General features: G+C 36.5%; 2 protein-coding genes across 3 annotated transcripts; both read left to right on the top strand.

The window, feature by feature from the left end:
• The first annotated feature begins 32,321 nt into the window (after positions 1-32,321).
• LOC306885152 (zinc transporter ZIP4-like) lies at positions 32,322-53,073 on the top strand. The gene is made up of 12 exons (XM_079441508.1): positions 32,322-32,706; positions 35,345-35,656; positions 37,251-37,455; positions 38,434-38,588; positions 41,002-41,173; positions 44,780-44,952; positions 48,049-48,213; positions 48,295-48,390; positions 49,551-49,605; positions 49,766-49,918; positions 52,048-52,235; positions 52,424-53,073. Exons 1-12 carry the CDS (start codon positions 32,506-32,508, stop codon positions 52,550-52,552), a joined length of 2,004 nt encoding a protein of 667 aa, XP_079297634.1. The 5' UTR covers positions 32,322-32,505; the 3' UTR covers positions 52,553-53,073.
• An 8,950-nt stretch (positions 53,074-62,023) lies between these two features.
• On the top strand, positions 62,024-71,736 carry LOC306885224 (major histocompatibility complex class I-related gene protein-like). 2 transcript variants are annotated; one of them, XM_079441623.1, is made up of 12 exons: positions 62,024-62,644; positions 62,924-63,199; positions 63,704-63,949; positions 65,460-65,787; positions 68,684-68,805; positions 68,887-68,931; positions 70,039-70,128; positions 70,268-70,342; positions 70,423-70,461; positions 70,541-70,606; positions 70,732-70,770; positions 70,923-71,736. In XM_079441623.1, the coding sequence occupies exons 1-12, from the start codon at positions 62,590-62,592 to the stop codon at positions 70,955-70,957; spliced, it is 1,416 nt and encodes a 471-aa protein (XP_079297749.1). In that variant the 5' UTR covers positions 62,024-62,589; the 3' UTR covers positions 70,958-71,736. The 2 variants fall into 2 exon arrangements, with proteins under 2 accessions (XP_079297749.1, XP_079297750.1); XM_079441624.1 differs by lacking the exon at positions 70,039-70,128 and having other exon boundaries at positions 62,261-62,644; positions 70,923-71,590.
• Positions 71,737-72,089: the final 353 nt, after the last annotated feature.

Here is a 72,089-nt window from a genome sequence, read left to right as displayed (position 1 = left end):
CTCAATGACTTTTTGTGTGCTAATAAACTAAGTTCAACCCATAACTTTCCTTTAATTAGGAACCATGTGCAAATGTGATTTTATTATGCAGTTTATTGTCTATCCCTGTTGCTGTCTGACTGTCTCTATCTTTCTCTCTGTTTGTTGATGTTTTTAGGGGGAAAAATAGTGATGCACAGTAAAACCAAAGCCGTGATTCCCTCCAGACTTTCTGCTCATGGTGTCCCAGGTGAGAATGACACACAAACACACAAATCTGACATGTTTTCTACCATTTTATTCTTTCTCACTGTTTTAATGACATACTGTGCAGCATATTTTGTATTCTATTTATTTCAGTAATTGAGTTTTTTATTTTTTAAGATTATTTTCTCTTTATTTATGTTATTTTATAATTGTATTTTGCATAAAAATCCCTTAACTTTTAAAAGCCTGAACAAATAATTAGAAGGAAATTAGACCTTTTTATTTGATTTGAAACACATTGCATTGTACATGTCATAATTTTCATTAATTAAAATATAGCTGAAATAAAATGTAAATAGTAGATGAAAGCTTACAAACTGAAATTAAGTGAAAGTAAATAAATAAAATTAAAATAAATCGAAGCTAAATCAAAATATTAAAAGCACATAACTAAATTACTAAAAATGAAAATATAAGCTAAGTATATAAATATTAAGAAATACTGTAATAGTATATAAATTATTCTAAAATAACACTGGTTGAAACTAACTCTGCATGAAAGTGACTCCTCAGGAAAACACTTCAGAAAATAATTTTTTGCCGTTGTAATTAAGATTATTAGAGATTATTGGAGTATGTTTTACAAGAAAATACCATTTCGGTCTTTCTACAAAATTTCACGTTTAATTCAGTGTATTAACTGCCATTTCTTTGAAACCATTTCACTCATAAATTGCTAGTAAATTTCACAAATAATTGCAAATAAATCGCACACAATTTTTTGTTCATTGCATGAATTGGATTAATCCTGGTCTGACCTCTCCTTCACTCCTACATTGATGCATTTGACAGATTTTTATCAAAAGCCATTTTTTATTGCATTCAAGGGTTTTATCAGTACATGCTTCCTCTGGGGAACGAGCCCATGATCTTAGGTTTGCTCTCGGCGTACTCTACAAGTTGAGCAACAGAAACACGTTACATAAACTCCACTGTTTGATTTGATAGGCTCATAGGCCTCGACAGCAATGAGCATTTTTGTGGTGAGGGCCAATTAGGAAAGTAGTACAGTACTGAAGTGTCGCCAGGGCCGGCGCTAGCCATTTGGGTGCCCTAAGCACAAACGCTTGGCGGTGCCCCCCCCCCCCCCCCCACCACCACCAAAGAAATAACTACCATTCAGAATTTCTTAGTTAGGTTCTCTTTACTTCCAAAATAACTGCTGCAAATAAATAATTGGAACAGAACAATGTAAACACAGAAAGTTAAAAGTGCAAAAAAAGTTTAAAGTGCAAATAACAGTATAAGTGTATGAATTTTATGAAGTATGAATTTTAAAGTGCACATTTTAAACGGCAAATAACCATACATAACTGCACAGTAGAATTTACTCAACAGAGGGACTACATCTCTATAAAGAGACCATTCTGCTATTCTATAGAACTATATTAAACATTTTCACTACCATCAGTTGTCAGAGGCCCTACAGAGGCACACGCCTACATTTCCTAGCTGCAAAATCAGTTATCAGGTCATCATATGACAGTTTCTGAGCCACGTCCCCATTGATGCTGATGACAGCCAGACCACTTAAACGTTCCTGCCCCATTGATGAACGCAGGTACGTTTTGATGAGTTTGAGCTTTGAAAAAAAAAATTTGTATAATTATTTTGTATATATAATTTTGTATAATTATTTTGTATATATAATTTCTATATACAAAATAATTATACACAGTACACGCACATATATCATGTAGACACAAACTTTTATTTTGGATGCGATTAATCGAGATTAATCTTTTCCCAGCCCTAATAATTTGACAACTCTGTGAATATGAAAATATACAAACACTGAGATTGTGGGGTTTTTTTTTTCTAATTTCAGTTTCACCAACAGATGTCGCCCTTGGCCGAACCTCTTGAAAATGACCGCATAGAACAACAACGAAAAAACTTTATCTAAGCGGTCTAATTTGGCAAAATCACATCACGTTCAGTTGCAGGGTTTTTCTAAAGTTCACCTTACCAAGAGGCAGATAGGCATTATATTGAAGCGAAGAAATTACAATAGGGAACGTTCTGCACTAATAGCTATATGCACACACATCTGTAACGTATAGCCTACCTAGGGGGAAAATTAGCTTTATTTGTCATTCAAATATGACGATGAGGACCCCAACGATTGGCCTTCCTTTCCTTCTCAAACAAACTGCATCTTTAACAGCCCAAGTTTCAAAATTTCCCGGGGGAGAAACCCCCGGACCCCGTTAAAATAAAAGACTCAACATGCAGGGCTAAAGCCCCGGATCTTTTGCACTACTAGCGACGCGGACGCGCCGACGCCCCTGGACATGCATACTACACGCACAAAACTAACATTTTTATTTAAAACATTGTCTTACCTGCAAGCGACGCGCCAGCATCATCCCGCTGTCTCTTCTTTTTTCTTTTTTCCGCCCCCGACTCTTGGTGCCTTTTCGAGGCCATGTCTGAGGTCGGTGTCGGCCAAATTTGAAATTGATTGAAGCATAATTGAACAGACCACTGGGAGGTGGGGAAGGGGGGGCACCAGAGGGAGACTGGCACAGAGATTCACCTTTTTCTCGACTAATTTGGTCTAGGCCTATATTACTTTTGTATTGCTTTTGTATATTAACATGCTAGAAATATTTTATTTGTTATTTATACTAGTAGCCTATATTGTGATGATATTTTCACGACCCAGATTTTTTGGTGCCCCCCCAAGCACTTGGTGCCCTACGCGCAGTGCGTGATGTGCGTGTGCGGAGCGCCGGCCCTGAGTGTCGCACTTTTTGGAAGCGTCTCCAGTGTGTTTACAGTCTGCTTCTGACACACATTAATTCCCAGGTGAGGATCTGCCCCCCTCCCCATGCACGTATAACCCAGACCTCCGCAGGGGCCTTGGGATCCAGGCTCCCGGTGGGATGCAAACACAGATGCCGGCAGTGGTTTATTCCCAAGTAAGGCTCACCGCAGAACACTCTCCAGCCATAACACACAAACACACACGTACTCTGGGGAATTTACCTCATCTTAAGAGCATCACTAAGCATTATGGGTGGAAGTGCTAGATCATGGTCCACTGGATGTGTTTTCACTCTATTTGTAGATGCAAACACTTGCACTGCTGTTAGACCAACACAAGATCCACAGCAGAAGATCTACTTCTGGCAATGGTATTTAAGCATAAATACATAAAATGCATGAAAATCATGAAATTCCATTGTAATGAATAAAACATGTAAGAATCATAAACGTTTGTTGGCCACAGAGCTTATTTTCTGCAATAGTCCAAAAGCCAATGGAAAAATCATATTGGGTTTCTACCGAGGGAATCGGTGTGATATGAATTTATTACAAATATACATTATGACTGCAGCGCTCTGTTGCTTTTAAACTCATGCCTGTAAGTAGTTTGTGGTGTATTCACAGAGACAGAGCTGAAGTCACTGGAGGCTGCTGGAGGTTCCTGCACCGCTGCTTTCTTGGAGGAGCTTCTGTTCGACTGCAGTACCAAACTATATCAGGAGACGGATCATGTGAGTTCCACTGTCTGTACTCGCATTTTACTCATTGCATTTGCATAAAGTTGTGCTCAACTTTGTCGCATTGCTACAGTAACAGTTGTTGAACCTTGTGAAGCCTGACGTAGTGAGAAAACGAATTATTTGAAATCAAACTTTAAAAAATCCATATATGCTTGTGTTTTGAGTATCATATTTGATGCATTAGGTTTTTATGGCTCATGTAGTATGATATAATGAGAATATGGAGGAAAAAAAACAGCTCCATTTTATTCAGAAGTTCAAACAAAAATAGGCAATTTGGCGTAAATGCTGATTCTGATAGCTTGTAATGTAAATCAATGAGAGCTGTACAACACTATAGCAGATACTAACATAAAATGAGAGAAATATCAGTTTTTACTTTATATCTCTCAATAATCTCTCTTACTAAGACAAGATTTAATGCTTAATTTTATGATCAAAACATATAATGCAATGCAATTCAATGACGACTGAGAGATGAACAAATAAACATTCCTCAAAAGCCTTAAAAGCTTTAAAGTGTTGAAATAAATGTCTGGTTGCTGTAGACATCTCAGTGCATGTGCACCGTCTTTGAACATCGATCTGATTCAAACAGATGTCCACTTGTAAATCAGCTCATTTCTGGGCGTTATTCATCGTTTCTCAGGTGTATTAATGGCAGTTTTGGCCAGATCTCCATGACGACAGTGTGAGAGGTGTGAGAATGTTCTAGAGGGAACCAACAGGTCTTAATGACGATTGGGCCGCTCTCACGTTTGCTCCTCCTGGGGCGTTTCAGTTTCACTCTTATGAGCTGTCCGCTTCTTTAAATCGCAGCAGCCTGTTCTTGATTTTTGTCACTGGCCAGAGAACAGCTGTAGGGGATTTTTGAAATGTAATAGCTCAGTTTAGATTTATAAAAGAAAGCTTGACTCCAATTGTGGAAAATAACTGGTTCACTTGTAAGTCTTTCAAAATCACAGTAACTGAAAACGATAATTTTCTTTGTGAACTTGAAGCGTCATAAGCAACTTCTGGCATTACAACAAAGTGGAAAAGATTTGAATATAAAATACTGCAAAAGTTATTGGGAATATGAATTATTTCATAATTTATGATGGAAATCAATATTGTACTCATCAGGAAATATACAAAACATGAAAAAATATCACTTTTAACAGTAAAAAAAAGTTTTTTATTGTAAAATGAATGTTTTCTGGAAGTAAAACGTATGAATTTATAGTTTATGGTGACAATTCATATTTTATTCATCAAGACAATACATGTACTCTTTCAACAAAATTATATTGTTTTTGAAATATACAAAAAAAATATATAACTTTTACTGTAAAATATATGGATTCTGGAAGTTAAAATAATACAATATTGTATTCATCAAGACAATACATCTCTTATCAATACTCAACATAACATCAATACTCTTTCATAATTTTTTTTTTTTTAATTATACAAAATTGAAAAAATTGAGTCGTGTAAAATATGAGTCACCTTTATTACGCCATAAAATGCATGGTTTTGAAAGTTTAAAATATGAATAATTTTGATTTATGGTGAAAATCAATATTGTATTCAACAAGGCATTACATGCATTCTTTCAGTAAATTGTTTATATATATATATATATATATATATATATATGATTCACCTTTAATAATTTTTTTATTACTGTAAAAATGGTTTCTGGAAGTGATAAAAAAATCAGTATTGTATTCAAGAAAACAATACATTAACTCTTTCAGTAAAATCTTCATTATTTTGAGATGTACAAAAATATGAAATATGAAAACAAAATACCTTAAAAATAAGAATAGTCGCCGTTAATTTATGGTCGAAAGCAGTAAAAGGCGTTTCCAGAACTCCCTGTATGCCACATCAGAATTTATCATTTTTTATTTAAATGATTTTTCATTTTAGCGTTGCGTTTCATCCGGATGATGTTTTGTTTGTTTGCATGACTTTGATTTATTGTGTGGAGTTCTGTTTAGCAACCTGTATTATTATGATTTGGTATAAGCATCAAAATGCCTCCTGTAATGCCTGAACCACTGTTGCGATACTGAAGGAGCAAATGCATTGATCCTAAAAATATTTCATCATTTCAGAGAGTTTTAAAGAACCCCTGACCTGTCAGAAACACTGCAAACTCAACTTCAGTTCGCCATCATCCGTCTCGGCATTATCGCCTGCAACACACTCAGAGTTTCATAATCCGTATGAAAACACGGCGCACTGAAACTGAGGGGGTCATTACTGGCGTTCGCCGCGTCCCGCACAAAGACTTCCAGCCATTCGGAAAATCTTCAAAGCCTCGCAGACACGGCGAGGATGAGAAGAACTCGCCTTGAACCCTGCGACGTTCTGGTTTGATGTACACGTTTGTTTAATTGAACGAGCTGAACGAACAAAGAGGAGATCAATTGTTGATTTTAATAAGACATTGTTCACGGGTCCCATCATATTTAATTTGATGGCGGAGGGGGGGTTGTCTAAAGAAGAGCGCGCTCGTTCTGTAATGAGCCATAATGCCCAGCCCTCCTGGGTAGAAACTAATTGGCGGAGGATTAGCATTGTAGAAACAGGGCGACCCCAAGCTCTCCGCTTTTCTCTCTGTGTATCAATGACCAGCTAAATGCCCAGAATGCATCGGGCGCCCAATTTGGAGATCGCTTCTCTCGGTTCACTTTGGGAGGTTTTCTTGGTTCTGGATTCTGTCTGAGTAATAATCTCTCATGGCCAATGGAAGCACACCTCCTGTTACAATCACTGCACAAACACTGCAGGCAGCGGATGGCATATTGATCAGAGTGCTGTATATTTATATTTGACTGTTCAAAGTCATAACCAGTGTTGGGTAGATTATTTACAAATTATAATCCAGTAAAGATTTGCATCATGACAAAAACTGTAGTCAGTAACGTAATCCATTACACATTTTAGATAATATAATCGGACTACCTTTTGATTACTTTTAGATTACTTTTGACCCGACTCCTTTATCACATTGATTAATATAGGACAGTCTTTGATATATAAATGCAAAGAGAAAAAAAATGTATTCCATTTGTTATTAACAACATGACGTGCATAAAAAATTACATTTACATCAAGGTTTATATATTCTATATATATCCTTTGTACACAGTAAAAAAACTAGTTTTTGCAATAGTTTACAGCAAATTCTACTGTATGAATATATATTTTCTTGCTAAATCTAATGAATATTAAATACGAACACATTTGTTGTGATAACTTTACAGTTAATCAATTATTAGGTTTTTTTTTTTTTTTACAGTGAATGTCTAACGTTTGGAAGATCTTTTTTTCTGACTTTTCCCACATTTTTTGTAGGACAATTGGAAAATGACCGAGAGGAGGAGGAATTGCACATTACACTTCGTAATGTTGAAAAAGACGAATTCGAAGATGCACTGACATGGTTAGTTTTCTTCTATTTTGAAGAATCAATTTTGGTGTCATTGTACATGAAATTAATACTTTCATTCAGCAAGGATGCAAAAAGTGACCAAAAGTGACAATAAACACGTTTATAATGTAACCAAAGATTACAGTTTCCACAAAAATACGAATCATCACAAATGTTTCTTATGCAGCATATCAGCATATATTAGAATGATTTCTGAAGGATCGTGTGACACTGAAGACTGGAGTTATGATGCTGAAAATTCAGCTTTGACCACAGAAATAAAGTACTTTTTAAAACCTAAAACAGCTGTTTTGAATAGTACAGTAATAATATTTCACAATTTTACTGTATGATCAAATGAATGCAGCCCTGGTGAGCAAAAGAGACTTCTTCCAAAAGAAACATTTAGAGAGTTTTACTCTCTAAATTGCTTCACGGTTCTATTTAGTTAATTGCATTTGTTGATAGCACTAATAAGGGAGCAGTAAAGTGGCAACACGAACGCAACGCTACAGGCTGACCCTCGAAAATTAATCAAAACACACTCTGCTGGAGATTCCGTTTAAACACCACGGTGATTTCTTCCGTATATGAAAAGCATAGTTAATAAACGTTGATGGCTAAGATGTGTCATATTGTGTAGGCACGGCAGATCTCTCCAAACAGATGTTCGTGGAGGGTCTAACTTCATTTAAGTAGGAAGAAATATGTTTTTAATTATCAGACCACCTGGGGGTTGATGGACCCTGCAAGCTTTACGTGGAACAGATGTAGCCATTCTCCTTAATTAAGTTTGATTTCCATTTGACAAATTAAAAAGAATATTCCCCGCACTGCATCAAGGTGTTTCGAGAAGCGTTCGCGAATGTTGTCGAGTCATTTTATGCAAAGTTTGTAAACAGTTAATTTGTCATTCTCCTAAAGCACGAGACATTGATAATTGACTCTTAATGAGAACTAGAAAACCAGCGTAAATACTAATTTCCCATATGGGGTGAAGATATGCCTGGTGAGTATAAAATAACAAACATGTTGTGCGTCTGATATTAGAATTGTTAGCGAAGAGATGCGATTAGCCAAGGTGAGATTAATCATAATAAGACCTCTCCGCTTGAGATCTCCAACATCTCAATTGAGGATCAGGTGTAAGGAGCAGAAGACTATTAAGGGCATGAACTTACCGGGAAAACCATTATTTAATAAATGCTGCTGGTTTAATGCACCAGTGAGAGATGGACTGTGTTCAGAATGGAGAGCTAGTGTGCTGCATAATGCACAGGATGCAGTGAATACTTGTAGTATGTGAAACGGTACACACTGTGCAATAATGTTTTCGTAACAGCGGTATGCTACATTTTTGTGATCTCAAGTAATCTCTTTGAGTTGTGTGTTTAATTCAGCAATTCACTCTTGTTATTATTTCTGGGTTTTTTATTTTATTTTAAAGGAATAGTTCACCCAAAAATGGCCTGATTCACAGGCCATCCGAGATATAAATGAGTTTTTTTCATCACATTTGGAGAAATATAGCATTACATCACTTGCTCAGCAATGGATCCTATGCAGTGAATGGGTGCCGTCAGAATGAGAGTCCAAACAGCTGATAAAAACATCACAATAATCCACAAGAAATCCACACCACTCCAGTCCATCAAAGCTGCATGCTTATACGAAACAAATCCATCATTTACACATTTTTAACTTGAAACTGTTGCTTCAGGCTAAAATGCGAGTCCCCTATCTGTAATAACACTTCCTCTAGTGAAAAAGTAATCACATCTGAATCAGGAGAGAAATATGCACAGATCAAACACAATTTACAAGTGAAAACAGTCCAAAATGGTTCTAAACAAATATCTGGGTGGATTTGATGTGAGGTGACAACAGGAGATGGACTTTTTCCACAGAATAAAGCGTTATTATGGATTATGGCCAGAAGAAATAAAGTTAAAATGTCTTAATGATGGATTTGTTTCTTACACACTGAAGTGGAGTGGTGTGGATTATTGTGATGTTTTTTTCAGCTGTTTGGACTCTCATTCTGACGGCACCCATTCACTGCACAGCATCCACTGGTGAAGAAGTGATGTAATACTTCACACAATATAAATGTTGCATACTACCATACTACTCTTACTGTTTATGCTCTATATAGTATGTATAAAGTAAACAGTGTACTTGATTTTAAATGATTGTTGGACACAATTTGTTCTTAAACTTTCAACATGATGAGCTCATGTGACAATGCAGCATACTGCTGTTTTGAAATCTGTTTCACATATTTGAAATAAAAACATGTAGTGTACATTAAATACTAGTTAAGTATTCCCAGACTGAGAGGGTATTTCTGGGTATTGGGAAGCCTAAATAATTGCTTTGTTTGGGCAAATGTGGTGCATGCTGAATACTAAAAGTTGTACTGCGCCTCTTTCACCGACAGGTGACCTTCGTGGAGAGATCCGGACGGTGCACAGGTTAATTTTTCAATCCGCTCCTCTTCAACACTGTAATCGCAGCATTTCAAGCGTCACTCGGCTCTGAAATCATCCTGTTTCTTATAAAGCAGCCTATCATTTACCTATCAGGTACAGACGCCATATGCAGCGCGGCCATAATATCAAGCTGAACATTATCATCCTTCCAAACTGCAGGAACATCGCGTCTGGAGTGGACTGGGTTCACAAAGCATGTTAAAATATGCAAATAAAGGCTCTTAAGAGCTTGCACAGTGGTTGGTTTCCGAGTCGAATGCTAACGATTATTAATTTGGAGGGGTTTAATCTCAGCGCGTGGAAAAGGGCCCTTTTCTGTGGTCAGGAATGTTGATTGGATTTTGGAACGCACACTCAAAATAATAAAATTCACATTAGCAAAATAATAACCCAATGACATGGGTCGATCGGTTTTCTTTTCACATATTAGATCAACCATGTGAGAAATTGGAAAGAAACTGTTGAAGTGTGTTTCTTGACTGCTCAGCGCTGATAATGAGTCAGGCCGCTAATCCGTGGGTCTGCTCGGCCGTCCGAGTTTAAGATGCACAGACGTTCGGTGTGTGTTCGAGGGTCACATATCCCGACCTGCTCCAGATCATCCTTTAAGGGCACTTTCACACTGGAGTTTACACTACATCAGTGAGCACAGCGAAAACCATTGATTTTAATAGGGATGAGGACGTCAGTACTGGAAAAAAGACTGTGACGGTTTTAGGGCAGGGGGACATGCTTAAAAGACCAATAAACCAGCTTAAACTGTAAACCACATTTAAAATGAACCACATTTTAAGCAGATTTTAAAAGAGACTTGTGCAAGATTCCCCAAGTGAGGGTTTGGGAGTTAATGAAAAGTTAAAATTGAAATCATAAAATGTAAAATTTAAATAAATAAGACTGCAATTGAAATGACTAGTTGATTAGTTCAATCAAATTAGTCTAGTACACTGTTTAAAAAAAAAAAAAAAGTTGAGCCAACTTAAAGTGACTCTCGATGTTATTTTAGTGTCATTTAGGTGCTATTACAAACAAATAAGCAATATTTTGAATCAGCTTTTATTTTTATATTTTCCATTTTAATTTGATTTAAAGTTGTAATCATTTTGTTGTGTTTGGGATTTTTTTTTATGTCTCTATAGTTTTTATTAATTTTATGTTGGTTTTAGTAAGCAATGTTGCCTTGGCAATTAGCTGAAATAAAGTTTTTAATATTTTATTTTAGCTAATGATTTTATGGTTTATGTATTTGATTTCATTTATTTTTATGGTTTTAATTTTAGTTTTAGTTCAATAAAATAACCCTGGCATTAACCAATATCAGAGAAGCATCACCATGTAAATGTGGTGTTAAATTATAGTAAATTTAAATTAAATTGTCTGGGGGACAATTCCAGTAAGTACTTTATGGCAAAGGCGTTCAGCTGACAAAAAAGTTAATCCCTACTGTAGTGTGTAGCTTCCTGAAAGGTTAGTTAGCAGATTTGTCCGGCTCTGACCTGGTGAAAATGAGAGTCCCTCACACTAATAATGGCAGATAATGGGTAATCCAGAGGCAGGTTGCGAGTTGTAAATCTGGCTAGTTGTTGTGGAAGGTCTGAGAATGTCAGACAGTCTCCTGTTAAATCAACAGCAGCGTGACATGCTGCCCCGGGTGTCCTGACAGCTCATGATGAATGAGTGTTTGTGTCTGGGGTCTTGTGTTTGGCATCTGAGGGCTGCTGGGATACTGGACGGGAGAGTTCCCGCTTCACAGCTGCGTGCTGGACTGTAGAAGTGCTGGTGTGTTTGCGGTTGCATCAATGTTTGTCACTTTGCAAAATATATAAATCGGAACTCAGAGCAAGTATCTTCTGAACTACTTTTATGGTGTGTTCATGCTGCTTTTTTGATCTTTTTGAGAGTGGTCACTATGAGCTGTCATCATGTGGCATGAACTCTGGAACAAATAACAGCATACAGGTTTGGGTCATCATGAGGGTGAGTAAATAATGGCAATTTTATTTTTGAGTAAACTACTCTCTTAAGGCCAGAGACCAGCCATGTCTCCATTCAAGCTGCACATGCAATTTATGAAAAATTGGAATATTACAAATTTGCAAATAAAGCTGATAAATACAGATATTTTGCATTTTTTTAAATCTAATTTTAAGCCACATCAAACTAGTCCAGAAGGAAACTGATTCTACTTCTGGTTCATTCACCACACTGCATTGCATTGTGGGATTACAGTATGCAGTGTGCTTTGGTTGTATACGGCACATTCTGTCATATGTAACTGTAATTTCATGCATACAGAAAAAAGTCATAATTACCCTTTTATCTCATGACGCAAACAAGCTTTCATAGTTTAGTGACAAATTTAATGTTTGTTAGCGAACAGTGTTTGGAAGTGACTTTGCACGGGAGAAAATGATTCGGTCACATGCTTTAGTCAGACATTAGTCACTTTTTAGGAATTCATTTTGTCAAATTGTGTACATCATAGTTTATGCACGTCGTCTTACCTTATGAAAACTGCACCAATAATCAATGTGCATATACATGTTATTTATTTGCATCTTACAGTTTTTTTTTTTCAATGCATTGTCCCTAAAATCTGCAAGAAAAAAAATGAAGCATGGATACTGTGAATGCAAAAGTGAGTTGTTTTACTTTTGTTCACTTTTTTCTGAATTTGTTTCTTTCAAAGGGGACTGACACAAGATCTTAAGCATCCACAAGTTTTGTGTGAATGCTGAAAGAGCAAAATGCATGAAAATCAAGGAAGCAATAAAAAAAAAAATCTATCACTACCACTTAGATTTCACGCCTGAGGCAGAATCGGCGCCTTAAATCATAAAATCATTTTATCTGCCGTGGAGTTCTGAAAGAGAAAGAGCGAGAGAGCATGTGCAAAGACGGAAAGTTTCCAGTGTCTCTGCGTTCCACGGGGAAGATCTCGCATCTCTCCCAGGAATCGCACGGATTAAATCCGTCTTCAGCTCCCCAAACAAACCCAGCGCCGCTGCTGAACATTTCTAATCGTAGCCTCTGCAGTTTCTCCTTCTCTCTGATTACTCAATTAAGCCCATTGTTTACCTAATCGCTGGGCTAATTATCTTCCCGTGTCAGGCGACGGGTCTGATATGCTCCGAGAACGTGTCAGATAGATGGAGAAGCGCTTCACGGGGCAAACGGATGATGGGATGCGCGGCGGCCGCCGTACTGCGGAATGTTTCCGGAGATATGTATCTTCTCCACAGCTATTCCCAAACATATTGCACGGAAGCACAGCATGCTGTGACCCAAATAGCAAACTCAATAATCTTCCGAAACAGACTCAGCAAGTGGAAGAAGAAGAAAAAACTTCTCACACTAAAAATACTACAGGGATTGTTGCACAAAAGCTGCTGCAGGCAGAAAAAATCAACAAGAAGTCAAAACAGAAGTGAGATAATTCAATTCAGTCCTTACACAAACACGTTTCTAAGCATTAAATTGTAAAACGGATGATAATGAATACATTTCTTTCCAGAACAAAGAGTTTATCTTCAAAAATGCATAATGGAGACAACTAGACGTGTGCTGAGGAAAATGAGTTGTTTTCTTGTGCAAAAGTAGCTGCTATGATGCTAGTGTGTTTGGGCCATTGCTATGGGGATGCTATGGTGTTATAGACAGTTTCTAGGGTCTTGTTGTGGTGCCTAGACCACTTATTACTGTCCAGCCTTTTTTATATAATAAGGAATGGAACTAAAGTTGATGTTTGAGCAATAGTAATAGTGCTGCTTGCCTTTGTGCAGTTTGTCCTTTGTTTTAATATCCTGGGTTGCAATATGCCGGCAATCTGTTTATGAGTTTGTGCCATCAGTTATAAGCCTAATTAGTAAGATAATGAAGTCAGAGGTCAAGAGAAGAGTCTCAGCGGCCATTTAAGAGAAACTTGCTCTGCTCTCCAGTGATTCCAACATCAGGCTGTTTTCACTCGGTTTGATTACAGTCATCTAGATGAAGACCACCGTGAGTACCAGTGACAGCTGTTTACTACTGGAGCCATATAACAGTTGTTTAAATGTTTTTACTTGAAAACAAGACCACAAGACATGTTCACCTGAGAAGAAATGTTGCTTAGGATAATTAGGTAAGAAATAGAAAATTGATCAAGAAAAGTTCTGATGTTGGGAAAGCCTAGCCAGAAAGTTTGACGTGGTTTAAAAACTTTGAAGCCAATTTGAATGTTTTTCAGGCACCAACACACACACAGATAAATGGATTGTTGTGTGGTTGCTAGGGTGTTACTATGCAATTGCTAGTATGTTCCAGCTGGTATATAGGTTTTTGCTGATAAATCATAAATCCATCAAAATCTTATAAGGTTTATGCTTAAAGGAGACCTATTATGCCCCTTTTTACAATATCTAATACAAGGCTTAGGTGTCCCCAGAATGTGTCTGACGTTTCAGCCTAAAATACCCACAGATCAATTTCATTATCTTTTTGAAAATGCCTGTTTTGAGGGGAAGCAGATACGCACTGTTTTTGTGCATGTCTCTTTAAATGCAAATGAGCTGCTGCTCCCTGTCCCTTTTCCAGAATAGAGCAGTGAATGTAAACTCATATATTTTTTTAACACCAAAAAACAGCTGTTTGGTTTTGATTATCATGTCTATTGCACTTGCATTTTAAAGCCATATCAGTTTAAACAGTTTAAAGTGCACACATCCGCAGCATTTGCACAGAAATCATCTGTCACACGGCATGTGAGTACTAAACTAAGTTCTGTTTCATGTCTTATTGCGCTTAAATTGTCAAATACACACACGTTTATGTTAAACATACATGAGTTATATATGTCTGTGAAGGTAAACAGCTGGGTAAGAAATCATGTTTATATTAGATCTGTGTGGCAGAAGAGTAATATACAGTAAATAAATCAAATCCACTGCTCTCTTGTCTCCTTTGAGGCTGGGACTCAAAATAGTGTTCTGTGCTCGTCAGTGCATGGCGTTAGAACTGGTACATCATTGTCCCTTGCAAAAACAATGGCAGTGCCATGGGTGGAAACGTGCAGATCAAGGGGCAGTAATATTATAATAAGTTCTCTAGTAAATATATCTCATTTCAAATATGTTTTACTGTAAGACAAGACACAATTACTGATTAAGAAAATGTTTTTTGCAGTAAACGGACCTCGGCAACAGCTGTAGTGCGAAAGCACCTCAAGACATTAATGTTTTTTAAAAGAAAAAAAGTCAGAGAGATGAAAACAAGTAAACTTTTGGTATTCTTCAGCTCATAGAATCCTAATGATAATCAAATGAGGGCCCAGAGAACAGATATATAAAAAAATAAGAAGCAGATAATTAAGTAAAGCAAGACACGCACACAGAGAGAGAGAGAGAAGTGAGTTAAAGCAGCTGCTGGGCCCAGGGAGGAGCTGCTAGGGAGAAGCAGGTTCTGCTCAGGTACCCCAGGCAGACGCGCACAGCCGCGCTAATTGCAATAATGACTGCCGCACAGACGCTAATTAAAGCTGCGTGTTGGATGGTGGTCTGCAGCATGGCCAAGCACTGACAAACTCTGACAGCGCACGCTGGCATCCGCTAACAAAGACATAATCTCAGCTGCCGTAAAAAAATACAGTAGGAAAGTAAATATTTCCGCACTATCCCCGTGCTGACCATATGGCACGTCTGTAATTATAAGGCCTTGTTTCCCCTTTTCTCCCAGTTCTTCAAGCCGAGGAGTGCGGGGGGGTGCTTTTCCTATCAGGCGGAGTATAATTGAACAGCTTATGCAATTGCTTTAATTATATACGGTAGCCGTACCATCTCATCTGGGCTTGCAACATGTGGAGTGTTTCATCCATTCTGCTTCGCTTGTCACGCCGCCGTTATGCTGCTTTATGTCCCGTGTGCGAAGCGCGACGTTTGCTATATAACCGTGTTTATGCATCTCGTGCAAAAATATTCCAGTTACCAATTAACCTCCTTCCTCTGTCTGTCGGGGTTTCTAATTTGGCAGATGCATATGTAATTAGTTAATAACCAGTAGTGATATAAATATCAGCGATTCAAAGGTCAAAATGTTGTTGTTCTGCTTAGAAAATGTTGAGGAATTCCTCTAATTACCATTCTGCTCAAAATACTGAACTGATTTCATTACTTTTGCACAGTATTTGAGCATTTTACCAAAGCAGAAGGGAAGTGCTTGATTTACTTTTTATTTACGTTTTAATTTACTTTTAGTTAGTATGCATTCAGTTTGTGGCGCTAATTATAAAATATTTTTTTAATAAACTTCAAAACCATCAAAAATGTGTCTATATATAATATTTATAATTATTAATACTTATAATATTATATAAGTATTATATAATATTCTATAAAACAAGGAACCAGTGCTTGATTTACTTACTTGATTAGCTCCAACCCCAGTTAAACACACCTGAAGCAGCTAATCAAGCTCTTACTAGGCATACTAGAAACTCCCAGACAGGTGTGTTGAGGCAAGTTGGAGCTAAACTCTGCAGGACATCGGTCCTCCAGAAGCTAAATATGTATGTATAATATGTGTAAAATCTATATATGTTTATTTATATATTTTATATATAAATTATACAGTGGTGTGTAAAAGTGTTGGCCCCCTTCCTGATTTTTTTTTTTTTTTTTGCATGTTTGTCACACTTTAATGTTTCAGATCATCAAACAAATGTAAATATTAATCAGAGATAACACAAGTAAATACAACATGCAGTTTTTAAATGAAGGTTTTTTTTATGAAGGGAAAACAAAATCTAAACCCATATGGCCCTGTGTGAAAAAGTGTTCAAATGAAGAAAATATGGAACAGTGGTGAACCTTCCCAGGAGTGGCCGGCCGACCAAAATTACCCCAAGAGCGCAGCGACGACTCATCCAAGAGGTCACAAAAGACCCCACACCAACATCTAAAGAGCTGCAGGCCTCACTTGCCTCAGTTAAGGTCAGTGTTCGTGACTCCACCATAAGAAAGAGACTGGGCAAAAATGGCCTGCATGGCAGAGTTCCAAGACGAAAACCGCTGCTGAGCAAAAAGAACATAAAGGCTCGTCTCAGTTTTGCCAGAAAACATCTTGATGATCCCCAAGACTTTTGGGAAAATACTCTGTGGACAGACGAGACAAAAGTTGAACTTTTTTGTGTGTCCCATTACATCTGGCGTAAAAGTAACAGCATTTCAGAAAAAGAACATCATACCAACAGTAAAATATGGTGGTGGTAGTGTGATGGTCTGGGGCTGTTTTGCTGCTTCAGGACCTGGAAGACTTGCTGTGATAAATGGAACCATGAATTCAGCTGTCTACCAAAAAAACCCGAAGGACAATGTCCGGCCATCTGTTCATGACCTCAAGCTCAAGCGAACTTGGGTTCTGCAGCAGGACAATGATCCAAAACACACCAGCAAATCCACCTCTGAATGGCTGAAGAAAATCAAAATGAAGACTTTGGAGTGGCCTAGTCAAAGTCCTGACCTGAATCCTATTGAGATGCTGTGGCATGACCTTAAAAAGGCGGTTTATGCTCGAAAACCAGCAATGTGGCTGAATTACAACAATTCTGCCAAGATGAGCGGGCCAAAATTCCTCCACAGCGCTGTAACGGACTCATTGCAAGTTATCACAAACGCTTGATTGCAGTTGTTGCTGCTAAGGGTGGTCCAACCAGTTATTAGGTTTAGGGGGCAAGCATTTTTTCACACAGGGCCATGTGGGTTTGGATTTTGTTTTCCCTTCATAATAAAAAAACTTCATTCAAAAACTGCATGTTGTGATTACTTGTGTTATCTTTGATTAATATTTAAATTTGTTTGATGATCTGAAACATTAAAGTGTGACAAACATGCAAAAAAAAACAAAATCAGGAAGGCGGCCAACACTTTTTCACACCACTCTATATTATAATTAATTATAAATATAAATTATTTTTATATTTTACACACACACACACACATTTTTAATTGATTTCAAATCTTTTGCACAGTATTTGGCCATTTTCAATTCAACAGTGAACCTGTGCTTGATTTACTGTTTATATCCAGTCTGTAATGGTGCTAATTATTGCTAATTAAAGCATTGCTGTTATTATGGCTCATGCCATACATTATTATAAAACTCATCCCACTTTTGTCTTGTTGGGAAGAGATGTGCTCGCTTTCATCGGAGCAGTAAAGCAAACAAAGGACTTCTGTAAATGGGGGTGGTCTGTGGATGAGGTGCTTGCTAATTATCATGACTTGATCCACTGATGACCCTGTCACCTTCATGACGGGGGATGTCCTGCTCCAGCGGGTCTGACTTCAGATTCGGCCGACCAAAAGAAACAATTTAAGGACACTGGCAATTAAGAGGTTCAAATAGCGTTTAATTACATCTATGAAAGGGGGCGATTCCTGGTTAATTAAAGCTTTAAGGGGAATCTTCACATTCAGCAGATCTGAATCACTCAGGTTATTCAACATTGTTTTTTGGGTGTAATATTACATTGTTATGTAGAACCAGTTTTATTGGTTAACTTGGCCTGCTGATGATGCATGTAGGACAGAAAAACAGGACCTTGTCAACCTGTTCAGGAAAAGCACAGGTAGATTAATTTATATCGCAGTGTTTAATAAATTAGGTACATTGAATTAAAGTATACTAACTTTCTATTTTTTCAACAGCAGCTAAAAAAGAAAAGATTCTAATCTAAGAAAAAATCTAATGGTTAAACAAATTTGTAAAAATATTAAATAATTAAAATAAATATTTAAAATATTTGTTTTTATAAATATATAATCAACCATTACCATTTAAAACAAAATATTTGAATACATTTTTTTAATATATACCCACACTCACTCACTCATGCTTTTACATAAAAAAAAAAAAAAAACTGAAGTTATGAAAGATTTAAAGTGGGGGAAAAATAGTTTTGTGGGGAGAAAATTGCAGGATTTGGAGATCAGAGGAAGTTGTTCTTCACAGCTGGTAGAAAATTGTGTTTTACAGCCGCTCACGCTTCATCCATCCATCCGTCCTCTTCTTACTGTATGACCGTCTTTCTCATCCTCCTCTTTGACACGTTAGACAGTGCTGCCGTTAATTGAGTGCTGAGTTAATCACGCTCTCCAAACTCTCCCCACATCCCTCGTTTCTCACGCACCACAGACTCCACAACCAACAGCTGAGCTCTCACACTAACAAAAAGAAGTGGGACACGTCGCCACAGAACAAAGATATCAGTTTTAATTAAGTGTCACCTTTGTCTCAAATGTTTCTCCTAAAAAGAAATAATAATAGACAGAGTACATGAGTCAATAGGTCTCATAAAGAGTCTAGAGCTATAAATGAATGTGGAGCAGCTCTGATCATTTGAGAAATATTTGAGTTCGTATTGAGATCTCTGACTGTTGATTGCAGACAAAGTTTGAGACGCTGAGAAGAGCAGGAGATGCATGTGTTTAGATAAGCAAGAGACTTAAGGTAAAGTTCTTTTATGCATTGTATTTTAATATTGTCTAGAAGAAATAATTGAGCTATCAATGAGATCAGAAAATATGCCGGAGAGAAAGAGAGAGGCACAGATATGCGAAGTTGTCTTGGCATATCTGAGCACGGATTGAAACATTTTTAAATTGCTTTGCAAACCAATAGATATTTAATAGATTTTATATCTTATTTTATTGCTAAGGTATTTAAGGTGGTTTAGGCAATGCTATGCGGTTGCTAGGGTTTTAAGGTGGCTTAGATGTTGCTATGTGGTTGCTAGGGTATTTGAGGTGGTTTAGGCATTGCTATGTGGTTGCTAGGGTATTTGAGGTGATTTAGGCATTTCTATGTGGTTGCTAGGGTATTTGAGGTGGTTTAGGCATTGCTATGGGGTTGCTAGGGTATTTGAGGTGATTTAGGCATTTCTATGTGGTTGCTAGGGCGTTTAATGTGATTTAGGTGTTACTACGGTATGTGGTTGCTAGGGTGTTCTGGGTGGTTTGTAGGATGTTTATGTGGTTGCTAGGGTATTTGAGGTGGTTTAGGCATTGCTATGTGGTTGCTAGGGTATTTGAGGTGATTTAGGCATTTCTATGTGATTGCTAGGGTTTAATGTGGTTAAGGTGTTACTACGGTATGTGGTTGCTAGGGTGTTCTGGGTGGTTTATAGGTCGATGTTATGTTGTTGCTAGGGTTTAGGCATTGTTATGTGGTTTCTGGGGTGTTCTAAGTGGTTTGTAAGGACCCTTATTTTCTGCTTTCAGAGGATTTATCAGTGTCTGTTTAGTTTATATGATGCAGTGGAGAAAGATGCAGTATATGAGATGTTTTAAGGTGGAACAAGATCATCACAGACTTTCCTCACTTAAACGAGCATCCAACCTTCAACCACAGGGGATTTTACTGGAGGGGGCATCCGGGCATGTTTTCCTGCTCACTCTGTCCAGAGTCTGTGTGTGTGTGTTTTGGGGGGGGGGATTCCTGTGCAGTGTCCGTCTCCGTCCCCTGGGAGTCGTGGGACCCTGGACATCTGTTCTCTTCCACTTGCTGTGGTCAGTCTGGCATTCCTAATCTTCTCACCCCTCACGCTCCTCCCTGGAGGCGGCTGTCCACTGACCTGCTTTCCCCTCTCTGCATCTCTGCCACTTTATCTCTCTCTCTCTCTCTGTCTTTCTCTTTCTGTCTCCTGCTTTCTCACCGAGTGCCAGCAAAGTCAATCGGATGCGGCCACAGTCTTCCAGATCAAAGCTGTGCTGATTCCACGGCAGGAGCTTTTAAAGTGTTCGGGAAGACGAGTCATGTGTGGCGTCTTTATGACAAAATTCTCCTGATGCCTGTATTTTTACATCTTCATCTGTGCCGTCCGGCCCTCGCACTCAGCTCTTTTGCGAAGATGATATTTTCGTTGCTGAAATAAAGCATGACGGTTAATCCGGTTAGTCTTTTGCGAAGTGTTTTTCCCTCTTTCTGTTTTTCCGAGAGCGTGGCCGAGTAGAAACGCCACGACGCTTGTCTCTCAGCACTAGTTGAGCTGTTTGAAGCTGGAGCCCTGCTATTCTTTCACACAAAATTTTAACCCCCAGAATAAATAAAATAAACACTGGTAATTCTTGCTTGGTCGATCCCAGTGTACTTTCCTGAAGTCTGCACCGAGCAGGACATTTTCCCAGATATCATCTGCCTGTAGCTTTTGCTCAACCTTCTTCCATCTCTCTCTTATGTCTGGCATCTGTCCTGTTCCAAAAGGGAAGGAGAAACCACAAAGGAGATCTCTTTCATTGCTCAGTTGTTGCTACTAGACAGCATTGAGATCAAATGGAGAGCAAATTAAGATGTTCACTTCTCAGGTGGTTGCTGCGGTGTTCTGGGTAGTTTGTAGGGTGTTGCTATGTGGTTGCTGAGGTGTTCTGGGTGGTATATAGGGTGATGCAATATGTTTGCTGGGGTGGGTGGTTTGTGGGCGTTACTGTGGTTGTTGGGGTGTTCTGGGTGGTACACAGGTGTTGCTATGTGGTTGCTGGGGTGTTCTGGGTGGTATATAGGGTGATGCTATGTGTTTGCTGGAATGGGTGGTTTGTAGGGCATAACTGTGGTTGCGGGTGTGTTCTGGGTGGTATATAGGGTGATGCTATGTGTTTGCTGGAATGGGTGGTTTGTAGGGCATAACTGGTTGCTGGGGTTTTCTGGGTGGTATATAGGGTGATGCTATGTGTTTGCTGGAATGGGTGGTTTGTAGGGCGTAACTGGTTGCTGGGGTGTTCTGGGTGGTATATAGGGTGTTGTTATGTGATTGCTGGGGTGTTCTGGGTGGTCTATAGGGTGATGCTATGTGTTTGCTGGAATGGGTGGTTTGTAGGGCATAACTGTGGTTGCTGGGGTGTTCTTGGCGGTACACGGTGTTACTATGTGGTTGCTGGGGTGTTTTGGGTGGTTTGTAGGGTGTTGCTATGTGGTTCCTTGGGTGGGTGGTTTGTAGGGTGTTACTGTGTGGTTTCTGGGGTGTTCTGATGGTTTATAGGTCATTGTTATGTGGTTGCTGCAGTGTTCTGGGTGGTTTATAGAGCTGGGGTGTTCTGAGTGGTTTATAGGGCGCCGTTATGTGGTTTCTGGGGGTGTTTTGAGTGGTTTATAGGGGTTGCTATGTGTTTGCTGGGGTGTTTTGAGTGGTTTATAGGATATTGCTATTTGGTTGCTGGGATGTTACTATGTGGTTGCTGGGGTGGTTGGCTTGTAAGGTGTTGCTGTGTGGTTGCTTTGTTGTTCTGGGTGGTTTATATGGCATTATTGTGTAGTTTCCAGGATGTTCTGTGTGGTTGCTAGAGTGTTCTGTTTTTTTTTATTTTAAGGCATTGAGTCAATGAGGTTCCTAGGGTGTAAACGGTGGTATGTAGTGCATTGCTATGTGGTTGCTAGGGTGTTTTTGGTGATGGCTAAGTGGTTTCTTTGTGGTTATTGTTTTGTTTTTTCTATCTTTTACCCAAAATATGCACAATAGTTACAGTGATATTTGGACTGGGAAACACCACTAATACATGTACCATATTCACAAATTAAATATCTGCAGATCAGGCACAGTAGAATAGGAGCGGCACAGAGTATCAAGCCCACAGTCTTCTGGGTATTAAACCACATAATAAAAGCTGTAGCCCACAAAATGCTTTAGTGAAAACCAGAGCTCCAGATATTACCAGCATGAAATCAACAGGTAACAGAACCTGTATGTACCTGTACGTGACTGTTATTTCAAAAAGCATCCACATCAGCTCACATTACCACAGTAAAACTCGATGATGGTCACATTTCTGACATTACAAGCATCTCGTTATTCATATACAGTATAAATAATGAGCACCTCTCATGTTTATGCAGTTATCACTGTTACCGCCGATTATATTAATGCTAATTAATTCATACGAATGCTCCTGTGCTAGTTTGACAATCACAGCGGTAAAGCACTGTTGATTTGATCTGATTTGATTAGAAAGTCAGTGTTAGCAGGAAGGAAAGGGGAAGAGCGTGTAAACAAGCGAGAAGGAGATGTTAATTCATACGCTGTCCGGGGCAGAGCATCAATCTTGCTTTGTGAGGTTCATCATTCCAGGAGCAAGAGTTCCTCGTTCAGTCGCACTGTCTCTCACTCCAACAACAGATCCATCATCCGTGCGGCTGATTGGGACAACAGTACTTGTTATGCTATAAAACGTATCATCGTGAAGTTAGATGCCATAAATCTTCCCTTAAACAGACAACAAGCTCTGGAAACACAGACAACACCGCTTCTCTTCACAGATTGATGGCAACTTTTGATGTGAATGTGCTCAGAACAGTGTGACAGTGAAAAAAGAGTGTGGGAAAGTTGTGTAATAGCTGATATGAATTGAAATGCGATGCTTTTTTGCTGTTTTGCTTTGCTAGGAGCTTGAGATATTATAATCCAAATTCAGTACAACAGAGTATATCAGTCTTCACAGTAACTATAGCTATTGGCTTCTTGCTGTTCTCTTATTTCATATTGTGAAACTGGAAATAATCTATGCAAGTGATGTAAGAAAAATGCCAGATGCATCGTGCATCAGATATAAGTTCAGTCGTCCAATCACAAGCCTGTTGACTGCTCGTTTAGGCATCTCTAGTACAGTGTATTTGCATCCTTGAAACACTAAGTGGAGGCACAAATTCTCTCATTTTGTTTTGCACACCGTCATCTGTGCCAAATTTGTTTTTGTAGTTTTTTACAGAGCAGCCAAAATGTTTAAATATGTACAACAGGAACACATACTTTCAGTGCACTAGCCAAGCTTTCTGGCTTACTTTTCAAATTACCATTCCATAAAAACTGCCTATAAACTACAAATTATATTTTCAGAAATATAAGTACACATACAGTGCCCTCCATAAGGTTAGTTGTGTATAGGTTTATAGTGTTTTTTTACTTCATTGTTGTATGTCTGTATTTATGTAGCACCGTGGTCCTGCGAGGCACGACATTTCGTTCCACTGTATGTCCCCACACTTGGTATCATTGACTTGATAAGTATTGGAACAGTAAAGAGAAAATTGCTCTGTTCGGCTGTGGAGTCAAGACATTTGCAAATATGATTAAAAGATGAATATGAGACAAAACTACAGAATGTCACATTTTATTATTAGCCATTTCAACACATACATGTTTTACCAAATAAAAACAGCACTTTTAGAGTTCATCCCACTCATTGATGTGAGCATAAGTATTGGGACAGTTGAACATAAGGCAGATATAAAAGATTAAAAGCTATTATTTAGTTGCAGATCCCTTGCACACAATCACAGCAGTGAGTCTGTGACCCATAGACATCACCAGACTCTTGGTCTCATCCTTTGAAATACTTTTCCCAGCCTTAAATGCAGCCAATTCCAATTGTTGCTTGTTTTGGGGAGTTTCTGCCTTTACTCTCCTCTCCAGCTGGTGAAATTCATGTTCAATCAGATTTAAATCTGGAGATTGACTTGGGCAATCTAAGACTTTCCATTTCTTTGCTCTTATAAATTCCTTGACTGAACTGGCAGGGTGTTTTGGGTCATTGTTCTGATGCAATATGAAGCACTTCCCAATGAATCTGGTGGCATTTTCTTGAATATTGGTAGGCAAGATGGTTTTGTACCCTTCCAAATTCATTCTGCTACTGTCATCATACATTAAGTCATCAGTAAAGTTGAGAGGGCCTGTTCCAGAGACAGCCATGCATGCCCATGCCATGACACCACCTCCACCATGCTTTACAGATGAGGCTGTATGCTTGGGATCATTTGCCGTTCCCTTTTTTTCTCCACATTTTTGCTTTCCCATCACTTAGATAAAGGTTCGTCTTTGTCTCATCGGTCCATAAACACAGTTCCAAAACTCTTCTGGCTCACCTTTGTGCTTTTTTGCAAACTCTAATCTTGCATTTCTATTTTTGGTGCTGGTCAGAGGTTTGCATCTTGCTGTGTAGCATCTGTAATTCTGTGTCAAAGTCTCCTGAGGACAGTAGATTGTCAGAGCATCACCCCAGCTTTCTGGAAGTTGTTGGTGATTTTACAGACACGTCTTTTAGGATTCATTTTCAGAGCTTTTATGATTTGTCTGTCATCAACTACTGTTATTTTCTCAGCCGATCAGGTAATTGACTTCCTCTTTTCTTTTAGCATCCAAATTGCTTGCTTTTCTCTCAAAGTCAGCTCCCTCGTCTTCATCCTGGTTTGTGTGTCTTCATCGAATGCAAGATTCAGAATACAGAAGTAATGGATATAACTGATGCAACACATTCCCTGCTTTTAATATCTGAAGAATTAATGCAACAGGACATTAACAGGAGCCTGATGCTACATTATTGTGTTCAGTGCTTTGGTAGATTACTTCCAAAATGTAATCTGTTACTGATTATAGATTAAATGATGAAAATTGTAGTTAGCAATGTAATCTAGATCATACAGTTTAGGTAATGTATTCTGACTACTGTTTAGATTACATCACCAGTAACTTGCATAATTATTTGTTTTAAAGCTAAATGCTATGATACACAGTAGGACTTTTAGAAAGGAAAATGTAGGAGATTTAAAAATAATAATAATTAGAATCAGTAAGTTATTAATTTACTGAATGTGTAAATATGTAATCCATTAAAAAACTGTAATCTGATAATAATAATTTTAACATGTAATATAATTAATTATGAGTACCTCATTTTTGGAATCTGATAACAAAGTCCAGATTGCATGTAATCAGTTACTAACCGGCTCTGATTGTGTAGGGCTGTTTTGTTTCTTTCAAAATAGCACTACACTTGGCTCTCAGATGTTTTTTTTGTTTTTTTTTAGATTATTCTGGGGTTTATTTAGAATTATAGTTTTATTAATTTTTTTATTGAAGTGGAACTCTTTGCTGTGCCATTGATTTTTCATCCTGACAAAAATTGCATGCATTGACTGTAACCTCTTCAAATATTATGCAAATAGTTTACAATAGTGAATTTTTAAATTGTCACACAATGCTACTGATTTTAAAAGATGCTGCCATACTGCTAGGATGATGTGTCGGTTGGCATTTTAGCACATTGCCATGCTGTTGCTAGGATGAAGTTGTTTATAGGGTTTATAGAGCCTCCTTCAGTGTGCATCTGTGGGCTTTTTTTCACCTCATATCATCAGCAATAAGTCTGATCTCTCCTAAGACTTCACAATGGCACTTGAAGCAAAGGAAGAGACATTGTTGAAAACCAGCATTGTTGCTTTCATTAATGGGCGTGGTTTCGATTGGCCTCATCTGACAGCGCAGCAGATCGAGGGTAACCTTTAATTGGCTGCTGAAATGTTGAGGCGGAGCCAGAAGCTAATGACAGCACCGTCTCAGACAGGACGCTCCTTTTGTGTAAGAGACCCTCTGTCCCTAGAGAGCAGTACTATATGTTTCTTCATTTAACGCTTCATTTATGATTGGCCAGATCTATCTGAGTGTGTGTGTGTGTGTGTGTGTGTGTGTATGTCTTGGTGAATTTGTGTGCAAAATAGAAGCTTCACAAAAAAAGAAATCCTTTGAAATGTCAAGTTCAAAATCACTTAAGAACATAAAGATAGTAAGATGCAACTAGTAAAATGCAACTAGTAATGAGTAGCAAAGTGTGCAGTATGCATGTAAAATAGCATGTTTACTACAAGAAAATGTGTGTGTGTGTGCGTGCGTATTTGGGGGTGGTGGGGATCATTGCATGATTTGAGGTGGTGTTAATGTCTCCAGTCTCCCCTGTGTCTATCCAGACACAAAGGCGGCCCCCATGTGGGAAGGGCCCCTCTTCACTCCTGGGTCCTAAAGTGATCTTAATATGAAGATCATTAACTGGAGACAGAGAGGGAGGGTGAGCTCATGTGCGAGAGCAGAGAAGGTCTGTCAGGAGCAGCCCATGCCATCAATCTTGTCATTTACACAATGCAAAATCAAATCAACGGCAAATAATAAACTGCTGTAGACAAGCAAGAGTGTCGCTAAACATAAATAGACCTTCAGAAACTCATTAAAGAGTCTTTGTTTTTGCATGCAAAAAAATTGCTTTACAAATTTATGCATGAATACATTAATGCATTTTTTATAAATGGGTGTTTTTTGCTAGTTTATTTTAGAATAAAATTGATAAGCATGTATAGCAAGTGTAGTTTTTTCACCATTTGTAATCACTTTTTTTTTGCTTTCAGATGTTAATTTTAAATGGTCTTGATACTTAGCTGCATATGTGCAATGAGGCCTAACAATCTTTATATGCATGCATACATTAATGCATTTATATAAATGGGTGTTTATTGTACTTTATTTTAGGAAAAAGTTTATATGCATGTATAGCAAGTGTATTATGTTTTTTTGTTGTTGTTTGCTTTCACTAGTTAATTTTAAATGGTCCTGCCATTAATTTGTAAAAATATAAAGCATGCATAATAATAATTCTGAAATTATAAATAGTTTTTAAAAAAATGCAGTTTAAAATATTTTTTTGTGTTTTTAATGTTTTTTTAAAATGTTATACCTTTATTTAATTTAAAATTTAATTTGCACCTGAAAAGGGGACCTTTAATTCTCCAATGTAATATGTCCATGCATGCATAAACTTTTTTTTTTTATAATTTTTTTCATAAGAGACCAGTTTTAATCAATATTTCCATGCATATATGTGCAATTAGGCCTAACAATCTTTATAAAGTCTTTGTTGAGCATATTCAATGACAAAATTTGTCAAATCTATGCTTTCTCCCATACAAGTCCCCATCTGCATTAGAAACCCTCTATGAATTGTTCCTAAATAGACTGCGAGCTTCTAATAAAGTATACTTAACATAACAATAGAAGGCAGACCGCTGTCACAGGACGGCCGATTCAGCTGGGGTGTAAGATAATAGATCCGGGAGCCAATCGGATCGCTCACATGCCTCCTACCTTCTCTGACTCTCTTTTTTTTCCACTCTGCTCAGCAAAAGCCGAGCTAAGATCAATATCGTGAGCGCTCCCTCTCATCCTAAATTACCGGCTAACGGCAGCGTCCTTTCCCCCCACCGCTACACTCGAGACCCTGCGGTAGCGAGGGATCGGCTATCTTTAGCAGTAATGGAGGCTGTTTGTAATAAAGCAAGGTGGTTAATATCTGCTTGTCGGCTTTCTCTGCCTGTTTCTCTACTCTCAGGGGCTACGGCGCTTATATTATTAGCCGTGTAAAAACGGCACTAGTGTGTGGTGGTGAGGTCTTATTAAGCTTTTACCTGCAGGCTTCTGTCCAATCTCAGCAGGTTGCAACAGTAAGCAGAATGTTATATTGGAGGGTTTTATTAAATTGACTGTTGCAGGTCTCTGTGGAGGAGATTTGGGAACGGTGCACGGGAAGAACGATCTTTGAACTTTGGGGGCCTTTGTCGGTCCCCACAAGGATCTGTGGTTAGTGTGAACCATGAGAGTTATAAAAGCATCAGAGCCATTGATGTGTTCGTGTAGGACACAGGAGAGCTGATGACTCATGGGTTCAGGTCTGATCTGGGTCATATGCCAATCCTGTTCCCTCGGTCTCTGGACCCCTGGAGATTCATAGAGGTACTGCATGTGCAGACATTTCTTTAAAAGGTTCTGTAAGAGTGTTCATGCATGTAAGAAAGTAGGTTTGATTTTGTAATTATAGCTTACATTCAAAAAGAAAACTTTCTTTACAAATGAATGCATGCAATAATGCATTTATATACATGCGTGGTTGATGCTGATTTGTTTTATATGCATGTATAGGAGACTGTATTTAAAGGTAAATGAGTCATTAAATAGACTATTTTTACATGTAAAAAAAAGAAATTTTCTTTTCAAATTCATGCAATGCATGGAGATAAATATGTTTATGCAAGTTTATTTTAGGCTAAAGTTTATATGCATGTATGTGTACTTCTTTTAAAGGTGAATCACTCTTTTCTGCATGCAAAAATAAACTTATTTTAAATGCATTCATCACTGCATGTTTATAGATGGATGGTTTATGTGAGTCTATTTTAGACTAAAGTTTACATGCATGTATCAGAGAAAGTGTATTTGTTCTAGTAATTTATTTAAAAGTGAATCACCTATTAAATAGTCTTTTCACACGCAAAATGAAAAATCTGTTTCTTTAAAAATAATCATGCATGCATGCATTAATGCATTTATATAAATATGTTTATGCTGATTTATTTTAGGCTAAGGTTTATATGCATGTATCAGATAAAGTGTATTTGTTTTATAACTTTAAAGTTGAATCACTCATTAAAAAGTCTTTTTACATGCAAATAAACTTTTACAAATGAATGCATCCATGAACTGGTTCATTTTTGTCTTAAGTTTATGAGCATATATAGGGGATAGGTGTATTTGTTCAGTAACTTTAAATGTGAATCACTAATTATTTTTTACATGCAAAAGGATATACTATTTACAAATTAATTTATGCATGCAAAAATGAATGCATCCATGAAAAATGAAAAACAAATGCATGCAAAAAGAAAATGCATGTGTTGCAAATGCAAATGTTTAAAACATTTGTTGATCGTAATGGTGCAGGAAGTACACATTTCACATTTAAAATGTACAATTGAAAGAAATATCATATTTCATTTTGGCATGATTCTAACAAGCAAAGAAACTATAATTTAAAAATGAAAATCGCTTTATTTTCACATTGTAAAGTGCTACAGTCAATCCAGAACACTGTTGTAAAGGTAAGTGTGTTAATTGGGAGACAAGGAAACTAGTGTAGAGTAATGTAATGATGTTGACAACCTCTGCTGTTCAGAAAGGATAAACTAGCTGTAAGCAAAAAATAAAAAGTTTTATCTACTCATACCAAATTCTCTTTACAGTCTCCAGAATTTTCTTTGCAGATCCCTCACAGATGAACTTCAGCTGTTTAGTTCCTGTAGTAGAAGGGACAAGGACGCCCTCCTCTGGCCAAATCTGTAAAATCAAACATGATTTTATGACATTTGTGATATTAATTGTTAAAGACACTCCTCCAGGATTTTCTGAGCTTCACATGAAGATTAAGACTGTAAGATGTAATAATAGTGCATTTATTTATTTTCAGGGTAAATGAGACTAGACCATAAAGCTGCCCACAGTTCACACAAAGATCCTGAAGCACCAACAGGTACATCACACAGGTGTGACTCTTCTACAAGAAAGTGCTGTAGGAAAAACACAAATCACAAATGAGATCTCTTTAATAGCTCTATTGTCCCTCCTAGACTCACATGTGTCTCTTCTGGAGTTTCACAAGAGATTTTAACAGTATTAGAAATCTCAATATGAACTCAAATATTTGTCATCAAGTTCTCCCAAAGCCAAATTAATATGATGAATGTTATATCTCTACACTGGGGGGGGGTGTAGGGTTTACTTTGAAATGATTTTCATAATAATTGCAAAGAAACTGCAAGTAACAGTGAACTAAACATGAAAGTAGGTTTCAGTATTTTCTTGAAAAATGAATTCCAGTAAAAAAAAAACAATTTTTTTACAGTGATACGCTGATATATTTCAGCTTTTTAGAGCATTTTAGAAGAATTCTCCGATCTTAGAAACCGAGACAAAGCTGATGATACTAAAATAACTCCATTAAGTCTCGTCAAAGAGCAAGATCCAGCATGAAGACTCACTCACTTTGTTGAGATCAAAGCTCAGCTCATCCTCCTCTTCCTCATCTTTATGAGGTAAATGTCATAAAGCTCTCAGCTGCCTAACTGACCTCATTCCATTCAGTGATGTGCAAACAACATCCCTTTTGATTGGTTGTTGACTTTTCACTTCCTGTCGACAAATTCGCCCCGCTCAGATCTTCAAACCCTCTGTGTTTGCAGCATAAACAGGCCTCATCCTCACTCGTCCTAACACCTCAAACTCTGAAAGCTGCTCTGATTGAGACAGTCTTTTAGATCTGAGATTGTCACGGTTATTCCCATGAAGGCTAAGATCTGTTTTTTGGGGAAGTGGATCTGACACCAGATCTGAATAAAATGGAAACTTCACAAAAGAAACAGACATTTCGCTATGGATAACTTGTGTGCATCTTGTGTACGGCATATTGGGCAATAATCATGTATACTGTATCCTCATTGTACTGTTAAAATATTTATATGTAAAGCAAAATGCTTTAAACAGTATTTTAACTATATTGTTTGTCATTATGTTGCATGTTTAATTACGCAGGTTGAATTCAGTTCTCATTTTTACACGCTCAGAAAAAAAGGTACAAAAGCTGTGGCTGGGGTAGTTTCCTTTTAAAAGGTACACTTTAGGTAATTATGTACCTTTAAGGTACCAATATGCACCTTTAGGGGCAAATAGTGTACAAAGATATACTTTTAAAAAGGTATTGGCCTTTTTGTACTTTTTTTGTACTGAAAGCTACTACGGAAAATTGCAACAAATAATGCAATAAAATTGAATGCAATAAAACACGAGGGTCTGTACATTACAGTGACTTTACCATGTTTAAGCAAAGTCACATTTATTTCTACAGCGCTTTATACAATACAGATTGTTTCAAAGCAGCTTCACAGCTAAAATTGTCAAATTTATCATATAAAAAATTCAGCTGTAAATCAGCCCTGCAGGTTTAAAATTCAACTCAATTCAGTTTAATGTTGATTCAATTCAGTTCAATGACAGTGTTGTTACAAATTTAGAATTCAATTCAAATTTTGTTCTCATTTAATAGTGTAAGTGCAGTTAAATCTATTATATTTCTATTGTAATATTATAAACCTTCTTAAAACCACAGTATGTTCTTGTTTTTTATAAAACCGATGCAATAACAATGTAATAACAATAATCAGAATAATTATTTTGCTCAGTAATACAGTTCATCATAATTGTGTTTGTTTACCGTTGCCAAGAAACATAACTTGTTGCATTAAGATAGAATGTGAGGTCACAGGTTTGTATTTATCAGCTTTTTATGACTTTAAATGCTGCTTATCCAGACAGATTTTCAAGTTAATTTCTGTGTAGAAACAAACCTTAAATACTTTAAAGATTTTCTGGATATTATCAGAATAGTTGCCCAAAAAAGTGCATACCGTACAATTCATCTATGGTCGGGCATATTGTCACCGTCTGGGGCAAGTTGTCACATCAGGAATCTGTAATGAGTAAAATTACCACAACAAATATAGTAACCCCACATTGGGAGACGGGGGGGGGGGGGGGGGGGGGGGGGGGGGGGGTATTTTTTCAGTCTTGACTTTTATCTTGATGTACAAACAGGATAAACAGCTCTGTGTTAGAAAACCCATCCAGCCTTATATGTAGGCTATGCATTTTTTTCTGAAAGCCAAAATATTTAATATCAGTAGTTGGATTGTGTCTGAATAGTGTCTGTTTGAGTTCCTCCATTCAGTGAACACTTCACTCAGACCTGAAATTAGGCCCATTCCGAGAGGAGATGTATTGGTGTGCAGCATTTCAATAGTCTGCAGCTCTTTTTTTTTTTCTTTTTCTTTTTCTTTGTTTTTTTTTTTTTTTTTTTGTGCATTAAATATCACATGTTTGGCATTATTTGTAGAGGGCAAGTGTTGAAAAGTCCTGAAATGTGATTTCCAGACCGGGCAGCCCCTGTCCGAACCCTTAGGTGCAGGTGAGCGGAAGAGGCTTCCCTCCTTTATGAGACGTATTTGAGTGCAGGTGGAGAAGTGACCAATCAGAGGGCAAGAAGAGCTTCTACCTGAACAGGTATCACCCGTCTGAGGCTCTTTAAAGCTGGTGTCTACATGCAGTCTATCGGACCTATCTCACCTGACAACCCCTCTGAATACTGAAAAACGGGATAAAACACCGGTTATGGAGGCTAGAAGTGTTCTGGTTTTGTGTTTCGCCTGCCTCGGCGTGTTTACCAGCGCGCGTGGCGATAAAAAGGACATTTACGCCAAAGTCGTGGATTTGGTGGCTCCAGGTGAAGAGTTTCTCACAGAAGATGCGCTTCTCTCGATGTTTGAACGGCTGGAGAACCGTGTGCAGTGCTCCGGTGTGTCGTGTGGAAAGGTAGGATATATTTGCGGACTTTTGGAGAGGTCGAGGTCCAGCGAAGGCTCGTGCGCTACAGCTGAGGGAACCAATCTCACTGTTTTATGGGCTAAAGCTTAAGGATATGCGACTGTAGTCTCTTATATAGGCTACAATGCAAGTTACTAACAGTTAGGAGGGAATAAATCGTACCTAAGAAGAGACATAAAGAATCACTGCCGTTTGATGCAGCTCATGAACAGATTGAACGTGTGTTGTAACCGGTCACGAAGTCTTTTAAGCTTTGCGCAATTTTAATCACCTTTAATCTCAGTTTGACCTTCATTTCAAGTAGTCCCGAGCTGTGACTAATGACTTTTTCCAGTATAAATCACTTGAGTTCGTTTAGCACTCTTTTGGGGCATGTTGTCACAATGCGGACCTGTGGCATCTATCTGTATTTAAATTTGATGAGAAAGTTCCCAGCTAACAGAACTAGGCCTATGTCCTAAGAATCTTTCGCTAACTCTGGAAAAGCTGTTTTCATCCGTTTAAAAAATAATAATAATAATTTAAATGTTGCAAAAACGTTTTTTGTTGGTTATACAAGCGTTAAGGGAACATTCCATTTCATCATTTTACAAACATTATGGAACGCTACTTTTAAATGTTCTCTGAATGTTCTAAAACAAGTAGACATTTAAAAAAAGAAGAAGATTGAAAAAAAAAAAAAGTAATGTTAATAAAAGAAGGTGTTCGTAACTTTCAGCGGACCAGGCCAGATTGTTAGCCAAAGCTCTAAACATTCCTTGTTTGGTCATTTAATATCTTAAAATGGTAAACAGTTATATAATGCAAAACTATTCATATAACAACAAGAACAAAAAATGCATAAATCTTTACTTCACCTTAACAGTTATGAAAAAACTGGTTTCGCTCACCTTCATCTGAGTTTAGTAAAATTAGTTATGTTAAAAACAGATGAAAAACAGTCAATATATTCCATTTAGGTTTTATTGTATTCACAAAACACGTGACACTCTTTCTGCACTATAATGTAGACCTGTGTTATGAAATATATTATCTAATTAATATATATTATATATAATATATTATCTAATATAATATACTATATATATACTATATCTTATTAATATATATATATATATATATGAAATATTAATTATATATTATATTATCAACATCATATATATATATATGTATATATAATATTATTATTATTATTAAAATCATTAGAAATTATAGAAATTATTAACAATAAACTCGTGGTTTTCTGGAAATGAATGAGTTTTGCTAAAAAATAATAATAATATATATATATAGAGAGAGAGAGAGATACATAAGGTTGTTTATTTAATCGGTGAGCAAATAGGCCTGCATGTTTTTCACCACAGATATAAGGTTTTGGCAGGAACTGGTCAAGTTTTGGATGGCTGCATTGGTACATTGAACTTTGTATTACTTAGTTTGAACATTATTTTATGTAGACTGGAGTTTCATATTCATCCATAAAAGTGTTTTGAAAAAAAATTTTAAACAGTATTTTAACTATATTGTTTGTCATTATGTTGCATGTTTTGATTGCATGCATGTTGCATGATAAATATTAACTCTTTTATATAAGTGTACATTTTTTAGGTTTGGTAGCAGCGACAAATTTCCACAAAAAGGCTAAATGGAATATTATTTTCAAGTATTCAATTATGACTTATAAGATCATCTTCAAAATAAATCTTCATCTCAAATAAATCTCTGTGTTGTTTAAGGCAAGACACTACAGGTGAATAAGGTCATATATTGTCATTAATATATATAAGCACTAGTAGATTAATATTAGAACAACAGTTTTTTTATTACAAGATTTAATTTGCATAAACAGGGGATTTTGGATTTCTGTCTTCACTCAATAAATCAGAAAATAGTGTCAACAACCAGAAAAAAAAGAGGAGAATTTTTTCATTCCTATATACATTTTGACCATATTTTTTAGAAATATGTAAAATGTGACCGTTAAAAAAAAAATATATATATATATATATATATATATATATATCAGGCAAATGATATACAAACAAACTCATCTGTAAAAACTTTCAGAATATGCATAGGAATGAAACTATAAACCTAGAAACAATAGTAAATTTGTACACTTGTCAGTCAGAAATTGCTGGTAAATTTTGAAATTAATGCAAAGGAATAGCAATTTACACATTGAATTAAACACAAAATTTTGAAGTAGAAAGACTGAAATTTACAATCCAACAATCTTTCATTTAAAACTTTCAAAAATCTTTTGTTACAGTTTAAGTGTTGCTGAAGTGGAGATGTCTGGCTCAGTGCAAGAGAAAAAACAAGTCTTATAGCTTTTAAAAATATGCATTGTAATTGAAACCTATACAAATGTATAAAATGTAATATAATAAACACTTAAATTTCTATTTTTAATGTTTTTTTTTTTTTCCAGCAAGTCTGAAAGAAGACATGTTATACAAGTAAAATAGTCCAAAACTGGCCAATGGAGGAAAAAACAATGGCTTTGCCTGAAGACTTTAATACAAAAGAGTTGCATTAAAATACAACATTTCTATAGTCTCTCATTTAATAACTTCCTTCATTTCATCACTGAGCACTCTGTCTTTCTCTCTTCTGTATATAGTGTCTTTCAGTGGATCATCTCTCGCAGCTGTTGAGTAACTACAGCAGCTCACAGGGGCTTCAGATGGAGGATTTCTTCACCGTGGCTCCTGCGTGCTGTTTGTTCCTCAGTGCTCCGCTGGAGACCTGCAGGGCTGTACAGGGGGGCCGCTGGGATGTAGAGACCGATAACTTCATTGAAATGATCTACGGCCACCACCATGACCATAACAACACCACCGATCATCCTCCTCATGGAGACATCACTGAAAATGAGGGTTTGGAGAAGATGTTTCACGATCTGGAGAAATACTATCAGCCTGACACACATGAGGTCAGCACAACTTACTTATTAGACCTGAAGATACATTTTTATTTTCTTATCCCCTCCCATTGTGTTGGGGTTAATTTGACCTACACCTGATTTTCAAGCTGATTGAAATATTGGTTAAACTATTTATTTCATCTTGAAATTTGGTGACTTATTTCTCATTTAGGGTCATGAATGTGCATGCAGTGTTTCAACATTTTGAAAAACACTAAAAATATGAAATAGATGAGAACTTATGAAATTTAGAGCTTTACTCAAAACTGAGATCCAAGGAAAATTCTGAAGTTTTAGTTGAGTTTCACAGTCAAAATATGTTAAAGTTTTAGTAATATGTTGTGGGGTTTTTTTTGTTTTGTTTTTATATATATATATATAGATTGTATTACTTTTTATTTCAGTTTACTTCAGCTTAAAGTAAATTAGAAATTATGCCTTTATTGGCAACTTGTTTTTTATATATATATTTTCTTTATTTTTTGTCTTGTTTTGTTTCAAGTAATAAATTGTTTTTGTGTATTGTTTTAGTATTAGTTAATGATATCAAAACAGAAAAATAAAAAAACAGAAAAGCTTTGTCACTTGTCAGAGACTAAAATATGAAATGTATAATGTATCAAATTTAAGACTTTACTCAAAACTGAGATCATATTTTATTTTTTTTATTTCAAGCAATGGAAATTTTATTTTTTTATTACTTTTTGGTATTAGTTAATGATAACAATGCTTTGAAAAACACTGAAGACACTAAAAAACAGAAAGCTTTATTGTAGCTTGTCAAATACTAAAATAAGAAATACATGAGAATTAATTCAATTTAAGCTTCAAAGAAATTTTAATCAAAATTGAGACAAAAATGTGTCTGTGCAGCTCATTTTGAACATAAAAATATTTTAACGTTTTAGTAAGTTTGTGTTTAGATAATTTTCATTAGTTTTTTTTTAATAGATCCATATAGATATTAATTTTATCATCCCAACTTCATGTAAAAGAAAATGAGCAATGTTGCATTTATTGAAAACGAACAGTTTTTTTAAATATATTTTCTTTTTTCTTTTTCTTTTCATTTATTTTCTTTTTTCAAATAATGAAAATGATATTTTTATTACTTTTGTAGTATTAGTTAATGATACCAACACTGAAGACTCTAAAAAACAGAAAACTTATATTGTAGCTTGTCAAATACTAAAACAAGAAAGAATGCATTGAAACTCAAATTAACCCCTAACTATACAACACTATAGAAATAACAATAAAAGTAGGGACACATATTTTATATTTTTAGTCTCTGACAAGCTACAATAGAGATTTTCTGTTTTTATAAAAAATCTCTTTATAAAAACATTTTGGGGGACAAATTTATGGATCAATTTGACCCCAAACAAAAAAAATTATTGTACCCAGTTTTTGAACTCAGCAGGAGAGTTAGTTATTTCTATGTTGTTTAGTGAATGTTCACAGTTATTTGTAAAGTAAAATCATGTAAAGGCTAATTGCTACTTGACTTTTGCCTTTGAGAATGACAGCAAGCCTCTCAAGATGCAATGCACACTGACACATGATAGACGTTTGACGCTGACGGCCACATCTGTTTTTTTAGCCCTGTCTCACTATGAAGGACATCCTGGAAGAGAGCACCCACCAGCACGGCGATCACACGCACACAGAGCTGGACTCCGTGATGGGAAACATCCTCTATCACGCTCTGCGTGGAGACTGCATGAAAGCACATGGCCTTCCTGAGCAGCATTACTTCCTGGATTACATCTTCAACCATTTTAGCTCTAATAATCTCATGCTTCATGGTATGTCTGATAATCCTACAACAGAATACATGTTTTGAGCAACATATATCCATAACATTTCCCCAGGTTCGGTGTTGTTATCATTTACAAAAACTAAAACTATTAAAAATATTTTTGTTAAAAAAAGTCAAATATAAATATTAGCTGAAAAAGTATTATACTATTATCGTTTTATATATATATTTCAAAGTAGTTTTTATTTTTTATATTTTCAGTTTTCTTTTTAATATTAGTTGAAGGGTTTCTCCACTCCAAAATGAATTTTTTGTCATTAATCACTTACCTCCATGTAGCTCCAAACCCGTAAAGCTTTGTTCGTCTTCGAAACACAATTTAAGATATTTTGGATTAAAACCGGGAGGCTTGTGACTGTCCCATTGACTGCCAAACACTTAACACTGTCAAGACCCAGAAAAGTATGAAAGACATTGTCAAAATAGTCCATCTGCCATCAGTGGTTCAATATGAACTTTACTTTTTGTACACAAAGAAAATAATACGGTAATGCAGATGAGAGAAATTATTGAATAAAGTAATTATTTTTATTTTCTTTGCAGTGGACTACTGTCAGAAAGCGAACGCACATCTGTATACTGTATCTAGTGTAGACAAGATAGCAGCAGTGATTGTCATTTCTATATAATTTTGACTCAACGCAACATTCAGCGTGATCAAGCCATTAAAGCCAGTGGGCGGGGCCTATGGTGAGACGATGACTATTCGTCGTTTCTCTGGAGGTGGTCATATGCAAACGACTGCGCCCGGGTGACGTCACCTGACAGCTCAGATCCAAACAAGCCGTTTTCTAAGGGTTATTTTGTAAATGCTTTTTTATTGATGATGAGAACATTTGAAGTTATGAAACATCAAGGGAAATTTGGTTTCTCATGTCATTAATGTTCTGCACCTGTATAATATTTGCTTTAATCCTGAAACGTTGTGATCATGTTTTTTGTTTTATAATATTATTATTCTCAGATTTTGAAGGGCTTCTGAAGGCTTTAAACTTGGGTGGAGGGGAACATGACCATGACCACGACCATGAGGACCATGGCCATGATGCTAAAAACCAGCACAGCAGAAGCAGTCACAGTCATGTAGATGCTCATCGTACCAACAGCAGCTGGGACATGGTAATCCTGCCATTCTGAATTATTACTTTTTATTTTATTTTTCAGCCTAACTACTTTAACCTAAAATATTTTCTTGAAGTCCCCTTGAGAATTTAAGTTAATATATTTAATCTAGTGCTGTCAAATGATTAATCGTGATTAATTGCATCCAAAATAAAAGTTTTTGTTTACATAATATATGTATCTGTACTGTGTATATTTATGTATCTATAAATACACACACATACACTATATATTTTGAAAATATTTACGTTTATGCGTTTATATATCCATATTATATTTTATATCATATCTAAATATATATATAATATATAAAAATAAGATATTTTTCTTAAATATACACATTTGTATTTATATATACATAATAAATATACACAGTATACACACATATATTATGTAAACAAAATTTATTAATCATTTGACAGCACTAATTTAATCACTTAATTTATAATCATTAATAATTGAACAACACATTCACATTGTCACGAGTCCGGGCTGCGGTTCTTCCTTTCTCCACTAGAGGTCACCATCTCCCGTCCTCCCGGACTCATTCCCCTAACTCCACACACCTGCCGCATATCACACACACCTGTCACAAATTACACTCCCAGCTGTTCCCCATTGTCATGGACTATTTATACACCACACTCCCGCTGCTCTGTCTGGGTTAATTAATTGTAATTTATTGTACTAGTCGTTGTCACTGTGGAAACTCTGGGGATACATGCACTGTGTTGCTGTTAATGTATCCCATTCCTAATCTGTTTTGTTTTGCCTTGTTGGCCTTTTTGTTTCGTTATTAAGAGAACCTTACCTGCATTTGGACCCAGACACTCTCTAAGTGTCCCGTGACACACATGTTCAGAGTTCTCTAATGTCAGTCAATGGTCACATGACATGCAGGTAAACCATATATATATATATATATATATATATATATATATATATATATTAGAGTGTTTTATTTTTTTACTTTTATGAAGTAAAATTAATTAACTTTTCATCAACTCCAGTGTAGGAAGTAAGAAATCCCGCAGTAATCAATCATTCAATAATTAAAAAAGCTAAAAACTGTTATACTGCAATATACATTTACATTTATTCATTTAGCTGACGCTTTTATCCAAAGCGACTTACAATTGCTATATATGTCAGAGGTCACACGCCTCTGGAGCAACTAGGGGTTAAGTGTCTTGCTCAGGGACACATTGGTGTCTCACAGTGGATTCGAACCCGGGTCTCTCACACCAAAGGCATGTGTCTTATCCACTGCGCCATCACCACCCCCTATAATATTATTTAATATTAATAATAATATTATTAATAAATGTATATTATTGAAATGCAGGTAAAGACATACAATATTTATAATTTAAATATTTTTTGTAAGTTTTAATTGCCTTTTTCAAAATTATTATTTTATTTGTATATTATTTTTTGCAGTTAAATTGATCACCTTTTCATTAACTCACAAACCCGAATTTGGGGTCTCCTTCAAAATACAGCACATTTAAAAATACAGAAAAATATTATTAATTTGTTATTAATATTAAAAATATTGATTAGTTGTAGTAGTGGAATGCAAGTTAATTATTTATTATTATTATCACAGACAATTATTTATTTATTAAATCTTTTTTTCAGAATTATTTTATCATTAGTTTTTGCAATTTAAATTATTAACTTTTCATCAGCTCCCAGGTCGTGGTAATTCATTTAAACATTAATCTCACACCATTGTTCATCATAAAAAGAGTCATAAATTAACTTTGATTTCATGCAGTGGGGTTTTCTAAAACTTTATTTCCCAGAATGCATTACCTGTGTTGAATTTCCTTGAATTGTAATTCACTTTCTGTCATTCAAATTTCAATTCCAGATTCTGTGCTCCACTAAACCTTACATCAGCATAGAAACATCTCTTTCCCTGTACATTCTTTAGTTTTATGGGGCATCATGGGAAATCCACAGAAATCCAATCATTTGGCCGTGGCACTTGACGAAGAGAGCAATCATGTGGCTGCGTGAGAAATGATTACTAGGCCTGTAACATGAAGTGTCAGCGGCGGCTGCTCATGTTTATTTCTCTTGATGGATGTTGTGACATAAACATTTCATCTGTCTTCAGTCATAATCACAGCCAAATTAAGAGTACATGTGCTGACGAACGTCCAGCTCGTTTTTAATCATGATGAATATTTCCAGTTTCTCTAAGCTCACACACCATCTAAATAAGACCTGTCGTCTGACATGCGTGGAATTAATAATTCAGCAAACAGTAAATACGAGTGTTTCACGCGTGATTATCAGAGCAGCGGCGCCGCTGTGGTGTGAAATGAAATATTCATGCGGAAATATATTTTTTGCATTCGTACATTTGCATGTCTCAGTGTGGATTCTGTTGCACTCGCAGGCCTGTTTCAGCGCTGAAGACCTGTTGAGGATTCACCAGCTGAACTCTTCATCGATGACCAGAGATCAGTTCACACAGATCAGCCCTGCTCTGATTCAGCAGATCCTCAGCGGAGGCTGTTCTGAGATCAGTCCCGCTCCCGTCACCCCAGATTCACTCAGCACTGCCGAGAGTGAGTCACCTGTTCATATGCTGTAAATCACTTTCACTGATATATGAGGATATAATAAATAAGATCATTGTTTCATATCATTATATGATTATATGATATAATATATAACTGATTCAGTGTTAACTTTGTCCCTTAAATAAATATAAAAAAAAAGCTTGCATAATGAATATAACTGGCTTTTCCATGAAACATGGCTAATAAACATGATTGGCTGAATCTCATGAAAAATATCTGGGTATATCATATCTCACCCAAAAAATCAAAAGAAAACATTATCTTCTGCTTAAAGACCATCAGATCTATTTGAAATATTTTTTTACAGTATGACATTGTTTTGTTTAATATTTAAATATCATAACATAGGTGTTATAAAATACAGAAAATATAAAATAATGTTAATAATACAAATATTATTGATAATAATTATTCATATGTTATAAAATTGTAAGTGCATCAGTTTTATGTGCAATACTATTATAGTTATTATATTATACTATCATTATTAATATTTTGAATTATTTTTGCTGTAATAATTTCTAATTTTATAAAAAATGTATATATATATTTTTTAGTGCTGTCAATCGATTAAAAAATTTACTAATTAATCGCACATTTTTCTAAAAATTAATCGTGATTAATCCCACCTAACATTGTTTTTAAATGTATTTTTATATTGCAATAATCTCACATTCAATCTTCAAATGTACAAACAACATAAAGACAGTATATTTTTAATATTTCTTTAATGGCATCTTTTTTTATGATTGAAGGCCAGCATCACTGATATCAATACTACTGATGTCTCTATAAAATTGTTTTTCCCCTTAATATTTAACCATTGACTGTAGCCATTCAGCATTACAGTATAAATGAGAGCTATCAATTTTAACATTTATTAGACTTAACTTCTAATTTAAGTGAACTTAAAACAATCTTCACATGAACCCATTATAATAAATGACATGTTTAGCTACTTGTGCCCTTCAGCAGAAATATACAGAAAATGAATAGTTACCAAACACTAAATTCTAAATGAAATATAGGTGAACCCCTTAAAGCTATAAAAGTTATTGATTGCCTCTTTTTTCTTTTGTTGTTGGATTAATAGACATCACAGCAGCTGGTTATTAGCTTATGCGCCTGTTGTTGCTTTAAAAGCTGCTGCTGCTGAACGTGACACGGATCTGACTCGTATCTTATTTTCTCACAAATCTCTCTGAGCGGCCGAGATGAACCGGGTGTTTTAGATGAGGGAGACAGTGCTGGGGTGCCTCAGAACAGTTTTTAAAACCATTTCAGAGACATGTTCTTAAATGTGACGCAGATATAACACATTGCATGCACGCACACCATAATCGAACAAGGGCAAAATAGTAGTTTCAACAAGATGTTTCTTGGCTGACGTGGTAAACACAGATCTATTTCGAAACTATATTTAACTTTCTTCTGGAGATTAGTTATGTGGGTAGTAAATGTCAAGGAACTATCAAGCCAGATGCCAAGATATTTATATGAAGATTCTACCTCAATTATTGCACCATCCGGAGTTATAATGTCTTTATTATTTTGTTGTTTTTTTCCCAAACCACATTACTTTTGTTTTTGTGCTATTTAAAACTAGATTCAAGTCATTAAAAGCCTCTTGAATTTTATTAAAACTATCCTGTGCTTGTTTTAAAACTTCATCATATGATGATCCCACAACATAAAGAACAATATCATCTGCATATACATTTACATTTATTCATTTAGCTGACGCTTTTATCCAAAGCGACTTACAATTGCTATATATGTCAGAAGTCGCACGCCTCTGGAGCAACTAGGGGTTGAGTGTCTTGCTCAGGGACACATTGGAGTCTCACAGTGGATTCGAACCCGGGTCTCTCACACCAAAGGCATGTGTCTTATCCACTGCGCCACCAAACCTATATTCATATAGGTGAATATAGGTTTTCTGACTACAGATAACCTGAGAAATATTATTAATGTAGATTGAAAACAGGGTTGATGCTAACACAGAGCCCTGAGGGACCCCTTTATTAATAGTTAATGGTACGGATAATTGTTGGTCAATCTTTACATATTGGGATCTATTAAATAATTAGAAAACCAGGGTAGAGTTGAATTAGACACACCAATACTAGGTAATCTGGATAACAAAATAGAATGATCAACTGTATTGAAAGCTTTAGCAAGGTCAATAAATATAGCTGAACAAAGTTGTTGTGTTTCTAATGCATTATAGATATCATTCATAACTTTTACAACTAAATGAAGAACGAAAACAAGATTGAACTTTAGATAAGATGCTATTTGTATTAAGGAACCCTATCAATTGCCTATTGATTAATTTTTCCAACACAGGGCAAAACTGAAATTGGACTATGAATTTGGATCCATTTTATCACCACTCTTATAGACAGGAGATACAATGGCTACTTTCCAAATTTTAGGTACTTCAGCTGTAGTTATAGATAGATTAAAAATATATGTTACGGGTTCAGATATAATTGATGCACCTACTTTGAAAAAGAAAGGATCTGAGGCATCTAGACCAGCAGGTTTTTTTGAGATAAGTTTACGTAATTCATGCCAGACCAGTGATTTGTTAACTAATTGTAAAGAACAACTAAAAGGTAAAATAGATTGAATGTTTCTTATATGCCTCATTTTATTGATATACTGTCTAGGAACATAATTTTCAAATAAATTACTTGCTCTAATAAAATATTTATTTAAAAGATCTGCTATTTTTGCCTTATCTGTAACAAGAATATCTTCATTCTTAAGTGAAACAGGTCCTTGTGGTAACAGATGTTTTTTAGTTCTTTAACCATACTCCAATAAGTTATTGAATTCGTAGAACAATTTGAAAATTGCTTTTTATATTACTCAGATTTTGCTTTTCTAATAGCTTGAGTACATCTATTTCGATGTTGTCTAAAGGCAATCCATTCGGTCTCAGATTTTGAATACTGTGCTTTACACCAAAATATATATTTTTTGATGTAGTAAAGTAACTAGATTCCGGTTTATCCGTGGGCTAGAACGATTTTTAAGTCCAACATTTTTTAAAGGAGCATGTTTATTAATAATAATACTTAGAGATTGAGAAAAATAGGACCATGCTTCTTCAACAGCTGGAATTAAATTAACTTTATGTAAATTCGCAGCAGCTAGATCATGTAAGAAGTCTTGCTCATTAAAATTAATAAAGAAAATCCAATCGCATGCGTTAACGTGCAAATTTTGACGCCACTAATATTTTTATATAATTTTTATATTATTTAATAAAAAGTTAAAAATACTAATTGTATTGCTAAAATGTTGTAAAAGTCACTTTTTTTGGATTATGAATTGTATTTATTGTAAATATCTACACTGTAATTTAAAAGACATGCATATTTTTACTGTTTGCACCAAAGAAAGAGACAAAACCGTTTTCTCGTACCAAACCTGATTCTGTTTGTCTCACCCATTATAAAGCTCAGTGTGAATGAGTCCTTGAGGAGAAGAGAATAAAACCAGCACAATGATGTCCTTCATTCAGCTGGAAGAATGTGTTCTTGTGTGTGTACCGGCGCTGAATGAGCTCTTTGTGTGCAGGATATGGATACGCCACGCTGGCCAACCTCATCATCTGTCTGATGGCTATGTTTGGGATCGTGGTGCTGCTGTTCTCTGCGTGTACGCAAGTGTTCGAGCTCTGCATCCAGTTCTGCATCAGTCTAGCTGTGGGATCGCTGACGGGCGACGCTCTGCTGCATCTGCTGCCCGTGGTGAGCAAACACCCGCATTCAGACCATTGCTCGCTCTCTGCATCTCATTGTATTCATAAAATGGTGATTTGTCTATAAAGCAGCTGCTATTGTTATAAACCAGCTGAGAAAATGTCCTAAAACTAAGTTAAAACCATGTAAACAGAAGAAAAAGGAAGAGATGGGCCTCTGAATGGAAGAAATCACTCAACCTTTTCTTTTGAATGTGTATTCATTTTACCAGCAAACTTTAGGTTTTGAAAGGTTTTTTGTTTTAAAGAAATTAATACTTTTATTCAGCAAGGATGCTTTAATTAGATCAAAAGTGATAGTAAAGACATTTATAATGTTACAAAGGATTAGTATCGTTTATCAAAGAATCCTGAAAAATAAAAATCAGTTTCAGTTTCCAGAAAAATATGAAGCAGCACAACTGTTTTCAACATTGATAATAATCAGAAATGTTTCTTCAGCACATTAGAATGATTTATGAAGGATCATGTGTCACTGAAGACAGAAATAAATTACATTTTGCAATATATTCACATACAACCCCAATTCCAGAGAAGTTGCAACATTTTGTAAAATGCAATAAAATCCAGAATCTGTGATTTTGTTAATTCTCTGTAACTTTTATTTAATTGACAAAAGTACAAAGAAAAGATTTCCAAAGTTTTCACTGACCAACGTAAATGTATTTTGTAAATATGAACTATTTTTTTTTTTTAATGGCTGCAACACACACCAAAAATGTTGGGACAGAGGCACGTTTAACATTGTCACATCAACTTTCCTTTTAATTACAATGTTTCATTGTTTGGGAATGGAGGATACTAATTGTTCAAGTTTTACAAGCAAAATGTTTGTCCAATCTCGTTTGAAATAAGGCATCAGATTCTCAGCAGTCTGTGCTTGTTGTTGTCTGATTCTCCTTTTCATGACTGGTCATACATTTTCAATAGGAGTCAGATCTGGACCGCAGGTATAGACTAGTCTAGCACAATCACTGCACGCTGTTGTAGCACATGCAGAATGAGAGCTGGCGTTGTCTTAATCTAATAACCATGGACTTCCCATGAAAGACATCATCTTGATGGCAGTATATGTCTCTGTACAATCTCAACATATGCCTCCATGTCAATAATGCCAGTCACCCATGCTGTTTCCCTGCATACCATGACAGACATTTGCTTTTGCTTCTGCCGCTGGTGAAAGTCTGGATGGTCCCTTTGGTCTTTGGGACTGAGAACTCAACATCATTTTTCTCAGAAGTAAGCTGAAATGTGGACTCATCTGAGTACAGCACACCATTTCACTGTGTTTTCACTATCTGAGATGAGCTCTGGCCCAGAGAACCCGGCGAGATCGCTACATAGAATCGATGTATAGCTTTCTCCTAGAGTAACAGATATTCAAGTTGCATTTCTTGATGCAGCAGCAGACTGTTTTAAATGACAGTGGTTTTCCAAAGTACTCCTGAGCCCATGTGGCTATATTTAACACCGCAGCATGACGGTTTCTTATGCAATGCCATCTGAGGGCTCAAAAGTTAAGCACATTCACATTCAGGTTTAACACTTCTCTCATGAAATTTGGCACAAAGTGATGAGCTATGATCCAGCTTTGCTTGTAAAGTCTGAGATGCTCCTTTTTTACCCAACCATGATACCCTCACCTATTATCAATTCACCTGCTTACTGAGAACTGTTTCAAAACAGTTTAACGTGAACATTTTCTCTTTTATTTTCCCTCTGTCCCAACTTTTTTGGAGTGTGTTGCAGCCATCAAAGTAAAAAAAAAAAGTCATATTTACAAAACACATTTATGTTGGTCAGTGAAAACTTTGGATTTATTTTTTTCTTTGTACTTTTGTAAATTAAATAAAAGTTAAAGAGAATTAACAAATTACAGATTCTTGATTTTATTGCATTTTTAAAAAGCGTCCCAACTTCTCTGGAATCGGGGTTGTAGAAAACAGATATTTTAAATTGCAATATTTTTTCTCAATATTGCTGTATTTTTGATCAAATAAATGCAGCCTTGATAAGCACGAGATTTCTTTCCCAAACATGAAAAAACTTACCCACCCCAAAGTTTTTGTCACTGAAGCATCTTGACAATCTTTTAGTCTTTCCCCAAAGCTGTATTTGCATGATTGGAGGCGGCTGATAACTTTACTATTTAAACAACTTTATTTGCCTGCCTAACTGGTTCTGTTCACGCATTTGCATCTTCAATCCCTGTTGCTGTGTAGAATCATTTAGTGTTCTGATGCAGACTAAAAATTATTAATTATAATAAATAATAAACATTTATAATATTTTATGTGGTGGATTTATATGCATAAGTGTTATTTTAGTATCATTGAGATGCTATTATTGTTTTAGTAGTGTGTGTGTGTGTGTGTGTGTGTGTGTGTAAACAATTTTATAAATGTCTATGATTTTTTTTATATTTTTCTATTCTATTTCAGTTTTTTAGTACATAAAATTAAACTAATGAGAAAAGTTTCCTTGGGAACTGGCTGAGATCAAATTAGTCTGTTTGTTTTTTTTTGTGTTTTTTTTACTTTTAGTTAAGCTTTATTTAATTTTTTCAAGCAATGATATCAGTTCCTTATTTGCCAAATTGTGAGATGCACTGCCAAAACGCAGGTTAATCTTTAACTTTGCATAGCTCTAAAAGGGCAAAGGAGAATATATTTTATATTTCATATTGCTGACATGTTGAATTTTGCATGCAGTTGTTTTAGTTTTAGCGTTCATCTCACCCTCATCATCCTTCTAGATTAGCCTCTGATTACTCTTCGGCTGGGCATCTTCTCAAAACTCACCGAGAGCTCAGTTGTCTGGTTTAACGGGGCAGAATGGGTCTCGGTGGCAGGCCTGGCACCCGTTATTTCCCCCGAGCGCTGACATCGCCCACGTTCCCTCATCAGTTTAGATCCGTGTCAACATAACTGCAGCCCTGTCACACCATGTCATCGCCCTGAGTGGAAAATAACCGGATTGCTGAGAGAAACAGAGCTCGCTTATTGAGTGCAGACAGGAATTACTGTACAGCGCTGCTGGGAAATCAAAGCACGATCGGTGTTAATGTCATTTCATCTCTGTGCAGTTCTTAGGTCTCCACGTTCACGAAGCAGGACACGACCATGCCGAGGAAAACTTGGACTATGTGTACAAACTGGTGGTGCTTATTGCGGGCATCTATTTCTTCTACCTGATGGAAAGCATCTTCTCCATCATTACTCGCAGAGGACATCACCATAATCATGATGAAGTGAGTCTTTCGTGTCGTTCGAGAGGTCTGAGTCGGTTATAAATCCACTCCCAAACCACTAACATGATGCTGTGTTCACAGGAGGAGTCTGACGTTCATCACTGTGATCATGGCAAAGTCCTGCAGATGTTCCAGCGAGAGAAACAGAACAAGCACTCCAACTCACAGGCTGATCTGGTGAGAAAATCACACAGAAATCCAATTTAAAATGCTGAGGAAAGCAGAAGCAGAAAGAGTCTTATTTAGAATAAACCAAAACTATTCAGAAGCAGTGTGTGTGTGTGTACCTCGCTGGGGTATATTTGTAGCAATAGCCAAAAATATGGGTCAGAATCATCCATTTTTCTTTTAAGCCAAAAATCATTAGGATATTAAGTAAAGATCATGTTCCATGAAGATATTTTGTAAATTTCCTACCAGAAATATATCAAAGCATAATTTTTTAGTAATGTGCATTGCTAAGAACTTCATTTGGACAACTTTAAAGGCAATTTTCTCAATATTTAGATTTTTTTGCTCCCTCAGATCGTAGATTTTCAAATAGTTGTATCTCAGCTAAATATTGTCCGATGCTAACAAACCATACATCAATGGAAAGATTATTTTTTCATCTTAAAAAAATATTGACACTTATGACTGGTTTTGTCATCCAGGGTCACACAACTCAAAATGTTTAACTCAAGTTTTAGTCATTTTGTTTTATTTTTATTCTGTTTTCATTTTAACTTGAGCTAAATTTAATTCTGTTCCATTTAATGTGTTTTTGTCTTTTTTAAATTTAATTATTTCAGTTTTAGCTCTTTTAGTATTTCAAGTTAAATTAGAAATGTTGAGAAAAGCTGTTTTCGTAATTAATTTCGGTTAACAATGTATTGAAATAAGTATTGAAATGTATTTATTTATTCATTTTTGGCTTTGGTTTAATTTCATTTGCAAATACAGTAATAACCCTGTTCAGGCATTTGAAGCTAGTAACAAAATGTAACACTTAAATGCTCTTATAATGTGAGTTTTTTTAAGTATTAAATTTAGAGTGCATTCACAGATAAATTTGATTGAATATTTTCTGAACATTTGTATTTGTGATGTCTTGCATTGTTTATTTATTAGTAATATATATTGAATTAAATAATAATAATAATTGTTGTTTTTAGCTGGGAAAATATTCCCTGAATATCTGTAGTTATCTAGTGAGTTTGTTGGTTGTAAGTATGTCTATTAGTAAATATTATTAGTTTATGAATATTTAATTCATTAATAATGTATTATTGTTATTATTATTATCATAAATAATAATAATAATAATAATAATAGTAATAATGTTGTTGGTGTTGTAGGTGCATGGCGAAAATAATGAGAATTCCTTCCTGGCACCTGTTGGCCCCAAAAGAGGTGATAATACAGTACTTTGAGCTAATGATATATGACTAACACAGACAATGACACACATCTAAGGGAGTAAAATGAGCTATTTGGTGCAAATGACAATTAGGTTAATAATATCCCATCATGCCACTAGTAAAAGGTGTAATTTTCTTCTTTCCTCCCTCAGAGCAGCGTTTTCTTCCCTATATGATCACCATTGGAGACGGCATCCATAACTTTGCAGACGGTCTGGCGATCGGCGCGGCATTCTCCATCTCGTGGCAGTCCGGTCTGGCCACTTCTCTGGCTGTGCTCTGCCATGAGCTGCCGCATGAGTTAGGTGAGCATCATTGTGCTTGTACAACATTAATATAGACAAATACTCACACACAGACACATACATAAACTACAACACTAGTGAGCTGCCTTGCTGTCTACTGCACTTATAGAGAGCCTCATAGTGGAAATAAGCAGTATGAAGAACATTACACTTTTCAAGTTAATGCATCCTTCCCGATTGAAAGTATTAGTTTCCTTAAATCTATATCTATATGTAAATAACTCAGTGAATGATGTCTGTTGACTCATTTGAGTGTTAAACTGAGTTCTCTCAACAAGTGCTGACTAGCTGTTAGTCACTGCTGAAGGACTTTGTGAAAACACCTGAGCAGTGGTTTCTATAAAAAGTCTCATTCACGCTTCCTGATGTGAGTCATGAATGTCCCAGATAAACACAGATTAGATACTGAATAGTTCATAACCACACCCTTCCAGATTATAATTTCCTCACGCTTTCTGCGCACTAAATTTGCCCTCATGAGCAAAGAACGAAGGGACTGAAAAATTCTGTATTGTGCTTCTTTCTTACAAAGAAAAGTTACATGCATCTCTGCGCTAGTGACGTTTTCATTTTCAGCCATATTTATGCTGAATTCAAACAGGGTTATTATAAAACTAAAACCATAAAAAAAGCATTGATTGAAATCAAATAAACATTACCTGCAATAAAATACTATTTTTCAATAAGTTGCAAATGCAATATTTCTCATTTTAATGTAGTTTAAGTTGAAGTACTAAAACTAACTAAAGAAGGAGGCAAAAATGGCAAAACAACTAAATCACTAAAATTATAAAAATATTAGGAAAATATTAGCAATTGTTCTTTCATAGCTCAGGAGGCTTCACAAAAACTGTTAAGAGTCACATTTCACTCCAAAATTCAAAATTAAAATGTAAATATAAATTAGAAAATTATATATTTTTGAAATCCCACGGCGCACTGAAATATAGGGGGAAAAGATAGAAAGGAATTTTTTTCAATATCGGCAGAGTTGGTATTGTGGCTTTATCAGACACTTGCACTTAACATTTTATGAAAATCAATCAAATGGAGTCAACAATGATTTTGGCCAGCGAATGATGAAGACAGAGTATTGCGTCTGTCATTAGAATGAGGCATTAGGTGCAACGCATTACGCTTTCATCGACTTACAGGTTATAATGTTTAGTGTAGCTATATGGGTGCTTAGTTTTGCTTGTTGTTTAATACACCAGCGTCTCATGATATAAATGATGAAGTGCTATATACACAGGATATTTAAAATGTACAAAAGTATATTGGCTACAACTAGACGGCAAATGCTTAGACACTTCTCCGCTCTTCAAACACACAAAAAACATTAGCCTTTACATACATAGTGTTTTAGTAAAGTAAACGCTGTACTTATTCAAACATCAGTTATTTATTTACCCTTGCATTGCGAACAAGCGGAGATCTGGCTGTGTGTGACACTTCAATCTGGAGCCGGGGTGAAGTTACGAGCTTTCGCTGGCAGTTTGAGGATCCATTGGTGTTACGAGGTTTTACTGACATGCTTTTCCTTGGTTAAACATTTGTAAAACGCTAAGGAAGACCAATAGCACTGATTTCAAATAATAATGATGAAATATAATAGAGATAATTTTCCGCGGCACACCTGACTGGGCTAGGGTATGGCAACTGCCATACTCTGCTGCCATATGGAAACACTGTCCAAAAATAGAAAATATGTATGTTCTCACCACAGGTAACGTTTGGAGCCTAAAAGCTCTTCATCAGATAATAAACACATTCATAGCTCAAGCCTTATATAAAGCACCAACCTAAATCACATGATCACTCACATGACCCTCAAAAAAAAACATTTCATTACAATGCGAAACAGAAGAAAAATACTGGGATATTATTATAAAAAGATAAGCTTTTTATGATGATTTATAAGGTTTTCTAAACGGCAGAAAACGACAGAATGGCATTATTGTCAGGAAACTTCAGCAAAAGTCTCCATTTAACAAAATTGCTGTTTCTGAGAAATAATTGAAACTTTAGATATTTCAATTGTGATTCATATATATATACATGTATGTGTGTGTATATATACATATGTGTGTGTGTTTAGTCAAATATTTTCAATCATTTTTATGTCTCAGGTGATTTTGCGGTCCTGCTACACTGCGGTTTGTCAGTCAAGTGGGTTCTGCTGCTGAACGTGGGCAGCTCTCTCACCTCCTTCGTCGGTCTGTACATCGCGCTGTCCGTCTCCACAGAATCGCTTGCTAAGGAGTGGATTTCGGCTGTCACCGCCGGCCTCTTTCTGTATGTTGGTCTGGTAGACATGGTACGTTACGGTCTGTTTAGGTTAAAATGTTATTTCACATAACTGCGGTATTAAGCAGTGAACAGTTTTCTCTTTCAAATTTCTCAGCTTATTCATCAGCAGTGTTTGCTGTCGAATCTTTCAGCACTATGTGTTTTGACTCTATACTTAAGTTAAATTACTCTTTTTCCTCTGTTTTTCTCATCTAGCTCCCCACACTGGTTCACGTGGACAGTAAAAGACCCTGGCTGATATTTCTACTGCAGAATCTGGGACTTTTGAGTGGTTGGGGCATTTTGCTGCTCTTGTCCTTGTATGAAGACCAAATAGGGATCTAAATAGGGAGCATTTATTTTTATTTGTGCCTTGTTCCGGTACATCTGTCTGCATAACTTCTGGAACATAAGAAATGTGCAATCAGTGCAGCCCTATGCATTTTCATATGGAACACCTTTACTTTTTTAAAATTACACTTGGATGGAAACGCCTGCGGTTTAGAAATCAACTTTGTGCACCTTAAAACAAAGAAAACTTTTGCACTTTTTCCAGATTCATTCTCTCTCATTCATCTGTATGAAACAAGAATTTTTTTCACTCCAATTGAGCTGTAAGGCTTTGTACTGTATTTTAAAGGTTGTAGTTTTATTAGTAAATACAAGTAGGACATTTCTCTACTGTATTTGTGAAATTATATATTTTTTAAAGATCCAAAAAATATTTTAATCATATTAATATATGATCTATTACACTTGAGATGAGCTAATGATGAAATTCTGCTTTTTCACAAGAAGTTTTGCTTTTGGCTGAACTGTCCCTTTAAGTAATTCTAATGTTTTATTGAAGTTAATTAAATCTAATCAAATAGTTGTCTCCCAGAAGTCATTCACTTCTAGATATCACATATACAATGTTCACAGTGTATAGAATCACAATCTCTGTGATTTCATAAACATTATTCAAGTCATGAGGAGTCTACTCAGCATTATGAGTGTGTGTGTGAGTGTGCGAGTGTGTGTGTGTGTGTGTGGGGGGGGGGGTATATGAGCTAATGATGTCCTCAGGTCAAACTCTAAACACCAGGTTCATAAGGTTTGTCTGGCATTACTACCACACTTCACAGTCTCAAGATGCTCAGCAGAACCGCAGAACAATTACAGCCTAAAAAAACCTTGACTCACAAATGAGTGTCATCTGCACAATGCAGGAAACTGCTGTTATAATAGATATTTAAAAATAGACGGATGGATGGATGCATGGATGGATAGACAGACAGTGAATGGATGGACGGAGACAGATGTATGGATGCATGGATGTATGGACAGACAGGTGGATAGATAGACAGACAAATGGGATGGATGGATGGATGTATGGACAGACAGGTGGATAGATAGACAGACAAATGGGATGGATGGATGTATGGACAGACAGGTGGATAGATAGACAGACAAATGGGATGGATGGATGGATGGATGGACAGATTGGTGGATGGATAGACAATTGCATTGACAGATATATGGATGGATGGACAGAGACAGATGGATGGATAGATGGATGGACAGAGATGGATGGATGAATGGATGGACAGACAGACAGGTGGATGGAGAGACAGACAATTGCATTGACGGATGGATGGATGGATGGATGGATAGACAAACAGATAGATGAGTAGATTGATTAATTGATTGACTAACTGATTATACCCTCTTTATTTAATACCCATTACCATTTTAAGGTACATTTGCATGTCAGCTGTTGTTTTTCCTCTGTTCTGTAAGAATGACCAAAGTTCACCCTCATCCAAACCCTGTAAACCTTATCGTACATCATAAACCTTGTGTCTGTCCATGTCACATGAGGTCAGAGATTCTGACCTAAATTATGGAACCTCAGCACAGGCAGTGCCGTGATTACAAGGCCTTCAGATCACTGACTAAATGTAAAACAGACCTCAATCTCAGATAGGGCTCACTAGTTTCAATCTATTATTAGTCAGTGGCTAATCGTAAAATTCATAAACATGAAGAATTAGTCAACTATGTTTTTCTAAAACAGCGATTAGATTAAATAAAGAACAGACAGCTCCTGCTCCTCAGATGTTGGTCCTGAGAGAAAGACCCCAGTAACCTCACATCTAATCTCTCTAGAGTTTAAGAAAAGATCTCAAACTGTGCTCAGATTAACCTATAGATACCAGCACCTGCCATCAAAAGTCAGATCTCTGTATGAACTCAGACTTTTCCCATCAAATTCTTCCAAATGAAACCTCTGAGATATGTAACTAAAACATAACTGAGTCTCTGGACAAATAATATTCACTTTTAGCACTTATATAAAGGTGCTTTTGGATATTGTGACCATTTCTTTACAGTATAAGTGTTTGCTTAAGGGTTAATTTATAATCCCCCATTTCAGCTATTTCATACAGACAGTGAACAAACAGCAACTCTGAATATGTTTAATCTGATAATGAGAGTAAACAACATAATTTTCCTCATTCCGATGGTCCATTGAAAGTGTTTTATTATATTTTTGAACCTTTGCCCATCTAGAAGTTCTTGACATAACAACAGGAAATAAAGAGGGAAAATTAATTCTTGGCTATTTCTGATTTGTTTACATGAGTAATTTCCACCACAAGTGTCTTTCAAAAGTGTTTTTCTGGGGGGGGGGGGGGGGACAATCTTAACCACCTCAATCAAATGAAGGAAAATGAGAGATTAAAAATATTTAGGGTGCAATGCACAGATATCCAGTTAAATCTGCATAATTTTAATCGGTCAATAATCTATGAGTTTGTACTATCCAAAGTACGGTTCTACTTTGAAAGTCATGGCACAATAAAGTATGTGGACTAATTTATCTGATGGTTTGGAATTTTGTTTATTGAAGTCTAATTCCTGACACATGGAGAGGCCTGAGCAAAGGCCCAAACAGGCCCACAGTCACATGAATAATCTAATCAAATCAGACACGTGTCAGCAGTAACACTGCATGACCAACTATAATCTGGATTATAAAAGTGATCTTTGGATTGAAGTGTTTGGGAATGTTAGACACTCACGCTAACTCTGAACGCATGTGGAGATGATGGTGACTAACACAATGCTGCTCTCTAGTGTACAAACAGTGCATGTGCATGCCGTCTGTGCAAAACAATAATAATGTGTAAGAATCTGGAACAGAAGATTTATGTACAGATTTGTGCCTCATTTACTCTATATATACAGCTGTTTAGAAAAATATGCATATATATTTATAAAGTATTAGGGAGAGAGTCAATAATTAGAGATGGGGAATGAATTACAGGCATGAATTACAGAATATAGGTAATAATTCCTGTGTTAGTTGTTTAGGCTGGAGATGGCATGGGGGAAAAAACTGTTTTTATGCCTAGATGTTCTAGTGCACAGAGATCTGTAGCGTCATTCATTCGGAATATTTTCCTTCAGCCAACCTTCTACTAGAAGCAAGACACCTATCAACAAGAAAAAAACTACTCACCGTGATCTACATGCTGCAGCGGACACGCCTTCTCTTCCCCAATCTTCTAATGGCCACGAATCGCGCGTCTCCTGCCTGGATCGCGCCCACGCAGAGGCGGTGCTTGGGGGGTTGGACTGCCCCCACTGCGGAGATATGAGTCTCCAGACTCTCAGGCTCCATGTGGCCATCGTCCAAGGCGATGAACTCGCCCAACTAGCTCTGCCGCGCTCTTCCTCTGCAGCCTCTTTCGAGCCAAGGAGGAAAGTGCCGCGAGTTTCTGATGCGGATCTGTCAGGATCAGGTGACGAGCTCGCGCCGGCTCAGTGCCCAAGCACTCCTCCCCCCATGCTGAAGGTCTCCTTCCAGTGCGCTTCATGACCGCTGATCTCAGCCCCTCCCCCGACGCTCAGGATGTGTTGTCTTTCGGTGCCATGAAGGGCACTGAAGAGGAGGAGGATGCCATTTCAGTGGCAGTGTTTGTAAGAGAGGAGTGGTCCAACAGCACCCCTCACAGACCGCAAGAGCAGCTTCTACAGTCGTTATTTTCTGGTGCCAAAGAATTACGGCGGACTCCGCCCAATCTTGGACCTGAGACCGCTGAATTGAGTACTTTCAAAGCGCTCGTTTCAAAATGATTATGCTGAGACAAATCCTCTCATTTATCAGGCTTATATATTGGTTTATCTCTGTGGATTTAAAGAATGCTTATTTTCATATTCAGGTAGCCCCCCGCCACAGGTGCTTCCTGAGATTTGCATTCGAGGGGATAGCGTACCAATTCAAGGTCCTGCCCTTCGGCTTATCCCTGGCCCCTCGCACGTTTACGAAATGCATGGACGCTGCTCTCTCTCCTCTGAAGCAGAGCGGAATGCACATCCTTAACCATCTCAATGACTGGCTAGTCTTAGCCCAATCAGAGAGTGCGTTGCTCAGTGACAGCTCTCTTGCTGACTTCAAACTAGGGCGTTCTTCCCCGCTAAAATGCTTTCAGTGGACACTCGGCCAGATGGTTGCTGCCTTGACAGTGTGCAATCTAGGGCTCCTACATATGCGACCGCTTCAGCTCTGGCTAAAGAGCCGGGTGCCACAGAACAGGCACCTTGTGCATCAAAGTGAAGCGCGACTGTTTGCAAACGCTGACCCCTTGGCACAATATGACTCTCTATCTTGACTATCGCCAGGGGGGTTCGTATTGGCCAAGTGATCAGGAGAAAGAATGTTACGATGCGATACGTATGCGATGGCAGACCAGCCTTCGGGACATGGTCAGAAACGGAGAAGTCATGGCACATAAACTGTCTGGAGCTCCGTGCTGTGCACCTAGCGCTGGAGTGCTTTCTCCCAGACATTCTTCACCGTCACGTTCTCATCACGGACAGCATGACAGTGCTAGCGTTTATAAATCACCAAGGCGGTGTAAACTCGTGACCACTGCTGCGGCTGGCGAGAGACCTCCTTCTGTGGGCAGATCGACACTCCATCCAGGTAGTACATGTCCCCGGACGCCTGAACTACAGCGCGACTTACTGTCGAGGGGTGGAGTAGTCCACGTGGAGTGGAGATTACACCCTCTGACAGTCAAAATTATTTGGAGTGTATTCGGCAGGGCGGAGGTGGATCTCTTTGCATCAGCGAAGAACACTCACTGCCTGCTGTTTTCTTCACTGACACACTCTCCCCTGGGAATGGATGCACTAGCTCACAGCTGGCCGAAAGTACGCAAGTATGCCCTTCCTTTCCCAAAATCAGAGAGGAAAAGGAATCTGTTCTGTTAGTGGCTCCGAAATGGCCCAAACAGCCGTGGTTCCCAGAACACAATCAACAATCAAACCTCTACAAATGATTCAGAATGCAGCGGCACGACTGATCTTCAATGAGCCCAAAAGAGTGCATGTTGCACCTCTCTTCATCTCCTTGCACTGGCTACCAGTGGCAGCTCACATCAAGTTCAAGACACTGATGCTTGCATACCGAACTACCACAGGCTCAGCACCCTCCTACTTCCACTCACTATTACGAAACTACATCCCCTCCAGAAGTTTGAGATCTGCTAGTGAGCGACGCCTTGTGGTACCATCACAGAGAGGCTCAAAATCACTCTCCAGAACATTCTCGTTCACCATTCCTGGCTGGTGGAATAATCTTCCCACCCCTATCCGGAACGCTGGATCCCTGGCAATCTTCAAGAAACAACTGAAAACTCATCTCTTTCGGCAGTACTTGACTTCATCCTAAACTCAAAAAAAAAAAAAAAAAACTTAATCTTTCCCTCTATCCTTCTCTCCCTCCCTTACTAGCTTGTACTTATTTGAACAATGACTGAGACTTGGTGTTACGAGCACTTCCTCTGTCTGATTGCCTCTTCAAGATGAATCGCTTATTGTATTCCCCAATTGTAAGTCGCTTTGTAAGTCGCCAAATGACTAAATCTAAATGTAAATGTAACTGGATGCTGGTAACACTATCTGCTTTCCACCCCGAAACACCAACCGGGACGGAGCTGTTTAAAACACTCCGGTACGTGCGGTGCGAACTTATATCGAAGTGCTCTAGACAGTTCAGACTCTCGGAGCAGCTATTTGAATGTTTTGGTGGATGCACAAACGTAAAAGGAACGAAAGTAAAAGACTGCCTGTGTCCAAGCAAAGGATGTCACACTAGAATGTCCAATAGGGGTTCGGGCCCACTCAACCCACGGACTCGTGTCATCCTGGGCCTGGGCAAATGGCATGTCTATTCAGGACATTTGTATGGCGGCAGGCTGGTCATCACCCAGCATTTTCGTGAGGTGTTATAGCCTAGATGTGTCATCGTTTGCCTCACATGTGCTGTCAGTGAGAGTGCACACTCCTACTCAGCCTCAGCTATGATCTGAGATGTGTATCAGTGGTTTCGACTAGGTCGTATACACCCTGTATTGACGCACCACCAATTCAATGCTGTCCCTAACAGTTTATCACAATATTTTGATATAGTTCACCACGTCTTTTAGGACTTGATCACCATCATACTCTGCTTATTAGTACCGCTATGGCCGTGCATCATAACACATGATTTCATTGAAACTAAACAATTTAAACTAATCTATATGTGAAAGCGCCAAATCCGCCGCCATTTCACATTCTCTGTTTCACCGGAGTTAACTCCGCCCCTGGTTTGACGCGACATCATCTATAGTTGCCGCGCCCCCTGACTTTTACATGGTTTCAACTAGGTCCTGTAGACATGAGTTGTGTTTTCCTGAGCTGTTCATTAGGGCTCCGAATGTGAAACTTGACATACTTAGTCGAGCCAGGCTCCATCGCTGTGACACGGCAGGATTTTATACGTTCCCAAAGCAATGTAGAGTGACCGAAGGGGAACGCACTCGGTTACTCACGTATCCTCGGTTCCCCGCAGTGGCGGAGCCAGAGGGGTGTCCAGGGTGGCACTGGACACCCCTGACATCGGATCGGCCACCCTGGGTGCCACCCCAAAAATTAATATGCTATGATTTAATTTTCTTTGTTTAATCGTACTGAAATAAGTGTTTATTTTAGCCTCGAACTCAAGGATGTGACGCGTTTGGTGTTCGCGCTTCGTCTCGTTCATTTCCAGCCTCTCACGCACACGCTCTCGCGCCACAGAGAAAAACAGCGCAGAGCAGAGAGGACATAGACAACGAGCTGACGGACACGACAGAACAGGTCACTTATAATAACATGAAACAAAGTCTCAGCGTTCAAATTCTGTGCGTTTTATTAAGAATTTCAAACGATAAAAACAGTTTTGGGGCTGTTCAGTGGCTGGCGTGACGGATCATGCGCGCTCCGCTTTTTAAGTTCAAGTGAAGCAGGAGTGCATCTTATTAGCATGAAGTAAACATTGAATGAACATCCGATCCATGCTGAAAGATACACTACAACTTACTGAATGTATAGTGTCTCATGCAATCACTCAATGAGTGTTTCAACCGCGGAAAGACAGCAGCTATAGAAAACATTGTCACATAAAAGAAAATCCACACAGTGTCCATAAACTTGAGAAAAATAGAGAGAATTTAGCAGAAATTACATTTAAATATTTACTCAATTTCTGTTTTTAAAAATTATAATTAATTAAAATGAATAGATATAACGTAATTATAAAAATGGTCTAATATGGACTTGTATACAAACCAATTGTTACTTTAACCTTAACAATAGTTTAGTTTAGAAAAAAATAGAAAAATAAAGTGTACATTACCAGTCAAAAGTTTTTGAACAGTAAGATTTTTTTTGTTTTTAAAGAATTCTCTTCTGCTCACCAAGCCTACATTTATTTGATCCAAAATGCAGCAAAAGCAGTAATATTGTGAAATATGTTTAATATTTAAAATAATTGCTTTATTTGAATATATTTTAAAATGTAATTTATTTCTGTGATCAAATCTGAATTTTCAGCATCATTACTCCAGTCTTCAGTGTCACATGATCCTTCAGAAATCATTCTAATATACTGATTTTCTGCTCAAGAAACATTTTTTAATCATTATTATGATAAATATTTAAAACAGTTGAGTAATTTTTTTCAGGATTATTTTAATGAATACAAAGATCAAAAGATTTGCATTTATCTGAAATAAGTTTTTTTTTTTTTTAGCTTGGAGTCAGTATAATTTTATTTATTTTTATTTATTTTTTATTTTTTTTGAGGGGGGGGGGGGTATTATAGAAATTAATACTTTTATTTAGCAACGATGATAAAGACATTTATAATGTTACAAAAGATTTCTATTTCAGATAAATGCTGTTCTTCTTTCTATTCATCAAAGAAACCTGAAAAATTCTACTCGACTGTTTTCAATAATAATAATAAATGTTTTTTGAGCTAAAAATTCAGCTTTGAAATCACAGGAATAAATTACATTTTAAAATATATTCAAATAGAAAGCAGTTATTTAAATAGTAAAAATATTTCACAATATTACTGCTTTTGCTGTATTTTGGATCAAATAAATGCAGTCTTGGTGAAAGAAGAGAATTAAAAAACATAAATCTTACTGTTCTAAAACTTTTGACTGGTAGTGTTAATCACAGGCTTGTTAATTATTCATGAATAATTCTCTCTCCAGGCTGCTCCAGACACTGGTTAATGAGGTGATAGAATTAAGAGAAATAAGTTTCAATAGACTCGATAGTTCACTTCAATAGTTACGGTAGGAATGTATAGCTAATGTGTGGTAATGTGAAGTAATTAGCAATTGTAGGATTTATTCATGCTTTTTTTATGCCAGGTTGGAGTTATAAACTGATTTTCTGTCATGGCCCATGGACCGCCTGAATTAGCCTTGACCACCCCATGTATAAAACTCTAGGTCCGCCACTGCCGAAATGAGGGAACGAGACATTGCTCTTATTGCTGTGTCACCGAGCTCAGGATCTTACAATGATTTAAATTTAAATCATAAAACGAACATTTTTGTGATAATGTAGCCTATCTGTGCTAGGGAATTAATTTGTTGTTTAATAAAACTTTCAATTATGATAAAGTGAGATCAGACAATTGTTTATATTGTAAAATACTTTAGCAGTTGATTACTTTAGAAAGTGAAAAGTGAAAAGTGAAAGTGACGTGACATACGGCCAACCCATACTCGGAATTCGTGCTCTGCATTTAACCCAAAGTGGACACACACAGCAGTGAACACACACACACCGTGAACACACACCCGGAGCAGTGGGCAGCCATTTATGCTGCGGCGCCCGGGGAGCAGTTGGGGGTTCGGTGCCTTGCTCAAGTTGTGGTATTGAAGTTGGAGAGAGCGCTGTACATTCACTCCCCCCACTTACAATTCCTGCCGGCCCGAGACTCGAACCCGCAACCTTTGGATTACGAGTCTGACTCTCTTAGGCCACGAATTTCCCATTATTTATTTAATTATATTTCTGCCAGCTAGATGTCATTGTTTTGGAAATATCACACAAAAACAATACGAAAGCCATACAAATACAACACATTGTATTTTCTGTAGTAAGTTCATGCTATATAGAAAGTGCTATGGTAATCCTGACATATTTAGCTCTGTTAAAATACTTCGGTAATGCCACAAAAAACAACAGAAAAACCACATATGACATCCAATGGTAAATTATTGTGATACTGAGTCAGGGGAGTGAATTTCGGGGGGGGGGGGGATTGGGACGGTGTTTCATTTCCAACTGGTTAGATTTATTTGAAAATTAAAGTGATTTCTATATGTTATCCATTCAAATGACTACAAAAGCGAACCCAGTTCTACATGAACCATAGTGCAATGCAGACTAAACCAAATGTAGCAGGATATTTGTGTCTATGGTTTGCTGGCCAATGCCGTCTTTGATTGGCATCAAGAGCAGACTGCAGAAAATGGAAATGCTTCTCTATTGCTGCGCCTGCTGCTCCTCACAGCAAAGATCGTGAAACCCTTTTTGTAAGGGTGTGTTTGCGTTCTCGGAATTGAGAAAAAAAAACAAGAAAGAAAAACGGCGTCTGGTCTGCTTCCCAGCTCGACTGCTTTTTTTTTTTTTTTTGCCTAAAGTTTCCTGTCTTGCCTTCCAGTCTTTGGCCTCGTCTGTTTGGGGAGGTGCGCGCGCAGTCAGCGGAGGCTCGCGCTAAACAAGGCAGAGATATTTCTAAAGTAGTTTCTAAAGTATTTACTTTAACTTCTTTGGTATCAGTCAATGATATGACATATTTTAGATGCGTTTCGGATTACAAAATCTTACAATCAAAATTATTGCTTGGGACAGTTTGGTCGTCGCTGAATATGTTTATGGGACATGTCTCTAGCGTCCTTACATAATTCTACGAGTTTGCTTTTCCTTAACCTCTCCTCTTTGTGCACATGTATGCGGCCATTCTTCACATTTAAACAGAAGCACACAAATCTGCAATGAACTCGGTCAAAGTTCTCCTCCTGATTTTCACTATTTTTCCATCTCAGAGTGGTAAGAAAACGAAGTTTTTCTATATTTTGATGTGAAACTTTGCAGTACTAGTTGTATTATAACGCATTCAAAATAGGCTATTGATGTTCAAAAGGAGTTGTTACTGTTAAGAGAATGCTGAAAATATTAGTTAATCCTGGTGGGTTTACATATTATTACTGTATCAATGTTGAATCCATTCATTAATTTAACATTAACTCTTTCAGTGTTTACTCTTTGCCTTTGCATTGGGTGTGGGTTTGTTTTATTTGAACATGTTTCTTCTACCTCTTATTTCAGAAAAATATTCTCTGTACTACATGTATAGCGGCATATCAAAATCTCGGATCTCTCTAGACATTTATGAATTTTACAACTCAGTCGAACTCAATGGCATTCCAGTGAATTTCTGTAACAGTGTGAATAAAGCAAAATTCTTGACCAAGTTGTGTGAAGAATCAAAGAGACTCTTTAAAAATGAAAGGGATGAGCTTCGTGATAAACAAGAGTGGCTTCAAATCAACCTCAACACACTGATGAAACACATGAGAAATGAAAACAGGACAAGTGACACAGGTAATTGTTCAGGGGACAGGTAAACTGTACCATATATTATTCATATGTCCATTAAACAGCCTGGAAAAGCTTTAATATTGTGAGCATCTGAATGTAGTGAAACAAATATTTTGCCATAATGTTTATAATGGTACTTAAGAATGCACAATATATTCACTGTTTATATACTGTGTATGTGTATATATATATATATAATTTATTTATTTTCAACTATTTTAGGATTAAAATCATCTACATCACAAACGTAAAGGGATAATGGTCTGAGAAATTGAGAGAAAAAAATACTCTTGACATAAAATATTTATTTAGGCATAAATATGTTCATAACTTTTCTCTTGTGCATCTCTCAGTCACAGACAATGTGTATGATGGAATTCCTAGATTAAAGGGGCAACACAGTTTACCTGCTGACACATCTTACCCCACTATACCCTGTTTGTAGTGTTTTAGAATAACATCACGGTCACATTTTGTGGTCTTAATCAGGTGTGTGTTTTTCTCTAGATGTTCATGTTCTTCAGTGGAGACACGGATGTGCAATTGAACGTCACTCTAATGGTTCAGTCATATTTCTTCAAGGCACTGATGAATATGCCTATGATGGAGAGAACTTGACCTTTAACCTCTCTATGCACTGGAAACCTTTAGTCCCTGAGCACGACACCATCTGGAAGAGAGAATCAGTTTCCAGCCTGGAGAAGAAATGTGTGGAAACGCTAACCAGCTTTACTAACCTTCAACAAGAGAAATGTGAGTTTGTAACACTTCCATCCATAGCTTACAACAGAATCTCTGGGAATGTTTTAATGCTGGTCACATTTTTTTTTATAATTGAATTTTTCATGAGCATTTCCAACCCACTGACCCTTATGGATGTCTGTTGTTTGCTGCATTGCCTTTAACTTTTTAGATATAAATGGCTTCTTTATATGTGAAGTGAGAAATCATATTTACTCACATGCTGCATGTCCTGTTAGGTGCAAATACATTTGTGTGAGTCCAGTGTAATTTTTCACTCCTCTATCCTTCAATGTCAGTCTCTTTGTAAAGTTCATGATACATTTATGAATTACGTTTAGATCAGATTGAAATGAGGGATCTTGTTGAAAAATCCTAAGCCATTGGTTTCTATTGTCAGGTTTCTTCAGAAGGTTCTTCAGAATGGCAGCTGCTCCACACAGACATAAACAGCACAAGATTTTACACACATTACCATATTTTACTCTTTATGGTAGTTTTTCTGTTAATAACAGTGCTGGGTCATGTTCAGTGGCATATTTTTTGTCCATGATAAATTAGATATAGACTACAGTGCCCTCTGACAAATATTTGCACCCTTAAATATGAGCAAAATCAGGCTGTGGAAAAATGTCTTTGGTGTTTATTCTTGGGGGTTGTATTACAGAAAGTTTCTTAGGTCTTAACTTAAGATATGATGTGTTAAATTAGGATTTTTCGCAAATTCGTATTACAGAAGCAAATCTTAACTTGATTTGGGATTCTTATCCTATCTTAAAAAATCGTATCTTATCGCTAGTTAGAAAATCTTAAATTGCATCATCAAGTTCGACAATCCACTCTCAGGTCTGTTACCAAGCAACCAACACTGCACCCCCTGCTGATGAGGTAAACAAAATAATAGAAGCTACTTCACTTTGAAAATCGCTTCGTTATCGTTCTGTAATAGCTTTTGTCCTAAATATGGTCCTAGCTGAAATCACCATGGTTACCAAACAGATAAAATAAGATTTTAAAGTTAGGATCTTTCTGTAATACGCCCCCTGGTCTTTTATTCAACATATTCACAAAAACAAATTCTTTAATTAGAGTAAAACATTTTTTTTTTAAATCTTATAAAGCAGATATTTCTTTGAAAGATATACATTGCACATATATTGCTCCAGGGTCAGCCAGATGTTGATTTAATTTCTGCTGCTGAATTTCTTTTGGCCTGTGTGTCCCTTATTATAATCTCAGACTGACTGATAATGAGATCAGGATCTTTGTGTGGATTATACTGTATGTTGTAGGACTCCTTGTTCATACTGAATTCTCATTGGATTCCAATATTTGTAAATGGAATGTTTGGAAATTTAAAAACTAAAGATATGAAAACTGTCTAAAATGTTTTTTGAAGCATCTAATGTGCCACAGTATTCTATATGCCAGTATAGAAACATGAGGCTACAGGAGGTGTCCATCATTATATCAGTCACTGATAAATTAATTCAGTTCGTCTGTTTGTCTGTGTGTCCTGCAGCTCCTCCTGAGGTTTACTTTTCTGTAAAAGCATCTGGATCATCAGAGCGACAGGTTCTGGTGTGTTTGGCCACAGACTTCTACCCTAAACATGTGGAGATGGAGATCAGACGTTATCAGATGCCGTTACCTGATGAGCAGCTGAACTCAAGTGGAATCAGACCAAACGCAGACGGATCCTTTCAGCTGAAGAAGAGCCTGGAGATCCTGCCGTCCGAAAGATCTTGCTATCAGTGTGTGGTGAAGGATTCCACCAGAAGAATCAAGGATTACTGTTCGCAAGGCAAGTTTATTTATAAAGCACATTTCATACACAATGGCAATTCAAAGTGCTTTACATGAAAGGAAAAAAAATAATCATAAAAAAAAAAACGGAATTTAAAAACCTACTGTTAGTGATGTACTCTGAACACAAACAAACATTCTCAAGCTTTGTTCAACCTCTTCCTCACAAAGTGAAAAATCCTCCCAAAATGCCTAACTATTCCACTACTTCACCCCTACTTACTTTGACCATCAGAAACCAAACAAATAGAACTCAGAGGTCCTACTTAACCAACAAACTTGTCTTTCTTTGCCCACATTCTCTTTACCTTCACAGCACTTATTTTAGCCTTCTGTTTAAACTTTTAAAATGGTTTAAAAAATGATTTAAAATGCGGCTAATGTTTTAGCACATCTGATCTCTTCTGGAAGCTGGTTCCAACTGCGGGCCGCATAATAGCTAAAAGCAGACTCCCCTTGTTTTGTGTGAACCCTTAGTATTTCTAACTGACTCCATCCTAATGATCTGAGTGGTCTGTGAGCATATCTGCAATGTATTTTAACATCAAAATAAATTCACAAGAGCAAGTATATTGTTTGCACGTTTATTTACATTAAAGGAAAAATAACTGAAATAATAAGAGCACAAGTATAGATCTTGAACTTCTTTAAGTCTGTCTAAATATGTAGTAATTGCAATGTATTCTGGTCCATATCCTTTCCTCAGGAAGATGTGCTAGACACTGATTAATGTAACATAAAAATACTATACATATTTATATATTTTGCTATTGTATTGTGGAGTGACACTTTTTCATAAGCTTTTCTATGCTCCTTTGATTATATAGGCTAATGGTAATATATTACAATATCATAGCACAACAACAGCGATCAGCAATAAGGATAAGCCTAATACTCACAATAAAAATAATAAGGTCATATAGATCATAACACAGTCTCGGAAGCAGTGGATTATCATTCATCTGAAATGTCTTTTCATCTTGAAATGCGAGGCAAATGTTGGATCGCAATAATTAAGAACCACAGTTTCCACAAATCCCTTCACTCGATATAGGGATGTTCTCTTTTATTCTGGGAGCAGTGACTGTAACATTGAGTGTATTTTGCAGTATTAAACACGTATTTATACCGATTCTTCAAATTCGGTATAAAGGCTCCTCAAATTCTTCACAGAACTTGAATACTTCAAGAACACACAGAGTGATCTTCTCAGCTGCCATAGTTGCAACTCTTGCGTCATCAGAACAGGGTGTTCAGCGCATCACCGTTTCTGTTTAATAAACCCTGATTTGTTGCTCAAGAAACATTTGTTATTATTATTATTATCATCATCAATATTTAAAACAGTTAAGTACATTTATTATTACATTATACCATTCAAAAGCTTGGAGTCAATTTTTTTGGGGGGGGGGGGGGGGGGTTAATTATTGGAATTAATACTTTTATTTAGCAAGGGTGCTTTAATTTGATAAGAAGTGATGACAAAGACATTTAGAATGTTATAAAATAATTATTTCAGATAAATGCTGTTCTTCTAAACTTTCTATTCAAAGAAACCTGACAAAAATCTACTCAGCTGTTTTCAACAAAATAATAATAATAATAATAAATTATTTTTTGAATACTTATTTGAATACTTAGGACCATGTGATATTTCAGTTTTTCTTTTTTAATAAATCTCCAAAAATGTCAAAATTCTGTGTTTTTCTGTCAATATGGCGTGCTGTGTGTACATTAATGAGGACAAAAATGAACTTAAATTATTTTAGCAAATGGCTGCAATATAACAAAGAGTGAAAAATTGAAGGGGGTCTGAATACTTTCCGTACCCACTGTACGTCACTGCGCACTGCAATCTGGGTAGTGCCCGCCATGTTTTAGGACACGCTAAGTAGCGTATAGTGACAACAGATACAAATCACCAGAGGAAAACTGGCTGTATTTGCGTTAATATTTTTAAGAGCACACAGGGACATCAGCGGCCTCTATTAGGGATTTTCTGGAACGTCATCAGTGTTACTTCTGTGATGCATACGCTATGTGGAGTTTCGCCCTCTGGCGTCCAGTATGAATTAAATATGTGTATGAACTGCCAAGTAAATAGCACTGTCAAGGCCCAGAAAAGTATGAAAGACATCGTCAAAATTGTCCATCTGCCATCAATTGTTCAATCTGAATTTTATGAAGCGACGAGAATACTTTTTGTACGCAAAAAAATAACAACTTTATCTTTATATGGATACGTTTTCTACATTTACTCATTTACACATACTCTCCAAAATGGCGCCACACTCTTAAAAATAAAGCTGCTTCAAAAGGTTCTTCACAGCGATGCTATAGAAGAACTATTTTTGGTTCCACAAAGAACCATTCAGTCAAAGGTTCTTTAAAGAACCATCTCTTCCTTACCTTTTTATAATCTGAAGAACCTTCTTTCACCACAAAGAACTTTTTGTGAAACAGAAAGGTTCTTCAGATGTTTAAAGGTTCTTTATGGAACCATTTAGACAAAAAGGTTCTTCTATATGGTATCGTGAAGCACCTTTATTTTTAAAAGTGTACGGTGACGCAGAGGAGACGAATTGTTGAATAAAGTTGTTGTCGTTGTTTGGAACGACATGAGGGTGAGTGATTAATGACAAAATGTTCATTTTGGGGTGGAGTAACCATTTAAAAACTGAGGTATGTATTGAACCATGGACTAACTAGTTTCTCTCTAGTTTATTGAAGTACTGTTGTCTAGTCCCAGTTTAAATTTTGTCTTTTTCATGTAGAACTGTCTGAGTTTGTTTAAATGTTCTTGGACTGATCAAAGTTTATGGTTTCATAAGATCACTTTATTATTAGTGTTACAGTTGAATTTGCATTATTTGTGAATTAATTTAATATAACTTTATGAATAATGGATTTTTGTTTTGTGGCAGGTAACGTGGATTTCAGGAATAGCAGCCTACATTGGGGGGGTGGGGGATGGGGGGGTGTCACTGGATTTTTTTGTTTGATTGTTGTTCCCATCATTGCTCTCACATCTCATCGACTGATAAAATATGTTAAACATTCACGTAAGTATTATTTAAGTCATTTAAAGTCACATTAATATGGATAGAACCGTAGAATGACTGTGTTAATATTTACAATTTCAGAAAAGCAGAAATCACTGAAGACACCATCACAAGTGAAACTGTTGAGTGAGTCTGACACCTCTATAAGTTACTTATTAAAACATAACATAAATGTCCATGCATCTCTAACATTGTTTCTTGCTCTTGACAGTAAATAATTGACCACTCAAAACACAATGTCACTGAAATCAATGAAAGATTGTCTAAAACTACACTGTAAAAAAAGGTTGTGATTTTAACAGAAGATAGTAATGCTACAGTAAAAACCTGTTAACTGGTTAACAGTAAGTTTCCAAATAAACAGTGAATAGCTTTAATTATATTTAATCTAATTTTACACTAAAATACTGCTAAAATTAGAGGTTTTGGCAGTGAAAAAGAACAAGTCATTATATAATTTACAGTGAAAACCGTAAATTGACATTCTCAGAATTCCCTGCATTGCACGTCACATTTGGTGTTTTTTCACTGAAATAATGGTTTTATCTGATTTTAGTATCACGTGTTTTACCATGATTGTGTTTTTAGTATTTGTGTGAATGTGCACCTTCTATAATATTTCTCTCCTCGGCTTGTGGAAGAGCTGTTTGTGATGAGCTTTCATTCTGTGACTTTCTCATCACCATCTGTTTTTGGTGGTTATCAGTGTATTACAGTGGTACAAAACAGATATTAGTACTTCAATAGGTTGGTATATTAACATTATATCTGTTAATGAAATATTATTATTTTTTTTTTACTGTGAATTTAAGTTAAGTCTGTAAAACCTAAAATGCTGTTACCGTATTTTTTACGGTAAAGTTCTGGAAACCACAGCTGTCGGTGTTTTACCTACACAGATTGTTTTTTACAGTATAAATCTATACAGATTATATTGCTTTTGGGTCTTCTAAATGCATAAATGTGAATGAGGTGAGATGACGAGTCTGAACATCTGTGATATTTATCATTTCATGTGATTTTGCAGCCCTTTATAAAACACAGATGGAATCAGAACTGTTGAAGGAAATAAATGAGTCTGAATTGCTATAAAAAGGCCAAAATTAAAAACTCCTGCATTTATTAACATTTGGTTTACTGTCACTGTATACAGCTTCACTGTGTCCATGATGAAATGCATTAACATGTTTATTAACCATACTAATCATCATTTTGTTCTGAACTCTCCATCAGGACCAGAAACACGTGCAGGTTTGGCTTTTGCTTTAAATGCTGCTTCAGACGATGAAAACACCGCAGATGACAGTCTGGAGAAGGTTCAGAGTAGGTCGTGTACAGACACTAATACACACACTAACAGTGTTTCTTCACTTCAGTCTCTCTTAGAAATGGACGCTGCTTCAAACGCTTGTTCATGTGTTTTTCAGGCCTGTCTCATTAATGGTTCTTCTCTGTCTTTCAGCTGAGGAGCTTCATGAAACTCAAAGTCTTTGTGAGGCTAAAGAGACTCCAGGAGCAGCTCCTCCAGCAGCTCAAGGTCAGAACATCTGAATTCATTCATCTTAATTCATCATCTCTCACTCAGAGTCTTAAACATGTGCTGCAATGACTTTTCAGGGGCAATGGGCTCTAATAAAATCCCTCCGATTAATTTTGGTGAGTTAAATGGGTTTCATAGTTTTATTTATAATCAGGCAGACACAGAGTATGAAATTTAATGGGGGATTTTTTTCAGCCATGGAGAAAGAAGGCACCGATCAGAACTATTTTACCCAGAATGCTCTGCAGTTAGCGCTGATACGTAAGATTTTTTTTTTTTTCTTCAAAAGACAGTAATTTAATTGTTCTAAAAAACAATGAGTTTATACAGTATTTGCATTATTTGTGTTGATTTTAAAAACATCACGCTTTTATTCTTTGTTTCAGAACATTGCAGATTCAGCAACAATTCGATGCCAAACCTTGGTAATGTTTCACTTAATTTAAAAAAAATAAATAATTGTATAAACATATTTATGATGGCAATAATTAAACAATTGTTTACAAAAATAAACAAGAAAAAATTATCCAGTTTTTAATTATCTAAATTAACATTTTTATTATTATTTTTTTTTTAGCTTTAGAAAGAAAGGACACCAGTGACTCCAGTTAGATCAGTCAACTTTCTTATGGAATTTAAAGACTGAATTCCGTCATCAATGCCAAAAGTACAGGGACTTCTAAATGTCATATGTGGTTGACATTTCCTTACTTATTAGTGTAGTGTCATTCTCTAGCAAGCTCTCAGATACACACCTGCTCTCCTGAAAGCTGATATAAAATGATTTCATTGCATGGTAATGTTATTTTTATTTTTATTTTCCATTTTTTATTTTTAAGATAAAATATCGCAATTGTACTGCTATCATTAAGTAGTTATTGCATTTTTAGTTGCATACGAGACTTTGAGGAAACTAAAAGTATTCAAAATCCTTTGTTACTTTAATGTTGATGTAGCCTATTCAATATATTTTCAGTTTTAAAATTTAATTTTAGAGTGGTGCTTTCCAGACCAGGATAAGTCATGGAAACATAACTATGACATTTTATATTGAGTTTTTTACCTATGGAAAACTTTTATAGTTATGCTAAGCTCTAAAATACTTTATTGCTATATTGCACTCTTTTTGTACTTTTCTGTATTGTACTCTGTATTTTAAGTCTAAAAATTTGTGTCCATTTGTCTTATGTGTTGTTCTGAATGCAAGTAAAAGCTAAAAATAAAATAAAATATCATTTTTATTTAAAGATTTGTTTTAGTGTGGATTTTGGTCTACATTTTCTACTTTTTCTCTTAATCAGATTATGGATGAACCAAATTCAGTCACTGGACACCGCACAGTCCATGTTGACCATATAAAAGCCATATAAATAAAAAGAGGTTCATGTGTGGTTTGTTTCTGTGTCGTCTGTTATTCAAGAGCTTTTATCAGTGGAACATTGATTCTATATTGATTTCTAATTATAACCAGCAGAGGGCCCAGCAACATGACTTGAGTCCAAAGCCTTGACAAATCCCATGAAATGAAAGCTTTATTGACCTTTAGCAAAGTCCCTTTAAGGCAAGTCAAGTCACTCGGTGGCCATCTTTGAAATGCCTCTCGGGAATGCAAGTGCAGTTCCTATCTTTTTGAATGGGGAAACCGTCAAATTCTCCTAAAACTGTTCACGAAGCTTTGGATTCAATTTCATATTTGATATCACCAATGAAATCTGACTACTGTCTCATAAAAGTTGTTTATTTT

The sequence above is a fragment of the Barbus barbus genome (assembly GCF_936440315.1).
Source record: "Barbus barbus genome assembly, chromosome: 19".
In the NCBI taxonomy this organism is placed as follows: Eukaryota; Metazoa; Chordata; class Actinopteri; order Cypriniformes; family Cyprinidae; genus Barbus; species Barbus barbus.
This window is presented reverse-complemented; position numbering and strand designations above follow the sequence as displayed.

Bases quoted from the DNA above. Each gene is read 5' to 3' on its own strand.
- LOC306885152 (XM_079441508.1), top strand. From the start codon at position 32,506: ATGGAGGCTAGAAGTGTTCTGGTTTTGTGTTTCGCCTGCCTCGGCGTG. The intron at 38,589-41,001 runs GTAATCCTGCCA...TTGCACTCGCAG, and splicing joins CCAACAGCAGCTGGGACATG to GCCTGTTTCAGCGCTGAAGA. The intron at 52,236-52,423 runs GTACGTTACGGT...TTTCTCATCTAG, and splicing joins ATGTTGGTCTGGTAGACATG to CTCCCCACACTGGTTCACGT.
- LOC306885224 (XM_079441623.1), top strand. From the start codon at position 62,590: ATGAACTCGGTCAAAGTTCTCCTCCTGATTTTCACTATTTTTCCATCT. The intron at 62,645-62,923 runs GTAAGAAAACGA...CTCTTATTTCAG, and splicing joins TATTTTTCCATCTCAGAGTG to AAAAATATTCTCTGTACTAC. The intron at 70,607-70,731 runs GTAAGATTTTTT...TCTTTGTTTCAG, and splicing joins TCTGCAGTTAGCGCTGATAC to AACATTGCAGATTCAGCAAC.